Source organism: Ovis canadensis, chromosome 8 (genome assembly GCF_042477335.2).
Source record: "Ovis canadensis isolate MfBH-ARS-UI-01 breed Bighorn chromosome 8, ARS-UI_OviCan_v2, whole genome shotgun sequence".
In the NCBI taxonomy this organism is placed as follows: domain Eukaryota; kingdom Metazoa; phylum Chordata; class Mammalia; order Artiodactyla; family Bovidae; genus Ovis; species Ovis canadensis.
The window spans coordinates 14,841,233-14,913,321 of NC_091252.1; the positions used below are offsets into that span (position 1 = coordinate 14,841,233).

Below are 72,089 nucleotides of genomic sequence, written 5' to 3' on the forward strand. Positions count from 1 at the left end.
CTCCTATTGATTAATGTTCCCTGGACTCAGGAGTTCTCCAGTGTTCTCAGGATTTGGACTTAAGCCTTCTGCTTCTGGTTTTCAGTCTTATTTTTACAGTAGTCTCAAGACTTTTCCTTCTATACAGCACCATTGATAAAATATGTATGTTAAAGATGAAAAGTTTCTCCACATTGAGGGACACCCAGAGAGGTTCACAGAGTTACATGGAGAAGAGAAGAGGAAGGAGGGAGTTAGAGGTGACCCGAATGAGATGAGGTGGAATCAAAAGAGGAGATAGCAAGGTAGCCAGTAATCACTTCCTTATGTGCACTGCACAGTCTGGACTGCTCAAAGATGTTCATGGAATTATACAGAGAAGAGAAGAGGGAGGAAGGAGGCAGATGTGGCCAGGAGGATAAAAGGAGGGAATCAAAAGGAAAGAGACAGATCCAGCCAGTAATCATTTCCCTAAGTGTTCTCCACCATCTGGAACACACAGAGATTCACAGAGTTGGGTAGAGAAGAGAAGGGAAAGAGAGGAGACAGGTGACCTGGTGGAGAAAAAGGAGAGTCCAAAGAGGGAGAGAGCAGTCAAGCCAGTAATCTTGCTCCTAAGTAAAAATGGGTACTGAAGATCGGGTTCTTAAAGGTACAAAATTGATAACAAATACCAAAAAGCAAAGATTAAAAATCTAGAGTAGAGGTTGGATTAAAAAAAAAAAAAAAATATATATATATATATATGAAGTTTGCTTTAAAAAATAGGGTCTTTTTTTGCAAAGTAATAGTAGGTTATAAAAGTGAAAATTAAAGTAGTAATAGAGGACTTAAAATTTAAAAAGAAAAGAAAAGAGAAAGAAAAGAATGATCATAAAAATATTAAAAATGTATCTTGGACTTTCTCTGGTGTTGTTGTGGGCAGTGTGGGGTCAGTTCATTTTTGGATAGTTCCTTGTTCTGGCTTATATTTCTCAAGATCTATAGGCCCCTTCCTATGTAGTCGGTACTAACTACAGGGTTTTAATCTACTGCACCTGTCACTTCCAAGGTGGTTCCCTCTGTTTTAGCTTCTTCTGTTTGCTGGTCTCTTCAGTGTCTGATTTCTGCCCTAACACTGCGGGGGGGGGGGGGGGGGGGGGGTGGACACTTATTTTAGGCTCACTTGTTCAGTTGCGCTGTGGGGAGGGAGGGACACTCCCAAATAACACTGGCGTGTGCTCTCAGTGTCTCAACCACACTGGGCCTGTCACCACTCATGGCGCATGTGCCCTCCCTGCCCACACTGCTCAGGCTCTAGGTGTTCTCCAGGAAACCATCCGAGGCCGGCCCTGGGCTGCTTGCATCTCCCAGGTCTAAGCCGCACAGGTTCAGGCAGTCGGGTAATCCTCAGAGGCACAGACTCGGTTGGGCCTGCGTTTTGTGCCCTTCCCAGGTTCGAGCAGCTCAGGTGACGAGATGGTTGGTGAGCACGGTTACTGCTACTTATCGCCTCCCCCATCCCTGCCACTTGGTTTTCTGGGTGTATAACTGGCACACCTTCTCAGGCGGATGTTGACTGTCCAGAACCCCAAGAAGTCTTAGTTAGCAAAGAAGCCTGCTTGCAGTTTGGTAGATAATGTCTCTCTGGGGCTGTGATTGCCCCCTTCTGGCTCTGTCTGCCTGTCACTGGAGGTGGGTGGTCTGCAGCAGGCTATCTCTGTTCAGTCCTTTTGTTCTGTGCATGGGCCTTGGTGGTGTCTTAGGTTAAGGCTGGCTTTTTTCATGGTAGTTATCCCACAATCTGGTTTGCTAGCCCAAGTTAGATCACTCAGATTGCCCTCAGGGCATTCAGGCCCAGTCCTTACTGTAAGCAATGCAGCCTGTGCCTCCCTGCCCAGCCCCCACTTACTAGTGGAGGGTGCAGGCATCTGTGCTGCTTCTCCACTGGGGAGTTACTGTTGGGCTTGTAATCTGTGGGGTTTAATTATTTATTTTTCCTCCCTGTTATGTTGTCCTCTGTACTTCCAAGGCTCGCCACAGACTCGGCAGTGAGAGTGTTTGCTGGTGTTTGGAAACTTCTCTCTTTTTAAGACTCCCTTCCTGGACAGAGCTCCATCCCTACCTCTTTCGTCTCTTTTGTCTTTTATATTTTTTCCTACCTCCTTTTGACGACAATGGGCTGCTTTTCTGGCCTGATGTCCTCTGCTGGCATTCAGAAGTTGTTTTGTGGCATTTACTCAGCATTTAAATGTTCTTTTGATGATTTTGTGGGGAAGAAAGTGGTCTCCCCATCCTATTCCTCCGCCATCTTAGCCGTAATTTTGATTCTGTCTTTTAGCAGAGAGAGATATTCTGCTTATGTTCACAGCTTACTGAAAGTTAATTTTTTGATTATATGTAAACAAATCTGATTATATGTAAACAAAAGCTGAAAGCTTTTGTATTAAAACTTCTTAAGATTTGGGAATAAACTCTATATTACCTGGATGTTGTCTGTTATCTCTTGAAGCACACTGCTAGGCACTATCCCCAAAATAAACTAGTCTAATAATGAACTGGCATCATAAGGAGCCAAAACCTTTGCTTAGTCTATGTGAAGAGCCAGAAAGAGATTATGTTCATATCTCTTACTCGCCAGATTTTAATTCTGTTGAACACATGATGTTTGTAATAGAATAGTATTATTGTGCTGGTGAGATACAAAAGCAAAGGCAGTGCCAGTTAACTGAGACAACCAGCTATTTCTGCCTAATAGGTCAATTATGAGTACTCTACTTTTGGAAAGCTAATTTTCAGCTAACTCAGATGTCAGCGAGGCTTTTCCTAAAGATTTTTACTTTTTAGATAAAGAGTAGGTAAAACAGTGAAGTGATTTTTTTCACCCTTCTCCTGTGTTCCTTGAAGATTCATTTAATCCTTGCCTATACGTTCAGTTCCTCACCACAGTCTAACAATCCCAGAAGGGAGAATTAGAAGAAATTCTACATGGGCAGTTCATCATTAGTAAGCCTCAGTGTGAATCCCTTATATATTTGTTACCTTTTAATCCTTTCAGTGGGTGAGGGACTACCCTAAAATAAAAACCTATCTGGGTCTCCTATGCTTCCATTCACTAATACGATCTCCTATGCTTTTATTCATTCATGCATGTATTCATCCACTGGACAGGGAGTTATCGAGCAACTGTGTTCATCCAGGACTGTCCCTTGCTGCTAACGACAAAGCAGGGAATAAGGCAAGAGCATTATCCTCATTACATTTGCATTGAAATAGGAGGGGCAAATGCAAGTGGACAGAAACATAGAATAATAAAATCAAGTAAATGATCAAGATTGAGAAACAACATTAAAAAATAAGCAAAGTAACTCAAAAAAGATTGAGGAAGACCTATTTCAAAAGGTGACATTTGAGCTCATATCTGAATGGCAAAAAGTATTGGCCATAATATCCTTATAAAAGATGTTTCCTACTAAAAGCAACACTTTGAGCTAGAGACATAAAGGGAGAGATGAACTTGATAGACTGCAGAACAGAAATAAGGCAAAGTTGTATCAACACGATTTGATTTCCTCCCTGCTAGAGGCTGCCTATTGCCTTCTGGTGGACACCTCAGAAGCTATAATTTATTTTAAGTTCAGATTGACCCCTACGTTTCCAGATTGGAGTACTATCCACAGCCCTCCTTTTCCTCATGATGCCTTCTGCCACTATCAGCATACTCCTTACAATGCTAATTCTGATCAATTGATATATCTAGCTCCATCACTGTGAAATCCTTGATCTTTAATGGAAAATTCTGTATTATTTTCGCTATGCTTTAGAACTCAGTTGTATTTGAAACACATTATATACTAAAGAAAATCTTACATATTATTTTGTATTATAATCTATTGATATCAATGGCAAATAATACTAGAAAAACACAGAGGAAGAGTGGGTAGCACCAGAAAATGTAACTTAGACAAATGAGATTATAAATTTTCTGCAAAAAACTTTTATATTACAAACTCTGTACCCATCTGTTAAGTACATCTGGATTGCAGTAACTATGAGACATTGACCAAGGGTAACTGAAAATACTACATCTGGGAAAGCACTCATGTAAACACAATGAACATTTTGTAAGGTATAGCTAACTTTATAAAGTACTTCTTGGTCCAGAACAGTCTTGGAACTCTTTGCAGAAATATTATTACAATATCTAGGAGAAAACGTTAAAAGATAATAAAATATATTAAAAAAATGTCTGTTTAGGGATGTTATTTACAAAAATACAGCAGTTATCTGAAAAAGGGACAGCTCCTTTTACTGAGGAAGGTGAAGTGGGATCTGCCTCTGATGGATTTATCTATTGGCTAATTGACTTCAGCTAAAATTTCTCAAAATGGTTAATTTATTTTGTTTATATCACAGGCTGACTTTTACCATTTACTTGAATAAATGGTTTTATTTAGCAAAACATCATTTGTTAAAACTGTATCCTCTCCAAATGGTTTTCACAGTTGTCACAGCACCATCCTCCCATATCCTCTGATGTTTTCTCCAATACTGCCAATTGTTGCCAATATTTTGAAACTATGCTCATTCTGAAATCAAATAATGATGAATATTTCCCTTCAACTAAAACACACAAAACAAAGTGTACAAATGAAATAAATTGGCTTTAAAAAATACATCTATTTAAGTACTCTAGGCTGAGGGAAAGAAATGCAGATCATGTCAGAAAACTAGATGTTATAGCCAAATCAATCATGGATAACATTACATAAGCTTGAGAATACACTATCAAGTACGTTTACTTCAATCCACAATAAAATACAATATATTTTACATGTTTCAGATCTATTTTGCAGCATAATTTGGGGCATTAACAAAGGATTAAAATTACTATTGTATTTAGTAAGGTACATATAATAACAGCTAATGAAGATGGACTGCTTACAATAAGCTATGTACTTTGATAAGAGTTTTGCATGTGTTACTTCATAAGCAAACATAATAGACAAGGTACTTTTGTTATCTCTAAAATTCACAAACAAGGATGCTGCAGTTTAAAGTCTGTTATTAACTTGCCCAAGGTCATGGAGCTAGTAAGAAGCTGAGCCAAAATTTCAGTCCAGTGTGATTGATGAAAGAGCATGCCCTTAACTGTTCGTGATTATAGTAAATTTCCCCTGGCTTCATACCCTTTTATCTAATTTCCCATATAACACATTGCCCATATTTGCAGGAGAGTTTGTATGATTTGAGGGTATAGAAAGTAGCCAAAAAACAGAATGCATTTCTGGGTGTAGCTAACTAATCTCTTCAGAAATCAAAAATGCAGCACCCTCTTGCTACCTACGCTTCCTGGCCTTGACAATAGGAACAGATGGCATGCCTGAGACTACACAGTAGCACATAAACATTCTGGCAGAGAATAAATGAGAACATATGAGTGAAAGCAGCATCACCACCACTTGAGGACCAAGTCTATTCTTTTTTCATTTTTCTAACAATTTATTAGCTACATGAAGACATTATGAATGATACTTTCTGAAGATTTGGCAGATTTTGGCCATAAACACCTTCATAAAAGAATGTGTATTTAGACTGAGATTTGATGAGAACTTGTTTGATGGACCAAGCACTTGTTATGTGACTTGGCTTTTTATACAGTTTATGAAGTGTACAAAGCACTGAGATAGATTAAGGAGAAAGAATGTAAACCCTTCCTCTCTGGAAATACAGAAAATATATCAATATGTTTCTTTGCTAAGGATCAGACATATTCATCCTTTACATGAATATCCACTGGATTACATATATGTATATATACATATATGCCAACACTAAAATACAAAGGGGCTTCCCTGGTGGCTGCGATGCAAGGGACACAGGAGACATGGGTTCAATCCCTGGGTCAAGAAGATCCCCTGGAGGAGGAAATGGCAACCCAGTCCTGTATTTTTGCCAGAAAAACCCAAAAACAAAAATCGAAAGGATCTCTTTAGAAATGCCTAGTTCAAGATCTTGTTCTCTTCTACATTCCACAGCAACCAGTCAATATAAAAGCGGTACTCATTGCCAACTGAAAGTGAAAGTCACTCAGTCGTGTCTGACTCTTTGCAATTCCATAGACTGTATAATCCATGAAAATCTCTAGGCCAGAATACTGGAATGGTTAGCCTTTCCCTTCTCCAGGGGATCTTCCCAACCCAGGGATCGAACTCAGGTCTCCCACATTGCAAACGGGATTGTTTACCAGTTGAGCCACAAGTGTGTCAGATTGCATTAATTCTTCTAGTTCCAGTAATGCGTTCAACATGTTGGAGAAAGCTATATAAAAGTAAGTAATTTCTATACTGAAAGAACAAATAATAATACTTTATTTTTTCATATTTTATCCACCTTTTCTTTCTGCTCAGAACAAATGGTGTTATCCAGTTTATCAGAATCTACTTAATTGTACCTTAGCATTATTTAACAGTTTCTCAAGGCTCTTACATCTTTTTTGTAAAAAGAGGATCAAAACAAACGAGTCAAATTTCAATGAAGATTCTAAAATTTGCACTTCTTTTCCAAGAAGACTTAAAAAATGAACAAGGAGAGGGCAATGCTTAAGTACCTTGAAAGATCTACAGAACACCCACCCGCCTCTAAAGTAATTAACTGACACTGTGGAATAATAGAGAGAATATGAATGAGACATATTAACTTCCTTTTCAGTTCTCTAGCATAAAACTTTCTATTACATGTAACTATATTTCAACTAATAGTTGCATATTTAAGATTTCATTTTATTACTTTAGGTTTCTGAAATGTGCAAGACTATTATGCATATATTATTATAAAAATGTGTTGTGATATGATATGTTTTTTCATTTGAAAATTACTAATATAAATTAAAGAAAATTGAAGCTAACATCCCAAACCAAAGCTCCTTGGACTGAATTATTTGGTTACTTGTTAATTTGAGGATCAAAACTCAAATCAAAAATACTGTCTTAACTTCACTAGTATATTTACCTTCAGGCAATGGCACCCCACTCCAGTACTCTTGCCTGGAAAATCCCATGGATGGAGGAGCCTGGTGGGCTGCAGTCCATGGGATCGCGAAGAGTCGGACATGACTGAGCAACTTCACTTTCACTTTTCACTTTCATGCATTGGAGAAGCAAATGGCAACCCACTCCAGTGTTCTTGCCTGGAGAATCCCAGGGACGGCGGAGCCTGGTGGGCTGCCGTCTATGGGGTCGCACAGAGTCGGACACGACTGAAGCGACTTAGCAGCAGTAGCAGCAGTTTTACAAGGAAACATCTAATCATCTCAATAACATGAATTTAACTTAAAGCCAAGTAATCAAGACATAAAAATATCTTTCTAGAATTATATAACCATATGTTTTAGTAAGAGTGAAGATAACAGGACATGATAAATGTTTTCAAGAATACCTACTAAAATCAGTGCTAATATTAATTAATCAAAAGTATCGCTAGTTTTACACGACTAAGAAAACTATCTTAAGAATTTCATACATGTGTCACATGTTCTTAAACAATATTCCTGTTTGGAATGGCTTCCCAGCCGGCAACAGTGGTAAAGAATCCACCTGCTAATGCAGGAGACACCAGGGATGTGGGTTCAATCCCTGGCTGAGGAAAATCCTGGTGAAGGAAATGGCAACTCACTCCAGTATTTTCGCCTGGAAAATTCCATGGACAGAGGAGTCTAATGGGCTACAGCCCATGGGATTGCAATGAGTCAGACATGCACACAAATACTTAAAAAGTAGCACTTTGAAATATGCTTGTAATCATGACTAGGTCATATCCCCAAATCACTCCCTAAATTTAGTGTAATTCTGATCAAATTCTCATTACATTAGACTTGTCTCTGTGCAGTACATGTGATGGTTTTTGATAAATGTATTACTGTTATTTAGTCCCCAAGTCCTATCTCTGAGAGAAAAAAAAAGGCTTCCCCACATGGCACAAGTGGTAAAGAATTAGCCTGCAATGCAGGAGATGGCAGAGATGCGAGTTCCATCCCTGGGTCAGGAAGATCCCCTGGAGAAGGAAATAGCCACCGCTCCAGTATTCTTGCCTGGGAAATCCCTTGGACAGAGGAGCCTGGCGGGCTACAGTCCACGGGGTTGCAAAGAGTCAAACACGATTGAGCAAGCACACACCTACTATTATAGTACTATATCATACTGAATAGTTTTACAGTCCTAAAAATCTCTTGTATGACACCTATCCTGCCCCGACAAATTCCTGGCAACCACTGATGTTTTCACTGTCTCCACAGGCTTGCCTTTACCACAATGTCATATAGTTGGAATCATACAGTATATAACTTTCTCACAGTAGATCCTTTTATTAGCAATATATATTTGAGATTCCTCGATGTCTTCTTCTTAAATTGATAGCTTATTTATTTGTATCACTGAATAATAGTTCACTATCTGGGTTCTTATTCATTCACTTACTGAAGGATATCTTTTTCTCTTTTATGCTTTGGCAATTATGAATAGAGATGCTCTATCTATTCGTACACAGGTTTGTAGGTAGACAAGTTTTCAACTCATTTAGGTAAATACCAGGGAGTGACTGCAGGATCCTATGGTAAAAATATGATCACTTTAGTAAGAAAGCACCAAACTACCAGCTTGCATTCCCAGCAACAGTGAGCTAAATTCCTGTTGCTCAACATCCTCATGAGCATTTAGTGTTATTAGTGTTTTAGGTTTTAGCCTTTTTAATGAGTATAGTAGCATCTCATTGCTGTTTTAATTTATGATTCTCTCATAACATATGATGTTAAGCATCTTCTCATGTGCTCAGTTTCCCCTTATGTATCTTCTTTCATGAGATGTTTTTTTAGATCTCCTCACTCTTTAGCTGTCACTTTCAATAGTTTTTTTTCATTTTTTCTTTCAGTAGTTTGATATCCTTGGGTGTTGTTGCTTATACGCATTCAACTTAAGGTTAACTAAGTTTCCTGAATTTATAGATGTACTTTTCATCAAATTTAGGAATTTGGAAGGCATTATTATTTCAAACTGAAAGAGGTCATGGCAACCCACTCCAGTATTCCTGCCTGGAGAACCCCTCCATAGGGTCACAAAGAGTCAGACATGACTGAATGACTTAGCACAGCACATTATTTCAAATAATTTTCTCATTTCTTTCTCACTTAATTCAGAGACTCTAGTAATATACATTTCCATTTCTGAAACTGGCCTATACAATTCTGAATATTTTTAAATTTGTCTCTGCCTTGGCAATGTTTTCATATGTCCTGAAATTCATTGACATTTTTGCTCATCACCAATCTGCTATTAGGTCCATCCAGACATTTATTTCAGATATGACATTTTCTGTTCTAGAATTCCCATTTGTTCCCCCATTTAAAGTTTCTACTGATGATCTGAGATTTTCTCTCTCTCTCATTTATTAGGGGCAAATTTTCCTTCATACCCGTGATCTTAGATGCAATAGCTGCTTTAATAATCCTTGTCAGCTAATACTGCTGTATCATCCCAGATTTCATTGTCTTTTCTCCAGAACATAAATAACAATTTCCTACTTCTTTTTATTTGGCGGGGTATATAGTAGATTTTATCCACAATCTTGTGAGGTATGCATTATATTAATAGACACTCCAGACTTTGTTACATTTCTCCAAAGAAAAACTTTGTTCAGGGAGCTATCTTGTCTTAACTCAGATTCAAACTGGAAATAGTCTTGTCTGTAGTGAGTGGTTATTGAAATTTTACCTCCGATCTTTTAGTTTAACTGGGCTGCTTGAAATATTTCTAGTATCTGTGAGGTTCATGGGTCATACAGATATCTGTGTAGAGACTACACAAATAATTTTGGTCTTCTCTTTTTGTCTCCCTCCCTTCCATTATTTCTACCCTCATTTTTCAGTAGCAGTAATTGTCTGAAAGTCTATCCTCTGAACAATAAAGGTGTTTTTTGTTTTATTTTTAATGCCTTTTAGACCTGTCTTGGTCTAAAAGTCATAAGCTCGCATGGTACAGTTTCCTTCTTCCCATGTGGAACCCAACAAGTATCTGCTTGCTTTTGGCCACTTACCAGTGTCCCAAAATTGTTGCTTTTTATATTGTGTCCAGAGTTCAAAGTTGTTATCTGTAGGAGACTAGGAGACTTGGTCCAATAGGAGTTATTTTGCCATTATAGGAAATTGAAAACTTTGAAGCAAGATTTTTAGTACCAGAAAAGCACCAAAAAACAAAGGAAGAATTATTTCCAAGAATGTTAATGTGATTAAAAGTTATAAACAGCCCCAAACTATATCCACTGCAGCTACTATTCTCATAACTGACTAGAAGCACCCCCAATCCAATCCACCCCCAGTTGTAGTAGGGACTCAACAACTCAATTGCTTCCAGGAATATCTCTAAGGACTCCAGACCTCTTATTTTATTTTTAAAAGCAATATCATATTATAATGTTTAATAACCATAAAAGCACCATTATATAAAACACTTAATACTTCACAAAATAGTCAGAAGAAACTGTTGGCAAAAAAATAAATAAATAAATAAAGCAAACATCCTACGTGATTTTATCTGTCATGGTCTCACACCAAATTAATCTGATTCCAATCTGTTAATATTTAATTTAGATTCATACATTTGACACTAGTATGAGAGTTGTAGTAGGATTTGGTCTTCAATCCACATAAAACAACAAGACTCCTCCTCTTAAGATGAGCATTATTCTTCCAAATCTCCATATAAGCTATATCCTGGGATGCTCCATCCTTTGTATTCCCTAAACTTTGGGACAGCCAATTGATCATATGCATGTTTACAGGCATACTTTAAAAACTGCTTAATTATTCCACTTAAATATTGGTATTTTCTAAAGGCAGACTTGTTTTATTTACAGCCAAAAGTTTTTCAGGTTTCACTCTGTTCAATAAAGTGGTAAACAATCTGCGTAATAATGCAGGAGACTAAGGTTTGACCCCTGGGTCAGGAAGATCACCTGGAGAAGGAAATAACAACCAGCTCCAGTATTCTTGCCTGGAAAATGCCTTTATGTAATGAAACTGATTTTCCTCAGCAATTGGTATAGCTATTAAGAAGGCTTTTAACAGACATTTCTAACAATGATATTTTGCTAAAATAAAAGATTAATTTCCCAAAATGTCTCCTTTGAAGGACAATATTCCTTAGTGTGTACATATTCAGTTTAAAGGAAAAAACAATATCATCATTACAGCCGCACAGCTCAGATTTTTGGATACATGGATGATCAAAGTAGCAATCACACTAAACTTTTTCCCCCCTCCTGCTTCTCCCTGACCTTTCTAATCTTCCTGATGCAGATGAATTTCCTGAAAAAAAAAAATATATATATATAGATTGCTTCAGAAAATGTGGTACTGAAGCTTTATACTATAAACATTTCAGTTCATTAGTGAACCTTTGTGACTGTTCATGTTCTTGGCTGTGTTCTTAAGTTTCAGCTTCAAATTAATTCTTTACCCAGAGAAAGGGACTGTGTTTAATCAAATCAGCAGAATTCCCAGCATCAGATCCCTTTAACAAACACTTGTTGAAGAGAAATTTAATGACCTCTACTCAAAAACTTTCAAGTTTGACTATTTACACTAAAATCAGAGCTCTGACTACAACTGAACGAAGAATAAATACCAGAAATTGAAGTAAAAACTGATTTTGGAATATTATGGACGCTTGTAAGAGAGACCGTTAATAGCTATGGTGACAAGCACCCCTTCTTTTAAGGAGCTCTCATTAGTGAAGCCACAATGCGGCCCTCGTTTTGGAAAGTCCGTCTTCAGAAGGACAGGCAAACCACATGTGTATCTTGGTTTCTGTTGGCTCTGCTTGGTTTTGGGCATGCAGCACACTATAAAATCATATTGCTACTGTTCTTTCATTTATAGTATTTTCTCTCTTGGGACTCGATGAATGTGTCTGGCCTAATAACTAACAACATCCATTTCCAGCCTGAAAATTATTTTGTTGGATCTGAAATGCATTGACTGCCTAGAGATTCATTTGGCATCATCAATAATAATGTGGGATATGCTATTCCTCATTGTTTTTCTTGTTCTGGTTCCATTCATGAGCTTCCTCCAGGAAGTCAAGATTGAACTCAAAGACATTATCTTCCCTGAAAAAAGAAAATCTGTGCCAAAAATCAGAGCCCTGGAAAAGTCCTGCTGCAATTGTCTAGCCAGTGCAGTTTTCCCAGAACCATGAGGAGGAGGTAAAGATGTTTCTGAAAGCTGTGGTGTCCTGAGGTGCCCTACAGGTGGAGGTTGGGGGGAGAGGGGAGTGTTTGTGGCCTCTCATCCATAGAGTGGGGACTGGTTGCAAGAGTGTTGTGTTCCTTTCCCTTGAGACCCAGACCTCTTATTTTAGCACACACTTGTTCATTTTCAGAAGAAAAAAAGACCAAGTCCACGTTATAAAATGCTATTTTATAAAATGCTAAATGGAAGAAAAATATACACCTGAACTGTTTGGAAGAGAAGCAGTAAAATGCTGGACAAAGCAGGCATTTTTTTAAAAAAGATCAGGGAATGTAGAAACAAATTGGGGATGTTATGTAATTGGCAGTTATTATTTAAACACATGGAGAAAGGAAATGGAGATTTAAAAGCTTTGGGGATTGTAAAAAGAAAAATATACATTTAAAAATAAACAATGCATTTTGAATGATGAGAGTACAGTAATTTACTTCATTTTAATATAAGGGGAAACACTAGAACAAAAAATAAGTTTCCTTTATAGGGACAAAATACACATGACACATTCACCATGGCTTTGTGCTCAGGTCAGACTCAATTTAACATCCAACTATTATATAAAAGTAGAGTAGCTATTTAACGGAGAAATGGGAAATGACATCCATCTGTCTCTTGCTTGTGGTTTTTAACTAGTATCTGTTATCCTCAAAAGGCCAAGATGAAATGGTCTTGGCTAGAGGTTTTCAAAATATGGGCAGCAAAGAATTCTTCCTTCAGATTAAATCTTATTCCAAAGACCCAAATTTAAAATGGCTAAAATTATTGATCTGTCAGTTAAAGATGGTATACAAGCCACTGGTCATGGTCCTGGATCCCTCTCTCCACATATTCAACAACTGCTGAGTGTCCCCCAACACCCAGTATCAATTAAGCCTCAGTGTGACTCTGCACAGTCATTCATAAAGGGTAATTGAAATGTGGGTAGAACATGGAAGGAGAGATTGCTGCCTCAAGGCTTTACAAAGATATATACTAAAGGTACCTTCCCTTTCTGTTTTTAAAGGTGTTTATAGAAAAGTTATGACCAACCTAGATAGCATATTGAAAAACAGAGGCATTACTTTACCAACTAAGGTCTGTCTAGTCAAGGCTATGGTTTTTCCAGTGGTCATGTATGGATGTGAGAGTTGGACTGTGAAGAAGGCTGAACGCTGAAGAATTGATGCTTTGGAACTGTGGTGTTGGAGAAGACTCTTAAGAGTCCCTTGGACTGCAAGGAGATCCAACCAGTCCATTCTGAAGGAGATCAGCCCTGGGATTTCTTTGGAAGGAATGATGCTAAAGCTGAAGCTCCAGTACTTTGGCCACCTCATGCGAAGAGTTGACTCATTGGAAAACACTCTGATGCTGGGAGGGATTGGAGGCAGGAGGAGAAGGGGACAACAGAGGATGAGATGGCTGGATGGCATCACTGACTCGATGGATGTGACTTTGGATAAACTCCAGGAGTTGATGATGGACAAGGGAAGCCTGGCATGCTGTGATTCATGGGGTTGCAAAGAGTCGGACACGACTGAGTGACTGAACTGAACTGAACTGAATAGATGGGGAAACAGTGTCAGACTTTATTTTTGGGGGCTCCAAAATCACTGCAGGAGGTGACTGCAGCCATGAAATTAAAAACCGCTTACTCCTTGGAAGAAAAGTTATGACCAACCTAGATAGCATATTCAAAAGCAGAGACATTACTTTGCCAACTAAGGTCCGTCTAGTCAAGGCTATGGTTTTTCCAGTGGTCATGTATGGATGTGAGAGTTGGACTGTGAAGAAAGCCGAGTGCCGAAGGATTGATGTTTTTGACCTGTGGTGTTGGAGAAGACTCTTGAGAGTCCCTTGGACTGCAAAGAAATCCAACCAGTCCATTCTGAAGGAGATCAGTCCTGGGATTTCTTTGGAGGGAATGATGCTGAAGCCGAAACTCCAGTACTTTGGCCACCTCATGCGAAGAGTTTACTCATTGGAAAAGACTCTGATGCTGGGAGGGATTGGGGGCAGGAGGAGAAGGGGACAACAGAGGATGAGATGGCTGGATGGCATCACGGACTCGATGGACGTGAGTCTGAGTGAATTCAGGGAGTTGGTGATAGACAGGAAAGCCTGGCATGCTGCGATTCATGGGGTCGCAAAGAGTAGGACACGACTGACCGACTGAACTAACTAACTAATGTAAAATATATCTTTATGAATCCATGATCTCATAATTTGTCTATTTAAATCATATAATTAATACCTACTTTACTATGTACCAAACTGTAGCCACATACTCTTTACACAAGATTTATGAACCTACATGATAAGCATTTCTATTTCTAATTGAAGATTCATAAATGAAAGCTCAGAAAAGTTAAATCTTTTGCCTGAGTCAAAAAAATAAAATAAACAACAAAGCCAGTGGCAGATCCCCTATGCCAAATTTGGACTCTCTGATATAACATGTTGCCTTCTAACGAAATTTTTCTAGAATAGCATCTTATCATCTTTAAACATAAAAAATAATATTATCTAGCATAAATTAATGAAAGGCAGAATTTTTCCTCTTTTAAGCATTTGAGCCAAGTTGTAAATAGATACTTGCAGTGTCTAAGTTGTTAACATAAAATATACATATTTAATTACTTGATGTCTTCATGAGTGAGATTTTTCTTTTCCAATTAAGAATCACTGATGGAAATCCTGCTTAGATATTAACCAAGTGACAGAGGCAAAGGGTAACACTTTTAGAGATAATTGGTAAATCAGTATTAAGAGTGGCTTGTTTGGCTGTTTTGTTGACCTGTCAATCCACTGAACAGAATTTTAAATCTTTTCTGTGTATTATGACTGTCTAAAAGAAATTTTGGATTTTCTTCATTCCATTTTAAAATTACATTTAATTAATTCTGTTATGATAGCACTTAAATGACAGAATCACATTAATGTGATTTCCAGTTTATCCTTTGTAATTCAAATATGATTGATTTCTTAGTAATGAGATGAAAAATAATATTAGTATTAGGCAAGTTTATTAAAAGCTTCTTGATCTTATAATAATTTACCCCAGGGTAAGATGTTAGTGGAGCATAGAGAACAGAATTGTACACATTAAATCATGGACACGATTGAAGAAAGATCTTGTTCTAATAACAGAATCTTGAGCTACAGATTTTATCCTGATTTTCTCCAAAAGGTCCAAAAGACATTTACAAGAGCACTCATTCACCCAAAATAGAAAAATCCATATATTTCATGGTCAATTTGGATTATCCCTGTCTCTATACTAATATCTCTAGGAAGATAGAACACTCTAATCCATTGGTCAAAGGGGTAATTTATTGAAATCATCTGCTAAATGAGGACTATATTAAGTGTGTTTATGTGGCCCATTGGCTGTGTGACTAAACAAGTAGTTGTTACTCTGGCCCCTGAATTAAGATGAGAATAAATAAAATCAGCAACTGAGAGAGTTTCATAACTCTCTGTCCTGTGGTTAACATGGTTGAAAGAGCCAAGTGGACGATTATGATCCTCACTTCTCCTATTAGGATTCTCCAGCTGAACAGAAGATGATAGATACATGCATACATACAGAAATAGGATTTATTATAGTAATTGACTCACATGTGGAGACTGAGAAGTCCTACAGTATCCTGTTCATAAGCCGGAGAACAAGGAAAGTTGATGGTATACTCAATATAAGCCTGAAGGCCTGAGAACTGGGGGGAACAATAGAATAATTTCTGGAGTCCTAAGTCCTAGAAGGGTTTCCATGGTGGCTCAGTGGTAAGAAATTTGCCTAGGAATGCAGAAACACAAGAGACACAGGTTGGATCCCTGGGTTGGAAAGATCTCCTGGACTAGGAAAAAGCAACTCATTCCAGCATTCCTTCCTGAAAATTCCATGGACCTGGTGGGCTATAGTCCATGGAGTCACAAAGAGCTGAACACGACTGAGCACACACAGAGACACACAAATCCCAAGAACCAGCAGTTTTGATGTCTGACAACAGGAAAAGACTGATATCTCCGTTCAAGAAGAGAGAAGAAATTCACCCTTTCTTCAAATTTTATCTATTTCAGTCTTCAGTGGGTTGTCTGATGCCTACCCACACTGGTAAGGGTGGATTTTCTTTACTTAGTCTACTCAGTCAGAAGCTAATCTCTTCCAGAAACACCCTCAAAGAAAAAAACACCCTTACATACCCAGGAAAAGTATCTTACCAGGTATCGGGGTATCCCGTTCCCAGTCAAGTTGATTCATAAAATTAACCATCACATATTTCATTTCAAAAAAGTAAAACAAATCACAATATCACATGTCTGGCTGAGTCCTGGAGATTAGTGCCACCAGTGAAGACAATATATATAGAAGTGATAATTCCAAACACATCATGAGTTAATGTACCTGTTGTCTTGAGCAGAAGATAGGTAGATCTTAGAGAATGAGTGGACTGTCATAAATTCAACTACTTAGCAATTCCACTTGCTGATGGTATTTTATATTATATGCATTATCATTTTGCATTTTATATATTTAAACATTTTATATTTATAAACATGTATTATTTCTCCATCTCAAAGGTCAGTAAACACCAGTCTTTGTGTTAGTTTAATAAGAGTAATATTATATCTTCATTAATTTGCTTTAGTGGCTCTTTACCTCTCAAATCCTTTTATCTTCTTCTCAAATCTGTATGAGGCTTTGCAACCTTGATTACATAAGTCTGATAGAACCTGGTAAATAGAAAACAGCAGGTCTGCAAGATGACGTGGTAAGTTCCTATTGCCAGAAGGTGGGAGATGATTCTGATTAAAAGTCAGGGTCCTGATACCTCAGTAATGTTCTGGGGAATTTAGAAGCCTGGAAAATTCAGGATATTCATTTTAGTTTGAAGAACCTCATACGCTTTACCACTATGAAAGAGACACCACATATGATACATCCTTTTGTATTTTGCAGAAAAATATAATTGTCTAGGGTGTGCTGCTCTGGTTCATTTATTGAGTAGCTCAAAATTCTACTATTAAGAGAAAAATAGAAAACAGTAGATATTTTAACTGATTTGGGCTGTATGACTATATATACTTTTTTTTTTAAACTAGGACCTTATGACTATGAAATTCAGCATTATTCATAGTACCTGTGGCATACCTGGAAGTTATGTGGCATTTGTGATGAGACATGACATGGAGAATTCTATGTTTTGCATAAAGCCAGGTTACAAGTAATTCCCAAGTAATTATTTTCCCTTAGAGAAATAATTATTGGCTTGCTGCTGAACCCTGTAGAGATTGAATGCCTGATTATAGAGCTAAGTACCACAGTAATTTGAGCTGCCCATTGTGAACTGGGAGTTATCAAATGTTACAAAGCAGAAAAATCAGGCATGTTCCTTGAACTAAATCATAAAATGTTATTGTGGACAGTATCTGAAAGCACAAGCGTGTTACTTTCACGAGCAGTTCACGCTCCCACTGTGTCCACTGCTCCCTCAAACCACAACTGCTGATAGAGGGACACTCTGTCAGTAAGAGCCAAATGATTTCCTGAAGACCTTACATAGCACTCTGGCAACAGGAATTCAAGAGTTGAGGAACTTCAGCTCCACTCACAAGTTGAATTATATGGCATCTAATTCTTTTAGCAAAAGAGAAGATGGCTAGAAAAGACAAAGATGAGGATCTACATGAGAAAGTGGTGAATAATGGTTTGGACAGAAAAGAACTTGGAAAAATTGGTATCAGGAGTGGGTTTCTAGGATGTTTTGGAAAGAAGCATGTGCATGGAACTTTTGGGATGCATTCAGAGTGCAAGGATGTACCCTGTGAATGTTTACCGAAAGGCTCCCAGTGCAATGGGAACTCTGAAAACTCTGGATTCAAGGATTCCATGACCTTGATGGCAAGGTCAGAGACAGTGTAACAACAAATATTTCCCCACTCCATGGCCCCACTGGGTCCCCTTTCTGCTGAGTATTCAATTTTCCAGCACCAGTAAAAGAAAGTAAAATTATTACTTCCTAGGGAGCTAGCTAGCTATCCGATTGTGGACTGAACATTAGACCTTTACCATCATGAAAGGAAGAATAATTTTCCCTAACTGGACCAAATATTTACTCTAGATTAGCTTTTCCTTCCATTTGTGACATGCTTTTCCCATCAGTCCCACCTCTGGGTTTGCTGAATGCCTTATGCACAGCATTGTGGCTGATCAAAGAGCTAATTTCATGCAGACAAATTAATTAACTTATTAAGCTTAATACTCATGGAATTTACTGCTAACTGTGTACCTTATCACCCCAAATCAGCTGACCTTACAGAAAGTTGAAGCTGTCTGAATGGAAATAAGATGGAAGATAACATTTGATAAAATCAGGGTGCTGTCCTATGTGTGTATTCCCTGGACCAGACCTGGAATATAAAAACAAAGAATAGAAGCAGGTTGTATACCTCTCACTCTCATACCTAGTGAATCCCTCAAAGTTAGTGGTTTCATTTATGGCTTTATGTCCAACTCTCTTGTCTTAGAATCCCCCCAGGAGATTTTATAATACACAGGTAAGTTCTTCTATCAGGGGACTCTACAATAGTTTCAATGAAGTGGGGCTGTTGCTTCCATTTGTCCAGCTCAAGCTCTTCTTATTGCAAAACAAAGATGCAAAATACAGGGTTATTGATCTCTTCAAGGGAAAAAAAAGTCTGCTTGAAGTAAGGCTGTAATATTTTTAAAATCCGAAGTCTTACCTAGGGTTCCTCCTAATCTAACAGTAAAACTTAGTGGGAGACTCCAGAAAGTTCAGAAATACCACAGAAACATCATAGAGATAAGACCACCAATTAGTTCTCTTCCCCAGAAATTGTTGTTTGATTCACCTCATCATGAAAACAATCTCAGTCACCTGAAATACTGGCTCAGAGCAAATGAAATATGTAATGATTCATAGGGTCAGAAATCATAAATACTAGTGATGGCCTCGTGACAACTGTACATGCTTAATGTCTTCATCTGGGTGCCCTAGAAATATAACTTAAGGAAAACTTCATGTGCTAATATTTTGGGATTGATGTTCAATTCAATGATGCAATAGTGAACTGTACAAACATTTTGAGGCAAATTTCATTGTGTAGGTATATATTTTAAATTTGTTCAGTTGTGATATACTCTAATTCTTTTGTCTTCTCTTGTTTCTCAAGGGTTTAATTATTTGAATACAGAATATAAAACAAAGCAAAAATTCAGCTGTGTTACTGCTAGTGTTGCTCAAAGGCATATTTCTACTGTCTTCCTCAATATTTCATCAAAATATCCCTGACTCCATTTTATAGAATATTTTATTTACACTCTGCTGTGGCTGCTTTTTTATTTTTTTTAATACACTTTTTCTTTATTTTTAAGACAATTTATTTTAAAATAACTCTCTTTTCAAATTCATTTCATAAAATAATGCTAATTTCTTTTTAAAAATTATTTACAATTTCCCACCAAGGAAATTCCACTTTGGAATATCTTTATTCCAATTTTAAAGCAATCATGATATATAGATTTATCCCTTGTAAGTTTAGCTTGTTGTTGTTCAGCCACTAAGTCGTGTCCAACTCTCTGTGACCCCATGGACTGCAGCACACCAGGCTTCCTTGTCCTTCACTATCTCCCAGAGTTTGCTCACTCATGTCCATTGAGTGACATGATGCTTCACTGAAAGATGCTTCCACCTCAGATGCTTCACTAAAAGATATCTAAATTAGAAAGAGTGAAATAAGAATGATCCATTCTTAATTAAAGCCAAAATGAGAGAACAAAAAATTACTTTAAGGCAACAGTAAGTTGCCTTAAGTAAGTACTGTAAGTGTGAAATGTGGTGTCTACAATTTAATTGTCAAAGATGTATATGAATTCAAGCTAGTCAGTAGATTGCACATGTAAATTCTCTTCCCACAAGCATTAGGGCAGGACAATCTGATAGTTAAAGGGAAAGGCACAATAGGTGGGCCCACTTATTTGTGTCATCTTGCCAATCTCTGCCATTGTACTTTTTTTCTTGATGATGAAATATTACCATTGTTGCATAAACTGTTTTTTCTGCTTTCCTCGGACATTTCCTAATAAACCATTAGCCTGCCTCAGATTTCTGAGTAATACCCCAAAATGAATAATAGACCATACTCTATCTGCATGGCTTTTTATGATTATTCTTTATTTTAGATGATGGCTGTTGTGTGCATTATTTTAAACTAGAGATGGAAGCAATGTGGAATAAATTAGTGAATATTCCTTTTCTATTAAAACAGCTTTTAATTAAACAAATATTTACTAAGATTCTGCCTTTGCTTTCCAATATTCTAAGTGTCAAAGGTAATAAATTTTATTCTTTGGTTGTCTTTTCACAACTTATATGTCTTTTCACATATAAGAAATGGAAAATCTTGTAATAAAGGAAGAAAACTTAAGGAAGAAATTTCCATTTATTAATCCTCTAAATTAAATCAATGCCAAACCTTCTCCCTTGTGAGTTTAAGGACATAATATGTACCTTGCTGGTATCCTTTATCATCAACCCAAGATACTTTTGGGTGTAAAATGGAATGCTTTAATAATTACTCTAGGAAAACCAGGACTATCCTAGGCAAAGCAGGAAATATAGTTACCCCATAATATATTTTTTCTTCCAAAAACTTCATTTTGTTCACTTTTTAAGAAATATTGGAAAAAAATGGGAAAAAATTCATTCTACTAGTCTTTCTTTTCCTTAATTTTTTCCCTTACATGGCATTGCAACAAAAATTCTTACTGTTCTGTTGTTGTTATTCATGGACCACTTCTTTAACATATTTGAAATGCATAAAATATATAGAATTATAAAATAAAACTTTTTATTTTGAGATGCAGGAACCAAAATATTATTAGAAAATGAATTTGTGGTGTAGTGATGTATACACTGTTTTATAAACACATTCAATTATGAGATAGAGCAGGTAGTTTAAAATAGTTATAACAGTATTTTGAGTTTTATGTTATAAAAATACTTATAATTTCTTCTGGTAACAAAATCATAGATACCACTAATATTACTGAAATATGTTGCCTAGGTAATAAAGGAAGAGACCTAAATTTCAATTAGGTATTAATGACTATAAACATGCATTTCCTCCCTTCCAAATTAGAGGATCTCTTAAATAATCTAACACAAGTTAAGGATACTTGGCTTAGAAAGCCAATATAGTAAACTATTTTCCCAGTTGAGTCCTTATAATTATTACGGCCTTACAAATTAACTTTCCTAGACGTTGTGTCTTTACTTTTTAAATCACAGGAAAAAAAGTAAAAGTTATGCAGACATGAGTTTTACATAACATTTTACTAAGATATTGTATTTATAGCAGTGTTCAAGAGCAATATGATTCTGAAAATAAATTATGTGACATCTTCCATTTATAGATTATACCCCTCATTTACCAAACTGCAATAAAGTGGATGTTATTTTTTGTTTAATCTTTTTTTCTTTTTTTTCCTTATTGAGCTACAACTATTATATAAGTGGTTAACAATAGGACTCAGATCTGTATCAATCAGGGTTTCTAATTTTTTATAGTATTGCACATTTTTCTGAATTTAAATGACACAATGCTTTGCTTTTAGTGAAACTTCATTGTTTATGTCAAATGGTAGTGAACTATTAATACAATGGGTCAACTATGGTTGCATTTCAAATAAAAGTACCCTTGGTACTTCTAGATGGAGTTATTTAAGATCAGAGCTGCTCATCCTTATTTTCAGAAATGTATTCAGTGCAATTAAAGCATGAAATTAAATCACACTTGTTCCTTGGAAGAAAAGCTATGACAAACTTAGACAGCATATTAAAAAGCAGAGACATCACTTTGCTGACAAAGATACTTACATTCAGACCTATAGTTTTTCCAGTAGTCATGTATGGATGTGAGAGTTGGACCATAAAGAAAGCTGAGCATGAAAAAATTGATGCTTTCAAACTGTCTTGCTGGAGAAGACTCTTGAGTGTCCCTGGGACAGCAAGGAGATCAACCAAGTCAATCCTAAAAGAAATCAACCCTGAATATTTATTGGAAGTACTGATGCTGAAGCTGAAGCTCCAGTACTCTGGTCACCTGATGCCAAAGAGCAGATCTTTGGAAAACACCCTGATGCTCGGAAAGATTGAAAACATGAGGAGAAGGGAATGACAGAGATGAGATGGTTGGATGGCATCACCAACTCAATAGACATGAATCTGAGGAAACTCCAGGAGATGGTGAAAAACAGGGAAGCCTAGTATGCTGCAGTTTATGGAGTTGCAAACAGGCAGGCATGTGTTCGCAACTGAACAACAACAACAAAGGATGAATAAATTCTGTTCATCTAATAAATTTGCAGTATTTTTTATACCATCTTAAACATCCTCAACCTATCAGCTTTTTAAGAAGCAAATGATCCACATTTCAGTTTATATACTATAATGAAAGAAAAAGCAGTTAAACTGAATACTCTTTGCCTAAATAGACATGGAGAATGGGATAAGGGAAGGCTGAAGCAGCTATATAAATGATAAAGCAAACAAGGTGTGATACCTATGATATTATTTGGTTTACAGTGTTCTCTTTCAAACTAACTTTAACATATGCTAAGTACATAGAAAAGGCAAAGAAAGAAAGAAAAGCAACAATAACACTCTCATAATATTTCTCAAAGTCCTAGAATAAGTTTCCTCCATGGAGTCAGTGGAAAAAATTGAAAAACCCACTTTTGGCCAAAGTGCCCTATGTTGTTAGAAAGTGTGCTTTTTAACAGAAAGTAGAATGTGTGTCTTTTTACTTTGCTTTCTGACTGTTACTGGGTCATACAATAACCTTTGAGCATACAAAGTTTTAACCAACATGTTATTCTTGAGATTTTTTTTCTAAAGAATTTAGAGGGCCCTTCAACCTCTGCTGTCCCCAATCAGAAGCCCTCTTTTCCTGTTCAGTCTAGAGAATTGACTGGATAGCCAACACAGCTTCAATAAGGTCAGAGAAACAGCTGGAACTCAGGGACATCAGGAGCTCAGGGGCCAAACACCAACAGGACCACATTTTCATCTGTCTCCACTGCTTTCTGCTTGCCCCATTTCTTCTCTGAGACTAGCATCTTTTCTGAAGATCTGGAAACATAGGCCTTCACTCTTTCCATAGTTCATAACTCATATGATTGTCACTCTAACACATTTTATGCATCAGATATCAAAGATTATTATTTAACATTATCTTTTGACACAGTTCTACTCCAAAACTTTCTGTGGAAGGACTCAGGTTAGCCTTGCTTTCGTCAGGGCCAACTGCTGTGCAAAGCAACTCTGACTATCCAGACAAAACACAGCAAATGGCACCCCCATTGGAAAGATACGTTTGGAGGGTACAAAGAAGAAATTGCCAAAAATAAAAAAGCTGCCCTTTTAAAGTGAGCAGTACTTTAAAAGATAGTACAGTATGTGCCCACTGTCAGATATGCAATGTAAGAATGATGATGTAACGGTGATAAGTCAGAATGTTTTTAAAAGCAGGTTATACTATACACTATCAAAAACTAGAAAGGACCTATTGTGTAGCTAAAGGAACTGTGCTCGTATCTTGTGATAAAATATAATGGACACAACAAAGGAAACTATAAGCAAGGTGAAAAGACAGCCTTCTGAATGGGAGAAAATAATAGCAAATGAAGCAACTGACAAACAACTAATCTCAAAAATACATAAGCAACTTATGCAGCTCAAGTCCAGAAAAATAAATGACCCAATCAAAAAATAGGCCAAAGAACTAAATAGACATTTCTCCAAAGAAGACATACGGATGGCTAACAAACACAGGAAAAGATGCTCAACATCACTCATTATCAGAGAAATGCAAATCAAAACCACAATGAGGTACCACTTCACACCAGTCAGAATGTCTGCGATCCAAAAGTCTACAAGCAATAAATGCTGGAGAGGGTGTGGAGAAAAGGGAACCCTCCTACACTGTTGGTGGGAGTGCAAACTAGTATAGCCACTATGGAGAACAGTGAGGAGATTCCTTAAAAAACTGGAAATAGAACTGCCTTATGACCCAGCAATCCCACTGCTGGGCATACACACCAAGGAAACCAGAATTGAAAGAGACACATGTACCCCAGTGTTCATAGCAGCACTGTTTATAATAGCCAGGACATGGAAACAACCTAGATATCCATCAGCAGATGAATGGATAAGAAAGCTATGGTACATATACACAATGGAGTATTACTCGGCCATTAAAAAGAATACATTTGAATCAGTTCTAATGAGATGGATGAAACTGGAGCCGATTATACAAAGTAAGCCAGAAAGAAAAACACCAATACAGTATACTAACACATATATATGGAATTTAGAAAGATGGCAATGATTACCCTGTATGCAAGACAGCAAAAGAGACACAGATGTGTAGACCGGACTTTTGGACTCTGATGGAGAGGGAGAGGGTGGGATGATTTGGGTGAATGGCATTGAAACATGTATACTATCATGTAAGAAACGAATTGCCAGTCTATGTCTGATGCAGGATACAGGATGTTTGGGGCTGGTACATGGGGATGACCCAAAGAGATGTTATGGGGAGGGAGGTGGGAGGGGGTTTCATGTTTGGGAATGCATGTACACATGTGGTGGATTCATGTCAATGTATGGCAAAACCAATACAGTATTGTAAAGTAAAATAAAATAAAAATATAAATTTTTTTAAAAAATGAAATAAAATACATTTAAAAAGGTACTAAAGTGCTTTAGAAAATAAAAAATAAAAATAAAAAAATAAACTGTACATAAATGGTAAAAAATAAATAAATAATAAATAAAATATAATGGAAAAGAATCTAATAGATACACACACACACACACACACACACACACACACATATATCCAGAGAAGAGAATGGCAACCCACTCCAGTATTCTTGCCCGGGAAATCCCATGGACAGAGGAGCCTGGTGGGCTACAGTCTAAGGGGTTGCAAAAGAATCGGACATGATTTAGTGACTAAATAAAAGCAACAACAACACAAGTGTATATGTAAAACTGAATCACTTTGCTATATATCTGAAACTAACACAACATTATAAATCAACTATATTTCAATATTTTTTTAAGTTAGAAAACTAAAGTGAGTTTACATTTTCATTTATATTGGCCTGCATGCCATGAAAAGGAAGAGTTTATCATGATTTTTAAGAAAGATTACAACGAAATAAAAATGATTCAAATTATGTACTGTAAAAACTCATAGAAAGCAAATAAAATAGTAATAGAAAGTTTTGTGAGAGTTCTTAAACTACAGCCCAAACAAGTGTGCATAATATGTGTGTAATATATGAAATACAAAGAATGCAAATAATATAGTAAACTTGGAAATTCATTTTAAAAAATTAAAGTTTTCTTCTCAAGCAATCCCTATGTAAAAAGAATGGATGGCATATTAAGCCACAGGACAACATTAGTAATTTCCTGAAAAAGTAAATCATATGAACTATAATATTTCTCCACCATACAATAAACCAGAAACCAGAAACAATGGGATAATAAGCAATTAAAACTTAAGAAAAAACTGTTAAATGCTATTATATTACATAAAATTCAAAATTATGATTCCAGAATTTTACAAAGTAGCTAAAATTAGAATATCATGTTAGATCTTATGGGAGATGAAAACACCAAACTTAAAATCATTACAGTCAATATTTTAATTTTTAAACAGAAATAAAGCAAATATACTGAATGTTCAACTCTGAGAAAAACAAAACAAATATAAATAAAGGATAACATAATAAGACCCAAAGAGGAAATCAGTAAATTATAAAATGGAATACAAATATAAATGAATACAATAAATTATATTTATGAGAAGTTAGCAATAACCCCTGGCAATTCCAAATAAGAGAAAAGACAAATGCAAGAAAATCAAATTAGGAATGAGATAAAAGATAAAATGACCTGCATAAGGAGACAGCTTTTGTAAGAGTGTATAGGAAATTTATCCCTGTATTTCTCAAGGCACAATTTTCAGCTCTTCTATTTAAGAATTTCCTGGAATATTAAAGGTACAAAAGTTTAGGTCTATCAGAATTAGAGCTAATGGGTCAGAATATTTGGAGAAGAAGCCAGGAATCTGTATATCTATCAAGTCATACTTATTCACATTAAAGTAAGAAAATTACTGCTCTCCTCTAAAAAATTTAAGTTTCTATTTGTCTATAAAATTGCATTACAAAAATTGAATAAATAATGGTTAAGACATGGAAATGCCTCAAGAATTATCTTCGTAAACTATCTGAGCAAAATGCCCTTAGAATGTGGCATAAGATGTTAATAAATATTATAAATAACTGCTCCAGTGCATTAAAAAGAAGACAGAAGTCAACAAAGTTTAGTTACAAGACGGTTTCTGATATCAAAACAGGGTAAAAACAGTATACCAAGCTACCCTGACCAAGTTCATTTTAGACTGTAACACAAGAATTCTAAATTGTTAAGAAATAAAATTCAAAAGCACATTAAAGGAATTAGCCACAACAAAAATGTGCGCCTTGAAAAAGAATTGATCATTTAATAAAATAGTATCCTGTGCAGGATAAAAACAGTAGAAAACATCATAAAAGAAAATATTATAAATTTAGCTACATAAGATGGAAAATAAATTAGGAAAAACATGAACCATAGCTGGGAATATAAGTGTAGTAAAGATGACAAAATGGTTTAGGGACTCAATAAATATGAAAATTTTAATAAAGAATTCAGGAAACACTGCAATTGAAATTTTGGTGTGGAGAAAAGCACGAAAATCCAGATGAAATATACAAATGAGACAATGGTAATATAGTATTCAAAGTATTACATATTTTTAAAGGATAATAAAGCTGTTAAAATATGAAAATCACCCTCCAGCTAGCAAAGATTATGAAGATCCTGATTGATAGTAATATAGTAATCTACCTCAAGCACAAGCTTGAAAGAAAGATTCTGAAAAAAAAAAATGTATTCATCATGGAAAAATTCTTTTATTAGGCACACCCATGTGAAACCAGCTCAGAAGGAGTAACTAACCTGGGCACCCAGCGGAATCTGTTTTCAGGAATGGTGATGGTGGAGCTTTGGAGTCCTGTCCGCAGCGTCATTGGAACTGCTAATGTGTCTGTACTGGGCTAAGCGACCTCCATGGGGTTTCCTTCCTGAGCAACCTCTGTGGTATAGTTAGGAGATTGTTCCTGTCTTCATTTTCTAAGATTAACTCTCAGACATTACTTTTTATCAGAGACAATCTTGAGTGAATTCTGTTTGTTGCAACTAGGAGCACAGATTGATTCAGAAGCTTGTACGATGAACATTGGGGTACTGCTGCTACTGCTGCTGCTGCTAAGTCACTTGAGTCGTGTCCGACTCTGTGCGACCCCATAGACGGCAGCCCACCAGGCTCCCCCGTCCCTGGGACTCTCCAGGCAAGAACACTGGAGTGGGTTGCCATTTCCTTCTCCAACGCGTGAAAGTGAAAAGTGAAAGTGAAGTCGCTCAGTCGTGTCTGACCCTCAGCGACCCCATGGACTGCAGCCCACCAGGCTCCTCCATCCATGGGATTTTCCAGGCAAGAGTACTGGAGTGGGGTGCAGTATCTCTTTCAATTCTGGTTTCCTCAGTGTGTATGGCCAGCAGTGGGATTGCTGGGTTGTATGGCAGCTCTATTTCCAGTTTTTTAAGGAATCTCCATACATTTGAATCAGTTCTAATGAGGTGGATGAAACTGGAGCCTATTATACAGAGTGAAGAAGTCAGAAAGAAAAACACCAATACAGTATATTAATGCATATATATGAAATTTAGAAAGATGGTAACGATGACCCTATATGTGAGACAGCAAAAGAGACACAGATGTAAAGAACAGACTTTTGGACTCTGTGGGACAAGGCGAGGGTAGGATGATCTGAGAGAATAGCATTGAAACATTTATATTATCGTATATGAAATAGATCACCAGTCCAGGTTCAATGCATGAGACAGGGTGCTCAGGGCTGGTGCACTGGAATGACCCTGAGGGATGGGATGCGGAGGGAGGTGGGAGGGGGATTCAGGATGGGGGACACATGTACACCCATGGCTGATGTCAATGTATGGCAAAAACCACTACAAAATATTAATTTAAATACAATTTAAAAATGAATTTTTAAGAAAAAAGCTAGTATGTGTTGCAGACAGCTGAACTTGGAGGAGGATATATCTAGAATTATTTTTCCTGTTTGGTTCTGAGGTGGTAAGATTATAACTTATACTATAAACTGTTAACACTGTCTGGCCCAACAGATGGCTCATTACTCTCACCTGTGGTCACCTGGCTTTAAGTGCCCATTGATGGAAAGACTTTGAAAGACCCAGTATCCAATTCTATAAAGCACTATGATGACCATGAGGGCTGTGAGATGGACCAATGGCCTTTAAGTGCATTAGGATGCTCCAGAAATAAAATGACAAATTCAAAGTTCTATTTTTTTTCAGGCAGTCAGAAAATCAGGAATTTTCTGTGATTGTGCGAAACAAATTTCTTATTGCTGGTAGCCACAGGGCTGAAAGTGCAATAAATAAAAGTTAACATGCAATCATTTGACTTGACAATTTATAACATCAGTTGAATTGTAACTTTGACAAATCTTTTATGTAAATGTTAAAAATGAATAATTTACCAAGAACTGGCATAAGGACTCATGGAAAGCTATACATGGTTTAAAGCAATAGTTCACAACCTGAGATGTGGCCAGCCCCAGGGAGTTTCCATAAGCATTTGGAGGTGCTTTCACTGGTGGATGCTACTAGCATTTATCACTTGAGTATGAATGACTTTAAATGACCTAAAACATGTGGGAAAACCCTGCACACACACACACACAAAACAGTCATCTTGCCTCAAATATACTTAGTACTCCCACTACATTTGAATGGTAAGTACTCTTCAGCCTGACTGAGCCCACTTTGTCTACAAAACCATCCCCTGGTCTCCTGGCAGTTACAGTTGTTTAGCCTTGCTTGAAGACCACCCATAGACAACCCTACCAATATATTCACCTGGAAACATGAAACAGAATTAAGTCTAGCTGTGTTATCAGGAAAAGATATTAGCAGTGCTTTAAAACTTTCTATCTCACTTAAGAGTATTAAAACTATTAATAGTGTTAATAGTCCCAAAAAGGTAATCCGAACTTGGAATGGGTCCTCCATAGTCACCAACACACTAGCTCCAACTCCCTTTCTATTTCCCATCTTTAGTGTACTGTCACATTGTCCTAGTTCTAATTCCAGTCAGCAAGAGAAGAGTGAACTCCATTCTATAAGGAACTTTTCAGAAAGACCATGCAACTTATACCTCTCATTGGCAGGACTTGATTATGTAACAAAGCCAGATGAAAATGGAAGGGTACTGTTTTCCTTAAGGCATATGGTTGTTTCTATAAAAAGTGGGTCCTGAGATTAATGTAGAAAGAGAAAATGAGTATCAATGTAGTGGTCTGCAACACAAAAGCAATTCAAGACTTCCACGTCCCTTCCCAAGTTATCCTTTTTCATAGACTCTGGAGTGTAAAGGATTATGCACCAAGCAAAATTCAATATGTTACTTCCTAGTCAATATCAGTTAGCATTTGTAAAAATGTATGAAAATGAGATCCAATGGTGCTAAATACAGAGAAACATTGTTACATCTGGCTGAATTTACTGAGATAGATGTATTGACCAGAAATTTTATATTCAGTTTGCTCAATGAGGTACATAGAAGTAGTTTTAACCTCCGCTATCATCTTAGTGAAGTATGGACTTCATGGTATACTAGACTAAACAAGTTTAAAATGCAAGAAATTCCTTTTTATACTAAAGATAAAAGAATCCACAAGTTTATGGAGAAAAATGTTACGTAAATATATTATGTGAAATTTACTGTAATTTGAAGGTAAGAATACCAAGTTATGACCAAATTAGTACCAGTCATAATCCAGAAGATAATATTTGGCCATAACACAGAAAAATACACTGGATCTGAAAGGCTTCTAAATCTTTGAAAAGTATCACAGTGGCTAACTCTTTTATGACAAGAATATTAATAGAATTGCTGGACATTTAAAATGGGCTTGTTAATTTCAAAGATGATGAAGGTATTGTGGACTGGCAGAGGTGAAGTTGTACTACTTAACAGAATTGGGCATGCTTACCGTGATACACTGCAGGAGAGAGTGGTGGTTAGAATGATGGTGTTTAAAGAAATTATTGATACCATCTTTCTAAATTCGATATATATGCATTAGTATACTGTATTGGTGTTTTCCTTTCTGGCTTACTTCACTCTGTATAATAGGCACTGAGATGACCCAGAGGGATGGTACGGGGAGGGAGGAGGGAGTGGGGTTCAGGATGGGGAACACCTGAATACCTGTGGCGGATTCATGCTGATGTATGGCAAAACCAATACAACATTGTAAAGTAATTAACCTCCAATTAAAATAAATAAGTTTACATTTTTTTAAAAAAAGAATTTATTGAAAACATTATTGAACATGAAATGTGTAAGTTCAAATAGATGCAAAGTGAACTAAGGTCTGTGTGCTTTGCATAAACAAATACATTTTAAGTCTAATGACAGAGAGGTAACATTAACATCAAAGCAACAGAGCCCGGCCACTCCCCAATCCCAGATCTGAGTCAGGTAAAGACTAAGAGTCACTTTCATATAGAATGGGAAAGAAGACTTACAATGATATCCTGGTCTATATGGTAAATTTTTCTTTTATCTTTTTTCAATGCATCTTCTGCCTCTAACTGTGAAATGGGAAAATAGGAAATACTTATATTATTCCAAGGTGCTTCATCTCCATGCTTACTGCTCAAAGTATGGCTCATATAAATTGTGTGGTCTATCTGCTTAGTTCTGTGAATCATGAGTATGAGAAATGCCCACCAAACTCATTTTTTTAAAGTAATGAGAAGTTTAGAAGGTAGCAGACCAGAGTGTTGTATTTCTGGGAACTACCTTTAGGCAAGAAAAAGAAGGTGGCAAAAGAAAATGTCAGTGGTTTTTTTTGTTTGTTTGTTTTTTCAGAAGTCTTTTGCCAGATTTTTCTCAGGAAGTAGAGTCCTAACATCTGATTCCCATTAGCCAGAACTATGTCACATAGTCACAGCTGCAGAAAGGCTAGGAATTTGAGCACAATATGGCCAGTCTCTAGCAGAAAACAGCATGACTGAAGCAGGCTTGAATGGTTATTCAGGCAGGCAAATCTTCTTAGCTCAATTGTGATATGGAAATTGATCAAATTCCATCTCATTTGGGGCCTCACAGGAGTCCATGCCCATCTTGTGATAGCCCTAGTTTCTAAGGATGCAGTATAAAAAGCTAAATTTAGGAAATAGTATTGACTAATGAAGAAAAGCTTACAATTTTAGAGGACTTCCCTGGTGGTTCAATTGGTAAAGAATCTGCCTGTAATGCAGGAGACCTGGGTTCAATCCCTGGATTGAGAAGATCCCCTGGAGGCAACCCGTCCCAGTATTCTTGCCTGGAGAATCCATGGACAGAGGAACCTGGTGGGCTGCAATCCATAGGGTCACAAAGAGTCGGATAACACTGAGTGACTAAGCACACAGCACATGAGAGGCCTCTTGAGGGGGAAAGAATTAGGGGCAAATTAGGAGGTTGGGATTAGCATATATGAGCTTCCCTGGTGGCTCAAATGGTAAAGAGTCTGCCTGTAATGTGGGCGACCCAGGTTTGATCCCTGGATTGGGCTGTCCCCTGTAAAAGGGAATGGCAACCCACTCAAGTATTCTTGCCTGGAGAATCCCATGGACAGAGGAGCCTGGCGGGTTATGGTCCATGGGGCCACAGCTGAGGGACTAACACCAAGCCACTAAGATTAACATATACACACTACTACATATAAAATAGATAACCAACAAGGACCTACTATGCAGCACAGAGAAATCTCAATATTCTGTAATAACCTATATGAAAAAAGAATCTGAAAAAGAAGATAGATATAGACATAGATACAGGTATATCTGAATCACTTTGCTGTACACCTGCAACTAACACAATATTGTAAATCAACTATAGTTTAGTTGCTAAGTCATGTCTGACTCTTGCAACCCCATGGACTATAGCCCTGCAAATTACTCTGTCCATGGAATTCTCCAGGCAAGAATACTTGAGTGAGTTGCCATTCCCTTCTACAGGGGACAGCCCAATCCAGGGATCAAACCTGGATCGCCCACATTACAGGCAGATTCTTTACCATTTGAGCCACCATGAAGCTCATATATGCTAATCCCAACCTCCTAATTTGCCCCTAATTCCTTCCCCCTCAAGAGACCTCTCATGTGCTGTGTGCTTAGTCACTCAGTGTTATCCGACTCTTTGTGACCCTATGGATTGCAGCCCACCAGGTTCCTCTGTCCATGGATTCTGCAGGCAAGAATATTGGAACGGGTTGCCTCCAGGGGATCTTCTCAACCCAGAAATCAAACCCAGGACTCCTGCATTGCAGGCAGATTCTTTACCAGCTGCAAAAATCAACTATACTCCGACTAAAAAAAAAAAAAAAAAAAAGAGAAAGAAAGAAAGGCCTCCTGAGTGTCCCCTCTTTATCAAAATAATACACCAAAACCAATACCACCTCTTTGGGGGAATCACCACCAAAGACCAAAGAAAACAAGAGTGATGATTCCTATCATATCACCATTTACCTGGACTGTCCTGTGTAGACAGAGGACTGTTGGAAGTAATATTTGATTAGCATAGTTTAATCAGGTGGTGAATGCAACTGCAGCTGCTCTTCCAGATGGAAACTCTCTCTTGCAGCAAATCACCATGGCTCTGAATACCTGGAATATATTTATTTGTCTGGACTTTTTTTTTAATCACTTCTATCACAGTTATCAGGAAACCCCAGAAGTGATTTACTTTCACATGGACAGATGCACACATCCAGCATCCCACAGTGGGGCTCTGCCAGCTCATCATCACTGAGACACAATTTAGTCCACGGGAACCTCAGTTACCTCATCACATCCAAGGCATCATTGTGAATCTACACAAGTGAGAACACTGTGCTCAAATAACATGGTGAAAATGGAACTTGAGACATCTTTGAAAGACACACGTCTGAAAGCAGGAGATAAATGGTATTTGCCACTTAAGTAATGGGAATGGCCCAGAGCCCCGAGACATGATGGAAGATCCCCTTTTTTCTTAGAAGGTGCTCTCCGAAATGCAGAGCTGGATACAAAAAAGGTGAAAGTAGTTTATTTGGAAAGTGATCCCAAGAAACAGAAATAAGGGGGAAAAGGAGAGTAAAACAGGAAAAAAGCAATAGCCAACTTATTGAGACTTGTCAATTCCACCCAACCTTGTGAACTGCAGAGAATGTACCTCAGAAGTGTCCACCTAAGGGAAGACAAGAGGGTGATTTATTCATCAGCTCCATCTGCCACTAGTCAAAATTTGTAAGTTTCTAAACTGTGACTGCATGAACCCTGAATGGGTTTCCACAGGGCCCCATACCACATCCTCATAGCTGCCCAAGGATAGGAAGTAAGAAATATATAGTTAACATTGGACTTTCTGTGTAGCAGTACAATATGCCTCAAACTTTTCTGCTTGAGCATATATTCCACATTTTTATATGCTGCCCATAGAGCATAATTCCTCTGTGCTTCCAGACTGCCCATACATAAACACCCCGTTAACACCAAGTGAGGCTCTGCAAGTCTCCCACGCCAACACATCAGGAGCACCCAGAGATAAGAAGCAAGGACTGTGCAAATGCAGCTGAGGCAATGGAGTGTTTGCTGCCACTGGTTGCGAAAGCCATATCAAAAGCAAAATGCAGGCTGAGAGAATATGAAGTGATGTAATTGAAGTTTCAGATAAGTGTTCCACAAAGCATTTGCCTTGCATACTCCAAAGCATGATACTTGAAACTCTTAGGACTTTCACAGTAACAAAAAATCCATTTGGATATGTTATTGCAACCACTTGCTGAATGACCCAAAGGCTGCCAGTTTTGACTATGCCCTGAACAAAAGAAGGCTCTCTGGTATGATTGGTATTACTACACAGATGCACTGTTCTTGAAATATTTATGGCAGATTGTGATGATGGGTAATGAATTTTACAAACCTCAGTAGGAAATTAATAGCAGATGTCTCTAAAGTTTGAAAGTAAATAATTTCCTCTTGAGAGGAAGCTTTTGTCTTCCTTTGAGCTCTAATGAGATCAGAATACCTAACTCTAAAATTAAAGACACCATGAGCCTGAGCTGCCTTTCAGGAACTGAGTAGCATCTGATCAAGCCATAAAATTTGGGGTCAACAGCAGCATGCCAATTGGATTTTGTGTATATGAAATTGAATGTAGGTAGGTGCACAAGTGTGGAGAAGGCAATGGCACCCCACTCCAGTACTCTTGCCTGGAAAATCCCATGGACGGAGGAGCCTGGTGGGCTGCAGTCCATGGGGTTGCTAGGAGTTGGACATGACTGAGCGACTTTACTTTCACTTTTCACTTTCATGCATTGGAGAAGGAAATGGCAACCCACTCCAGTGTTCTTGCCTGGAGAATCACAGGGACAGGGGAACCTGGTGGGCTGCCGTCTGTGGGGTCGCACCGAGTCGGACACAGCTGAAGCGACTTAGCAGCAGCAGCAGCAGCAGGTGCACAAGTGATTTCCATAAGCAAGTTTCTCCTGTAAATTTTGGCTCTGCTCTTCCTTTACCATACCTGCCTCTACCCTCAGGTCAATCTCGTGGAGTTCTCTACAATCAGATGATTCAGAAGAAAGCATTTGATCCTGTTTTCCATATTGCTGAGCAGTACACACTGACACTTTATTGAAGTAGGTTTTGGGAGAAAGTCCCACTTGTGTGACTCTGAAGGGCATAGGAGATAAGAAGTAGTCATGATAAGCAGAAATTCCAACAGTCATTCTTATGATTCATCGATTCCTTTATAATGGCTACTAGTTTGATGAACAATCAATTGTTTAGAATAAACAAGATTAGAGGATGGAAGACAACGATGTTTGAGGACAGCTTATGTAGATAGAATGGGTCTTGGGTGTTAGAATATTTTCACTAATGTGTTTGCTAAAAATGTCTCCACTGCAAATAAAGCTTTCATAATCAAGCAGATTTAATGATCAGCTCTGTGAATGTCAGTCTGGCTCACTGGGCAGCCAACTCAATGATTTTTCGTTAAGCTTATTAGCAAGGAGTACATGTTGGTAGGAACAGATGTCATGTGTAGGCTCAATGACATGAAATTTCTCTTTCCAAGACTCACCTGGTTGTTATCAGGATTGAATATTCAATTTGCCAGTGGCTGGATTTGCCCCTGATCCTCTGATAAGTAACAAACCCTAAGGGGATCCTTCGACCAGCTTGTGGAAGATTAATTATACTAGACACATTTTTGCTTCATGAATGAGGTAGTAATTTGTCCTCCCTGGAACAGACACTTCATATAGATTTGGATTTTTTTTTTCTTGACTTACCAATCTTCTGACAGTAATACCATCTGTGGGTTTTATTTAGTTCTGTATCAAACATCATAACATCCTAATGCAGCATCTTTAGGGCCTAGGAACTTATTTTTCAGCAAAACAAGTAACTAACCTTTAAGATATATATATATATATATATATATATATATATATATATATATATATATATATCACTGCTTTTAATGTTCAAATTGCATTTTCTCCCTAGGAAACATCTTTGTTATCTTTTTAAGAGATATTTTCTGAATTTCAATATGTTGCTTAACCAAATATAAAGATGTGATAAAGGTACAGAGCATGTTAAAATATATGTTGAATTTCCTTGGCCCATTGAAAAGTTATCTTTTCAAAGGTAATGAAATGTAAAATGATAGGATTGTAGGATGTCCCAGAAAACTCTTAGCTATCTCCAAACACCAAGATATCATAAATTTCCCACTGGGATTCTGATGCATAGGCATGAGTCTCCTCCATGGTCACAAGTATCTTTTGAACACCATTTCCTTAAGATGGATTCTATGGTAATGTAATGGAGAGAGCTATAGAGTGATATAGATGCTGTTAAATGCATTTTTTTATAGGCAGCACATCTGATACTATTAAAATAAACAGCTTGCATGTGATCACTTAAAGAGACACAAAACTTGGCCTCATTGGCTTAGAACACTGCAAACATGTAAGGTGAGATTACAAGCTGGGGAACACCCATGTTAATGAAAGTCATTATTTTATTTTCAGATAATATTAATTAACTATACTGCCAAGAAGGAGAAATAAAATTAGAACTTTTTTTCTCATGTCTACTATTTTTAAACTAATAATACACATTCTATTTTTGCTCTCTCCTCTCTGAAGGGTATGGGGGAGCGAGTGGGCATGGTAAGTCAAAAAAGGTGAAAATTATTTGTGCCATCTGTTGGTGAAAAATGTTGATTTGATTGCAAAGTCTATTCCTTTCAAACTTCTAATGGCAAAAACTTGGAATTGTTCATTCTTTTATAATGATTTTACACTTTTATCAGTATAGCCTGCTGTTTATATGCTTTAACTATATCTAACCTTTGTATACTATTTAGAAAACCACCAGATGCCTTTGAAGCATATATTAATAAAAGCAAAGTAGGATTATTCATATTCACAAGCTAAAAACTGAATAAGCTTCATTGTTTTCTCATAATGCAGTTGATTCAGTCCATTTAACACACGTTTTACCTAGCCAAGTGTCTGCTACTTCCCAAGCTTCTGTAGGTTGTTTTGTTAATTTATCCAAAAGGGACTCTGAAATTGGTTACCGGTTCACTAAATAAATGATTCTATTTCCTTCTCCAGGACATCAACATAACAACAATAACAAAAAAAACACCATACCATTTTCTGAAAGGAGCCAGAACTGGAAGTGGCTGGTTGAGATGCAGAGGAATAGCTACAAAGTGGGGGGAAACACTAGATATCTTTCTGCACTAGATTATAAAACTCCCAGAGTAATAGGTGATCCTGTCAGACTAGGGTTTCAATCCAAGCTCTGCCATAACTTACTATCTTGAGGTTGGGAAGATGTTTATCCTTTTGGACAACTAGAATGTATCTTTATATGGAATATAATGAATCTTAGCCCATCAGCTAAGGTAAACAAAATAATAATACATGTATTAGGTCCTAATCCACATGCATGCATCAGTTTATGGAGCAAAAATCATTGGATTCAAATTCTACACGCTGATGTTTGAGGTTGATATCACTGTCAGTCCCTTTGATAGTAACCCTTATAAGTATTTGACTACTCTGTCATTAGATTCCAGTGATATTGTATTGACAATTTGGACCAAACAATTCTTTGTTTTGAGAGGTCTAGTCTGTCCTCTGTAGAAATTTAGCATCATCTCTGGCCTCTACTCAACAGATGCATATAAAAGAGAAAGAATAAGAGGAGCTAAGAATGACCTTGATGGTTTCCAGGCTAGGGAATTACTATTACCTGACACAGAATTACTATTACTTGACACTAAGCGCAGGCGGCTGCAAGAGCCGGCGCACTAAGCACGCAGGGGGATGCGAGAGCCGGCGCATTAAGCGCAGCGGAGAGGAGCTACCCTGCTTCTGGGGTCAGTGGCAGCCGGGAGGAGCTACCACGTGTCTGAGGTCAGGGGCGGCGGCTAGGAGGAGACACCCAGTCTCCGAGGTCAGGGGTGGCCGGGAGAAGCCACCTCGGGCCCGAGGCCAGGGCCAGTGACCCTGAGGAGCCATCCCGAGCCCAAGGCCAAGGGCGGCACCTGGGAGGAGCCACCCATGCCCAAGGCCAGGGCCTTCGACCAGGAGGAGCATCCTGAGGAGCGGTGGCTGCACAGGCGCAGAAGGGCCTAGAGGAGCTATCCCACGTTGAAGGTCAGGAACTGCAGCGGTAAGGAGATACCCCCCATCCAAGGTAAGGGAGCAGCAGCTGTGCTTTGCTGGAGCAGCCATGAAGAGATACCCCACACCCAAGGTAAGAGAAACCCAAGTAAGATGGTAGGTGTTGCAAGAGGGCATCAGAGGGCAGACACACTGAAACCATACTCACAGATAACTAGTCAATCTAATCACACTAGGACCACAGCCTTGTTCAGCTCAATGAAACCAAGCCATGCCTGCGGGGCAACCCAAGACGGGCGGGTCATGGTGGAGAGGTCTGACAGAGCGTGGTCCAGTGTAGAAGGGAATGGCAAGCCACTTCAGTATTCTTGCCTTGAGAACCCCATGAACAGTAGGAAAAGGCAAAATGATAGGATACCAAAAGAGGAACTTCCAGGTCATTAGGTGCCCAATATGCTACTGGAGATCAGTGGAGAAATGACTCCAGAAAGAAAGAAGGGATGGAGCCAAAGAAAAAACAATACCCAGCTGTGAATGTGACTGGTGATAAAAGCAAGGTCCAATGCTGTAAAGAGCATTATTGCATAGGAACCTGGAATGTCAGGTCCATGAATCAAGGCAAATTGGAAGTGGTCAAACAAGAGATGGCAAGGGTGAATGTCAACATTCTAGCAATCAGCAAATTAAATGGACTGGAATGGGTGAATTTAACTCAGATGACCCTTATATCTACTACTGTGGGCAGGAATCCCTCAGAAGAAATGGAATAGCCATCATGGTCAATAAAAGAGTCCAAAATGCAGTATTTGGGTGCAATCTCAAAAACGACAGAATGATCTCTATTCGTCTTAAAGGTAAACCATTCAATGTCACAGTTATCCAAGTTTATGCCCCAACCAGTAACGCAGAAGAAGCTGAAGTTGAATGGTGTTATGAAGACCTACAAGACCTTTTAGAACTAACACCCAAAAAAGATATCCTTTTCATTATAGGGGACTGGAATGCAAAAGTAGGAAGTCAAGAAACACCTGGAGTAACAGGCAAATTTGGCCTTGGAATGCGGAATGAAGCAGGGCAAAGACTAATAGAGTTTTGCCAAGAAAATGCACTGGTCATAGCAAACACCCTATTCCAACAACACAAGAGAAGACTCTACACATGGACATCACCAGATGGTCAACACCGAAATCAGATTGATTATATTTTCTGCAGCCAAAGATGGAGAAGCTCTATACTGTCAACAAAAACAAGACCAGGAGTTGACTGTGGCTCAGATCATAAACTCCTTATTACCAAATTCAGACTCAAATTGAAGAAAGTACGGAAAACCGCTAGACCATTCAGGTATGACCTAAATCAAATCCCTTATGATTATACAGTGGAAGTGAGAAATAGATTTAAGGGCCTAGATCTGATAGATAGAGTGCCTGATGAACTATGGAATGAGGTTCGTGACATTGTACAGGAGACAGGGATCAAGACCATCCCCATGGAAAAGATATGCAAAAAAGCAAAATGGCTGTCTGCGGAGGCCTTACAAATAGCTACAAGAAGAAAAGTGAAAAGCAAAGGAGAAAAGGAAAGATATAAGCATCTGAATGCAGAGTTCCAAAGAATAGCAAGAAGAGATAAGAAAGCCTTCTTCAGCGATCAATGCAAAGAAATAGAGGACAACAACAGAATAGGAAAGACTAGAGATCTCGTCAAGAATATTAGAGATACCAAGGGAACATTTCATGCAAAGATAAAGGACAGAAATGGTATGGACCTAACAGAAGCAGAAGATATTAAGAAGAGGTGGCAAGAACACGGAAGAACTGTACAAAAAAGATCTTCACGACCCATATAGTCATGATGATGTGATCACTAATCTCGAGCCAGACATCTTGGAATGTGAAGACAAGTGGGCCTTAGAAAGCATCACTACGAGCAAAGCTAGTGGAGGTGATGGAATTCCAGTTGAGCTCTTTCAAATCCTGAAAGATGATGCTGTGAAAGTGCTGCACTCAATATGCCAGCAAATTTGGAAAACTCAGCAGTGGCCACAAGACTGGAAAAGGTCAGTTTTCATTCCAATCCCTAAGAAAGGTAATGCCAAAGAATGCTCAAACTACTGCACAATTGCACTCATCTCACATGCTAGTAAAGTAATGCTCAAAATTCTCCAAGCTACGCTTCAGCAATACGTGAACCGTGAACTCCCTGAAGTTCAAGCTGGTTTTAGAACAGGCAGAGGAACCAGAGATCAAATTGCCAACATTTGCTGGACCATGGAAAAAGCAAGAGAGTTCCAGAAAAACACCTATTTCTGCTCTTTTGACTATGCCAAAGCCTTTGACTGTGTGGATCACAAGAAACTGTGGAAAATTCTGAAAGTGATGGGAATACTAGAACACCTAACCTGCCTCTTGAGAAATCTGTATGCAGGCCAGGAAGCAACAGTTAGAACTGGAAATGGAACAACAGACTGGTTCCAAATAGGAAAAGGAGTACATCAAGGCTGTATATTGTCACTCTGCTTATTTAACTTCTATGTAGAGTACATCATGAGAAACACTGAACTGGAAGAAGCACAAGCTGAAATCAAGATTGCCGGGAGAAATATCAATAACCTCAGATACAAAGATGACACCACCCTTATGACAAAAAATGAAGGGGAATTAAAAAGCCTCTTGATGAAAGTGAAAGAGGATAGTGAAAAAGTTGGCTTAAAGCTCAACATTAAGAAAATGAAGATCACAGCATCTGGTCCCATCACTTCATGGGAAATAGATGGGGAAACAGTGGAAACAGTGTCAGACTTTATTTTTGGGGGCTCCCAAATCACTGCCGATGGTGACTGAAGCCATGAAATTAAGAGACGCTTACTCCTTGCAAGAAAAGTTATGACCAACCTAGATAGCATATTCAAAAGCAGAAACAGTACTTTGCCAACAAAGGTCTGTCTAGTCAAGGCTGTGGTTTTTCCAGTGGTCATGTATGGATGTGAGAGTTGGACTGTTAAGAGGGCTGAGTCCTGAAGAATTGATGCTTTTGAACTGTGGTGTTGGAGAAAACTCTTGAGAGTCCCTTGGACTGCAAGGAGATCCAACTAGTCCATTCTAAAGGAGTCAGTCCTGGGTGTTCTTTGGAAGGCATGATGCTAAAGCTGAAAATCCAATACTTTGGCCACCTCATGCAAAGAGTTGACTCATTGGAAAAGACTCTTATGCTGGGAGGGATTGGGGGCAGGAGGAGAAGGGGCCGACCGAGGATGAGATGGCTGGATGGCATCATGGAGTCGGTGGACGTGAGTCTGAGTGAACTCCGGGAGATGGTGATGGACAGGGAGGCCTGGCATGCTGCAATTCATGGTGTCGCGAAGAGTCAGACACGACTAGTGCCTGAACTGAAGTGAACTGAGGAGTCAAGGTAGCTTATGCTTTGACTGCAGATCATTCTCTGGTCTACAGTGGGGTATAGCAATCAATATCTCTCAAGGTGTACCTGCACCTTGAGAAGATTTGTGATTTTACTGACCTTGAATGACAGAAGGCTCATGTCCAGTCGGAACAGATACTAAAAGTCATGTGATTTCTTATTGTTGTTGTTTTAACTCATCCTTCTTGGAAACCAGAACAAAGAAGGTTGTCATTTCATGATTATGGGCTCTTGACTTTAGAGATGGGTGTTCACCTGCCTGAAGACATACATTCAAGCCCATCTCTCTGCCAAACCCCTCATCATGCCCTATATGAACTTATAGTCACTCTGCCCATATCGCAGGTGGTTTTTCCATTCTCCCTCCCAAAACAGAGAGTATATCAACAAGTTCTGACTGTTACCGCTCTTGAGAATCTCTTGTCACTTCTATCTTCATCATTTCCCATCTTATTTTCCTCTATAATGTGTTCTATTGTTAAATGCCAGCTCCAGGATAAACTTCCAATTGTCCTAAACTTTGATCAACATCCTCTAAAATATTCTTGAATGAAATAGAAGTTGACCATTTTCTAGAATTCACTATATTCCAGTTCATCTCTTACCTTTGCTCAAGAAAGACTCAAGATTTTCCAATGGCTCCAACTCTCTAAAAGATGAGTAAAACACAATTTCTTGCCCCACTAAACCTTTCAGATGAAACTCTGTCTTTTTGTACAGAGATGCTGACAAAAAGGACAGAGCACTACTCACACCAACCATTCTTTGTTTACCTTCTTGCTGGTCTCTCTCTAGCTACTTTTCATCACATTTTCCACTGTATCTCTTATAAAAAAATTTTTCATGTAATACATATGTATTTCCTTATCTCCTTAATCTCAGGGAATATCTCAATTTTTGCTTTCTACAAGTAAAACTGTTCACCCAGATACATGACATATACATACATAAATATTTTTTTGAATCATCATACCTGAGAAATGTATTTTAAAAAAATAACTTACTTCAGAAAAATATATATATTTTCAAAAACTTTACAGTGGGAATTGTTGACTAAAAATATATATTCATAATCTAAAAGTTGAGATCTATATTTTATTTGGCAGGAATTTTTAGGACTTCTAGCCTGAAAGGCAGTATCTCTGGTCACCCTGAGTGAACTGTTCAAAGGAGGCAATGGGGGAAACCAAGATATATAGAATTTTTGTAACGTAAGTCAGGTAGTCTAAACATCAAAAGATTATTGTTAATAAAAGAAAACAAGATATCTCAAGTTAAGGAATTTAGCATGTTTTTACGTATGGAAAGATTCAAGAGTTAGGGTTCACTGAAATCATTCCTTTGATATGCACCTCAGACATGTCAGGCTGGTGTTCTGTGTTTTCACATCCTGAGTTTTTTTCAGAGCTCACTGTTGGGGTTGGCTGCAGTTCTGATGGCTGCTAAATGGCAAACATTCTTTCCTTTCTTTTATTTTCTCAGGGCTCACCAGCTCATCATGCTTATGGCTGCAATCGCTGATAACTCTGAAATTCTTTGCTTACTGATAAGGCACCAATATTCCATTTCTCAAGCTCAGTTCAGTTCAGTTCAGAGTCACTCAATCTTGTCCAACTCTTTATGACCCCATGATCTGCAGCACACCAGGCCTCTCTGTCTCAGGCTAAAGACACCTTATTACAACATACTCAAGTATTGACACAGAGCCTGAGATTGGGCAGCTGATCAGTAATTGTTTTCTCATGAAGACTAGATGGGAGAGGGGTGGTGAATGAACTCACAAGTCACTGAAGACATGAAGTAAGGTAATTTTCAAGGACATAATGAAACCAATAACACTCTAAACTTCAATTGCTCATTAATTTTCAGAAATTTGGCCATAGTCAAGGGAAATTAAGACTCTACTTCTTAATGGGCAAAAGGAAATGAGTAAAAAGCAACTTTTCATGGAGAAAAGGTCAAGATCCAGGCCCCTGCTGGAAAAATAAAGCATTTATTTGGATGCCCCTCATCATTGTCAGATAGATGCATATCATGTAACTGCTTGCACATAACTATGATCCTGACTCAACAAGAAAATGAACCATTTAGAGTGTATTATGTCTAGCATGGATCCAATTAGAATACACTCCACTATTCACACAAATTCTATATCTTATTACTCAAAAAAAATTCATTTTCATTTCTTCAAAAATAAGACAAATGAACTACTAAATGAAAGTCAGCAAAGGGAATGCCCACTTATTAATATCACATGTGGTTTTAACTTGGGAGTTACAGGACCCTTAGGTGAACTTCACTAAAAAAATTTGACAAGCTTCCATGTAGATCTTTCGACTGACCAATTTTATGATCATTTTCATAGCAAAATTTTATGTTATTAAAAATGCAACAGCATTCAAATTTTACTATTTAAAACAAATTTTATATTACCATTCAGGGTAACTAAAATGTATAAATATATCACTTTGTAAGCAAAGTGGGAATACCAGACCACCTAACCTGCCTCTTGAGAAATCTGTATGCAGGTCAGGAAGCAACAGTTAGAACTGGACATGGAACAACAGACTGGTTCCAAATAGGAAAAGGAGTACGTCAAGGCTGTATATTGTCACCCTGCTTATTTAACTTCTATGCAGAGTACATCGTGAGAAACGCTGTACTGGAAGAAACACAAGCTGGAATCAAGATTGCCAGGAGAAATATCAATAACCTCAGATATGCAGATGACACCACCCTTATGGCAGAAAGTGAAGAGGAATGAAAAAGCCTCTTAATGAAAGTAAAAGAGGAGAGTGAAAAGGTTGGCTTAAAGCTCAACATTCAGAAAATGAAGATCATGGCATCTGGTCTCATTACTTCATGGGAAATAGATGAGGAAACAGTGGAAACAGTGTCAGACTTTATTTTGGGGGGCTCCCAAAACACTGCAGATGGTGACTGTAGCCATGAAATTAAGAGACACTTACTCCTTGGAAGAAAAGTTATGACCAACCTAGATAGCATATTCAAAAGCAGAGACATTACTTTGCCGACTAAGGTCCATCTAGTCAAGGTTATGGTTTTTCCTGTGGTCATGTATGGATGTGAGAGTTGGACTGTGAAGAAGGCTGAGCACCAAAAACTGATGCTTTTGAACTGTGGTGTTGGAAAAGACTCTTGAGAGTCCCTTGGACTTCAAGGAGATCCAACCAGTCCATTCTGAAGGAGATCAACCCTAGGATTTCTTTGGAAGGAATGATGCTAAAGCTGAAACTCCAGTACTTTGGCCACCTCATGCGAAGAGTTGATTCATTGGAAAAGACTCTGATGCTGGGAGGGATTGAGGTCAGGAGGAGAAGGGGACGAAAAGGATAAGATGGCTGGATGGCATCACTGACTCGATGGACGTGAATCTGAGTGAACTCTGGGAGTTGGTGATGGACAGGGAGGCCTGGCGTGCTGGGATTCATGGGGTCGCAAAGAGTCGGACACGACTGAGTGACTGAACTGAACTGAACTGAAGCAAAGACTAAACAAAAATTTTAAACTAACTACTAAGTGACAGAAAAGGTTCTACAGCAAACAAAATAAAGAAAACCCTTGCTTCTTTCATTCTAATTTAGACAGACAACCAAGCTTCAAATGTATCAGTCAGTGCAGTACATTAAAATTAAACTCTCACACTGTTTCCACTGTTTCCCCATCTATTTCCCATGAAGTGATGGGACCAGATAGATAATACTATGGGTTCTCTTTACCCCTGATATTCTTGACTCAGCTCTCTTTTTTTTTCTTAGCCTAAGATTTCTCTTCACATAAACAAATGAAAAAAGTAAAACAAACACACACACACACAACTCTTAGTTTCATTGATTTTTCTATTGTTTTTCTGTTCTCTAGTTCATTTACTTATTCTCTAATTTTTATTATTATTTTTTCCTTTTGCTAATTTTAGGCTTACTTTGTTATTTTTATAATTTCTTCAAACATGAATCTAGGTGGTTTACTTGAGAAATGAAATTTAAAATGAAAATTTTCATTTTTAATGTAATTGTTTGTTGTTATAAACTTTCCTCCTATTATTCCCTTTGTTGCATCCTGCAAGTTTTACTAGGTTGCATTTTCACTTTTGTCTGTTCTCAGTATTTTTTGAATTCTCTTTTGATTTTCTCTTTGATGCAATGTTTTTTTAGAGTGTGTTGTATAGTTTCTATGTGTTTGTGATTTTGATTTTCTTTCTGCTATCGATTTCTAGCTTCATTTCACTCTGGTCATAAGTCCCTTGATATATTTCAAACTTCTTTACTTTTCTATGATTTGTTTTATGGCCTATTATGTAATCTATCCTGGAGAGTTTTAAGTGTATGTTTGAGAAGAGTGCATATTCTGCTCCTAAAAAGTTCTAGAAGCAGAATACACACACACACACACACACACATGTATGTATATATATATGTATGTATATATATATGTTATGGACATATCAATTATGTCCATTTAGTCTATAGTGTTGTTTAATGTCAGTTTCATGATTGGATTTCTGCTTGGATATTCTGTACAGCATTGTAAGTATTGAGGACTTCCCTGGTGTCTCAGATGGTAAAGCATCTGTGTACAATGAGGGAGACCCAGGTTCGATCCCTGGGTTGGGAAGATACACTGGAGAAGGAAATCACAACCCACTCCAGTACTGTTGCCTGGAAAATCCCATGGACGGAGGATTCTGATAGACTACAGCCCATGGGGTCACAAAGAGTTGGACACGACTGAGCGACTTCACTCACTTCACTATCAATTGTTCCCTTTGATTTTTTGTATTTGTTTTATATATTTAGGAGTTCTGACATAGGGTATGTATATATTTAAAATTGTTATATGTTCTTTGAAGTAACTCTTTTTATCAATATATAGTGAATTTCTTTGTCTCTAGTGACAGTTGATATCTTAAAGTCCATTTTGTGTAATATAATTATATACACCTTGTTTTTGTGATTTATCACATTCATAGAAATTTTTTTTACCCTTTCACTTTCTGTCTATATGTCTGTGGTACACCTTTATATCTACAGTGAGTCTCTAGTAGACAGTATAGCAATGGATTATTTTAATCCATTCAGCTACTCTATGTCTTTTAATTGGGGATTTTAATTCATTTACATTTAAAGAAATTGTTGATTGATAAGGACTTACAATTGTCATTTTCTTAAGTGTCTTCTGTTATACAGACCTTTTGTTCTTGCATTTCTCTCTTAATGTCTTATTTTTTGATACTTTTAGTGGCAATTTTGTTTGATTCTTTTCTCTTTATTCATTTGCCTATTTCTCATAGTTTTTCCTTTGTGGTTGCCATGAAAGCACAGAAATTAAAATGGAACTGTTGTGAAAAATTATTCACCCAAAAAATGGTATCTTGGGAGAATGGATATATTCCCAGAGATAGACAATCTACCAAGACTAAAACAAGAAGAAATAGACTGCCTGAACAATCTAATAGTAACAAGAATACTGAATAAATAATAAAAAAGCTTCAGAAAAAAGAAAACCAAAGGACCAGATGGCTACATGTTTATATTCTACTAAACATCTCAAAAAGAACTAATATCAACATTTAACTCTTTCAAAAAAAAGAACACCCCCCAAACTCAATTCATTAAGACAATATCACCCTGATTCCAAAGCCAGGCAAAGAACATAAGGAAAGTACATTCCAGTATCCCTGATAAATATTGATGTAAAAATCCTCAAAAAAATACTAGCATATTGAATTCAACTGTACTTTAAAAGGATCACACACTGATCAAGTGGGGTTTATCTCTTCAATGCAAGTATGGTTCAACCAATGAAAATCAATAAGCGAGATAAACCGCATTAGCAGAATTCAAAACAAAAACACACAATCATCTCATAGATTCATAGAAAGGATTTGAAAGAAATCCAGTATCCTTTAATGATAAAAAAATCAACAAAACAGATATATAAGGAACATTCCTCAATACAATAAGGGCAACATGTGAAAAATCCAGAGTTAACATCATAATCAATGAGGAAAAATGAAACATTTATCCTCTAAGATCCAGAACAAGGCAAGAACAAGGCCCACTACCACAACTTCTATCCAACACATTACTGAAAGTCCTAGAGTAATTAGACAAGAGAAAAAAAAGGGGGTATCTTAATCAAAAGAGAAGTAAAATCATTTCTGTTCGCTTATCTCATGATTATATATGTAGAAAATCTAAGAATCCTTCAAACCCAAGACTCCTTTATCACCCAAAAAAGTGATAAAGCTAAATAAATAAATTAAACAAAGTTCAGTTCAGTTCAGTTCAGTCGCTCAGTCGTGTCTGACTCTTTGTGACCCCATGAATCGCAGCACACCAGGCCTCCCTGTTCATCACCAACTCCCGGAGTTCACTCAGACTCACGTTCATCGAGTCAGTGATGCCATCCAGCCATCTCATCCTTGGTCGTCCCCTTCTCCTCCTGCCCCCAATCCCTCCCAGCATCAGAGTCTTTTCCAATGAGTCAGCTCTTCGCATGAAGTGGCCAAAGTACTGGAGTTTCAGCTTTAGCATCATTCCTTCCAAAGAAATCCCAGGGTTGATCTCCTTCAGAATGGACTGGTTGGATCTCCTTGCAGTCCAAGGGACTCTCAAGAGTCTTCTCCAATACCACAGTTCAAAAGCATCAAATCTTTGGCGCTCAGCCTTCTTCACAGTCCAGTTCTCACATCCATACATGACCACAGGAAAAACCATAACCTTGACTAGATGGACCTTAGTTGGCAAAGTAATATCTCTGCTTTGGAATATGCTATCTAGGTTGGTCATAACTTTTCTTCCAAGGAGGAAGCGTCTTTTAATTTCATGGCTACAGTCACCATTTGCAGTGATTTTGGAGCCCGCCCGAAATAAAGTCTGACACTGTTTCCACTGTTTCCTCATATATTTCCCATGAAGTGATGGGACCAGATGCCATGATCTTCGTTTTCTGAATGTTGAGCTTTAGGCTAACCTTTTCGCTCTCCTCTTTCACTTTCATCAAGAGGCTTTTTAGCTCCTCTTCACTTTCTGCCATAAGGGTGGTGTCATCTGCATATCTGAGGTTATTGATATTTCTCCTGGCAATCTTGATTCCAGCTTGTGTTTCTTCCAGTCCAGCATTTCTCATGATGTACTCTGCATAGAAGTTAAATAAGCAGGGTGACAATATACAGCCTTGACATACTCCTTTTCCCATTTGGAACCAGTCTGTTGTTCCATACAGGATACAAAATCAACATGCAAAAATCAGTGGTGTTACTGCATACCACCAATAAACAATCAGAAAAAGAAATTAAGAAAACAACCTCATTTGTATTAGCAATAAAGAAATACTTAGGAATTAACTAAAAAGGTGAAAAAAATTATGTACTAAGGATTGTAAAAGAATGTTGAAGGAAATTTTAAAAGATACATATAAATAAGGAAAAAATAAAACATGCTCATGACTTTGAAGAATTAATATTGTTAAAATATCAATAGTACCAAAACCTATCAACAAATTCAGAGCAATCCCTATCAAAATCCTAATGACTTTTTTTTTGCAAGAATATATAGAAAAAAAACACAACAACAACACTAAAATTTATAAGAACCACAAAAGATCCCAAATAGTCAAGGAGAAAGAAGAACAGAGTTGGAATCACCAGAAGTGCTTACTTCAAACTATACTACAAAGCTATAATAATCAAAATAGTATGTATGGCACCAACATAAAAACCAGCCTAAGTATAGACTAATGAAACAGAAAACTCAGAAATAAAGCTACGTGTTTATTATCAATTAATTTTCAACAAGATACCAAGAACAAACATGGGTAAAGGATAGGCACTTCAAAATTGTCCTTGGGAAAACAGGATGGCCACAAGCAAACAAATAAAATTAGGTCTCAGTGTCACACCATATATAAAAATTACCTCACTCAAAATGAAAGGTAAGAGTTTTACAAAGGAGTTGCAAATCTCCTAGAAGAAACTGGAAAAATATTCTTGACATTGGTCTTGGAAATAATATTTTGGATATGACACCAAAAACATAAGCAAAAAAAAAAAAAAAAGACAAGTGAGATTATAACAAGCTAAGAAGCTTCTGCAAAAGTGAAAGTGAAAGTGAATTTGCTCAGTCTTGTCCAACTCTTTGTGACTCCATGGACTATAGCCTACCAAGCTCCTCTGTCTGTGAGATTTTCCAGGCAAGAATACTGGAGTCGTTTGCCATTGCCTTCTCCAGATCTTCCCCACCCAGGGATTGAACCCAGGTCTCCAGCATTGCAGGCAGATGTACAGCAAAGGAAATAATGAAATTAAAAGCAACTGTTAGAGTGGAAGAAAATATTTGCAAACTATGCATAAGATGAAGGATTTCTTTCCAAAATAGGAATTTAAACAGCTCAATACCCAAAATGAAAATAACTCAATTTAAAAATGGGCAAACAAGAATTAAAGATTTTAAAATTTAAAAAATAAAAAACTAAAAAAATAAATAAATAAAATCATTAGAGGAATAGATAAAATAAATAAATAAATAAATAAACCAAGGAGTCTTCCTTAAAAAAAAATAAAAAATAAAAATGGGCAAACGAACTAAGTAGACACCTCTTGAAAGAAGAAATTCAAATGGCTAACAGTATATGAAAAGGTTCTCAACATCTCTAAGCAGAGAAATGCAAATCAACACCATAATGAGATAACACCTCACACCAGTCAGAATGGCTACATCAAAAAAGAAATAACAACTTTGGAGACAATGTGGAGAAAAGGAAACCCTGTACATTGCTCATAGGAAAGTAGATTAGTGCAACCATCATGGAAAATAGTATGGAAATTCCTCAAAATATTTATGCAGCAATCACATCTCGAGGTATATATGTAAAGGGAATAAAATCACTATCTTCAAAAAGGTATCTGCATTCCTATGTTCACTGCAGCATTATTCATGAGCTAATATGTGCAAACAATTTTGGCAACTGTCTATAGATGTTGTTCAGTCACTAGGTTATGTCCAACTCTTTGCAACACCACCAACTGCAGCACGCCAGGCTTCCTTGTCCTTCATCATCTCCCAGAGTTTGCTCAAACTCATGTCTATTAAGTCATTGAGGCCATCAAACCATCTTGTCCTTTGTCATCACCTACTTCTCCTGCCTTCTATCTTTCCCAGCATCAGGGTCTTTTCCAATGAGTTGGCTTTTGCATCAGGTGGCCAAAGTATTGGAGCTTCAGCTTCTGCATCAGTCCTTCCAATGAATATTCAGGGTTATTTCCTTTAGGATTGACTGGTTAGATCCCCTTGCAGTGCAAGGGATTCTCAAGAGTCTTCTTCAACACTACAATTCAAAAGCATCAATTCTTCGGTGCTTGGCCTTCTTTATGGTTCAATTCTCACATCCATACATGACTACAGGAAAAACCATAACTTTGACTATACAGAACTTTGTTGGCAAAGTAATGTCTTAGGCTTTTAATATGCTCTCTATGTCGATCATAGCTTTTCTTCCAAGGAGAAAACATCTTTTAATTTCATGACAGCTGTCACCGTCCTCAGTGATTTTGGAGCCCAAGAAAATAAAATCTTTCCTCTTTCCATTGTTTCCTCGTCTATTTGCCATGAAGTGATGTGACTGGATGCTGTGATCTTGGTTTTTTGAATGGTGAGTTTTAAGCCAGCTTTTTCACTCTCCTCTTTCACCTTCATCAAGATGCTCTTTAGTTCCTCTTCATTTTCTGCCATAAGGGTGGTGTCATCTTCATATCTGAGGTTATTGATATTTCTCCTGGCAATCTTGATTCTATCACGTGATTCATCAAGCCAGCATTTCACAAGATGTATACTCTGCATATACATATACATACATAAGTTAAATAAATAGGGTGGCAATATACAACCTTGATGCACTCCTTTCCCAGTTTGGGGCCAGTCTGTTGTTCCATGTTCAGTTTTAACTGTTGCTTCTTGACATACATACAGGTTTCTCAGGAGCCAGGTAAAGTGGTCTGATATTCCCATCTTTTGAAGAATTTTCCACAGTTCATTGTGGTCCACACAGTCAAAGGCTTTGGCATAGTCAATAAAGAAGAAGTAGATATTTTTCTGGAATTCCTTGCTTTTTCTATGATCCATGGGATGTTGGCAATATGATCTCTGGTACTTCTGCCTTTTCTAAATCCAGCTTATAAATCTGGAAATTCTCAGTACATGTGCTGGTGAAACCTATCTTGGAGGATTTTGAGCATGACCTTGCTAGCATGTGAAATGAATGCAGTTGTGCAGAAGTTTGAACAGCTTTGACATTGCCCTTGTTTGGGATTAGAATGAAAACTGACCTTTTCCAGTCCTGTGGCCACTGCTGAATTTTCCAAATATGCTGGCATATTGAATGTGGCATTTTAACAGCATCATCTTTTAGAATTTGCAGTAGCTCAGCTGGAATTCATGAGTTTGAGCGAGCTCTAGGGAAGCCTGGCATGCTGCAGTCCATGGGGTTGCAAAGAGTCAGACATGACTGAGCTACTGAACCACAACAGCTGAAATTCCATCACCTCCACTAGCTTCGTTCATAATGATGTTTCCTAAGGCCCATTTGACTTCATAGTCCAGGATACCTGGCTACCAGGATACCTGAGTGATCACACTATCGTGGTTATTTGGGTCACCAAAATCTTCTTTGTTTAATTCTTCTGTGTATTCTTGGCACCCCTTCTTAAAATTATTTTCTGCTTCTGTTTGGTCCATATTATTTTTGTCCTTTGTTGTGCCCATCTTTGCGTGATATGTTCCCTTGGTATCTCTAAAGTTCTTGAAAAGATCTCTAATCTTTCCCATTCTACAGTTTTCCTCTATTTCTTTGCATTGTTCACTTAGAAAGTCTTTCTTATCTCTCCTTGCTATTTATTAGAACTCTGCATTCAGATGGGTCTATGTTTCTTTTTCTCCTTTGCCTTTCATGTCTCTTCTCAGCTATTTATAAGGCCTCCTCAGACAACCATTTTGCCTTTTTTCATTTCTTTTTATTGGGGATGGTTTTGATCACTGACTCCTATATAATGTTACAAACCTCTGTTCATAGTCCTTCAGGCACTCTAACTATCAGATCTAATTCCTGGAATCTATTTGTCACTTCTACCATATAATCGTAAGGGATTTGATTTAGGTCATATCTGAATGACCTAGTTGTTTCCCTACTTTCTTAAACTGAAGTCTGAATTTTGCAATAAGGAGTTTAGGATCTGAGCCACAGTTAACGCCCAGTCTTTTTTCTTTTTTTCCTTTTTTTTTTTTTTTTTTGCTGACTGTATACAGCTTCTCCAACTTTGGCTGCAAAAAACTATAATCAATCTTATTTCACTATTGGTGGTGTCCATGTGTAGAGTCATCTTATGTTGTTGGAAGAGTGTTTTCTATTACCAGTTCTTTCTCTTGGTAAAACTCTGTTGGCCTTTGCTAACATTTTGTACTCTGCTACTTCATTTTGTACTCCAAGGCCAAACTTGCCTGTTACTCCAGGTATCGCTTGACTTCCTACTAAGCATCTCTTAGTACTTCCTACTATTTCCTACCCATTCCAGTCCCCTATGGATTTCAAGTATGGGGACTGTATAAAAAAAATTATACCTATCTATTTACCTATCTCTCTATGCACAATGAAATACTATTCAGCCTTAAGAATGAAGAAAATCCTGCCATTTGAAATAACGTGATGAACCTGTAGGACATTATGTAAACAAAATATCTGCATGCAGAAAGAGAAATGTTTCATGATCTAACTTATATGTGGAATCTAAATTAGCTAATCTCATAGAGGCAGAGAATAAAATGGTAGTTCCTAGCATCTGGAATTAAGAGAAAATTAATGATGTTGGTCAAAAGTTTCAGTTTTACAAGATTAATAAATTATACAAATCTGCTGTAGGCACAGGGAGCTCAACTCAGCACTCTGTGATGACCTAGAGGGGTGGGATGATGAGGGTGAGAGAGAGGCAGAAACTGATACAACATTGTAAAGCAATTTTATTCCAATTCAAATAATCTAATGTACAACATGGTGAGAACGGTTAACAATATATCATTCCATACTTGAACTTTAGAAAGATGGCTGATCTTATGTTAAATCTCAACACACACATATATGCACACTGATAACTATATGGGGGTAATAGACATGACATTTATTCAATATGTTATGATTATAGTGATCTTTTCATGATATATATGTTTCAAAGCATGAAGTTGTACTCTTTACACACAATTTTTATGTGTCAAAGATATCTCAATAAAGCTGGTTTTTTATTAAAAAACCAAAATTATATTAAAATTTTATTGGTAAACCAGGAATGAAAAGGTACTATGGAAAAAAATAAAGCAAGAGGGTTAGTGTGTAACATGATCCTAACTATTGTGGTGTATGAACAACAAAATAGTCATTTATGTCAAAAAGACCTAAAATGGGGCCAGGAGGCCATCAGCAAAGTATAACTCACACAATCCATACCTGGAGGCAAAACTTCTGACCTGGCCTTCCACAAACCACCTGGAACTCAATTTTCTTTACTCCATGGAAACTGCAGCTTAGCAACAATCTGATGCTGTTAAGTAACTGAATGCCCGCTGACACCAATCACAGTTCTGTAAAACAACCCATGTAAATTTTGGAATGTCTTTGTCTCTTTTCTTTATACACCCTCACAATTTTCTGCTTCCCTTGGAGAACACTTGAGTTTCAATTCAAATCAGTACCTTCCAAATTGCAATTCTTAAAATTTCAAATAAACTACTCTTTTATTTGAAACGTTCTGCATTTTTTCAGTCAAAATTACTAAATTAATCTATAGTTTGGAATCCATATTTATTGCAATTAGAAACTTTGAAAGAGCTTTACCTTTTTTCCTGTTTTGATATTATGTTTCTATTTCATGATATGATTGCTTCATCAGCTTAAAAAGTGAAATACCAAGATTATATATTTCAGTCATTAAGAAATTGCTAGCAAAATACCTAGACCTAACATAAATTGGCCAAATAGTTTAGCAACTGCTCTTTTTAAAACTTTGCTCTTTCACCCCATGCTGAATTCAATTTGCCATTAATTGCATTCTGTCAACCTTTGAATTGGATCAGGTAGCCTTTATTTTGTGAGCCATAGTGCTATTTTGTGGTACTGTGTGCTGCTTACTACTTGCTACCTTCTACCCTAAAGGCAACTGCGGTTTCAGGAATGAATTAACATATCAATTAATTTATATTCAAAGTATAAAGTCCTTTGAGTATTTGAATCCAGTTGCCATCCTTACTGAGCAAGTAAAATAACTATAGTCTCCAGGCTAAACTCTCCTGACTGGATGTCTTTCTCAGAGGAAAGAATCCCCAGTGCCTTCTGTTGATAAGTCTGGGAGTGGAAGCACTGCTATACCTGGTTAATGCATCCATGGGAAGACCATGAGTCTCTGCTTATATGACTGTGCTCTGTATATTCTGGCCCAAGAATTAACAAACAAGGAACACATTGTGCCCCAAATCAGAAGTTAAGCTTGGAAAGAATATAAAGCTCACCTGGTTTTACCTCTATGTAACAGATATTTTGTACTATCTTTGTTAGGGGAAGCACACTGATTGAAACCGCCCACCCTGGCCAGGCACCATAGTAACCATTTGCATGAGTTGTTTTATGACAGGAGATCCTGATAAGGAATATGGAACTAATAAGCCACCACCAATAGGAAGAGTTCAGGAAAGGTTAAAAAGAGACACCGCATGTCTGTCCACTTCCCAGAATCCCTCTTGCTAGCATCCATCTTAGCTGAGTGATGCATACGCCTCCAAGAAAGACTCTGAATTAGAATGATTGGCCAAAGACCACCCAGAAACTAATCCCATCACCATAAAACCTGAGACTGCGAGACACGCAGCAGAGTAGTTCTCCTGGGTTCCCTTACCCTACTGCTCTCCACCCGGGTGCCCTTTCCCAATAAAATCTCTTGCTTTGTCAGCACATGTGTCTCCTCGGACAATTCATTTCCAAGTGTTAGACAAGAGCCCAGTTTCAGGCCCTGGAAGGGGTCCCCCTTCCTGCAATATCTTGACCAGTTTGAGGCCCTGGGTTAGAAGCCAGACAGTCCCCTTTCTTGAGCAACTGCTTAAGTCCACATCGCACAATGCCAACCACATCTCTTGTGGGGCTTGCACACTCGGCACTGTACAGTCACCTTAATGACCCCAGGACTAGGTACTAGATGACTAGAAACAGTGCCCCAGAACCAGCTAAAATTTTTATTAGTCAATCCTAAACTTGCTAACCCTTCCTTACCCTTCCTTCCCAAAGAAAATACAATAAAGGCATTTGCCCAAGCTCCCCCTCTCCCTGTGCTTGTGAAAGACCCCCCAGCTCCACCCTGAGCTTCCCCTGAGTGGCCCTGAATGGCGTCCTGTGTTACACCCAGGGAGCTATGAGAAACAGAACCTTAAAAATCTAGTTCTTCCCTCGTGAGCAGCATCTAGTCTCAATACACCTTACGCTAGTTAATATGACTAAAACAACCTCCTTATCTTCCCAAAGAGAAAAGAAATGTATGAAAAAGAGAGATAAATCACCTGGATTTTCACCAATTTATTAAACTTGGGTCTAAAATTCAGGTTGTTGACCACAGTCTTCTAATCCACAATGTCTTTCTTCAAACTTAAGATGAAAAGCAGAGATTACCAGAGAATAACAATATAATAAAATAATCATAATATCCCTAATGTACTGAGCAGCTAACTACTAAAACTTATTACTGTGTTTGGCAGTATACACACACAGTAGCTCTTCAGGGAATATATTAAAAAACTCGATTTGCACTTGAGAAAACTGATACTCAGAGAGGGAATTGGTTCAGAACAATTGGCTATGCTTCATCATCATATATAATTCAAATGTTGAAATTTCCAAATCAATGCACTAGTCATCACCTTCCACAAAGGATGAGATATTAGAATCAAAACTTCCTCTTCCTTCACTGCTGCAAGAGGGAAAATCAAGGCAGGGAGGAGATAAAAGATAGCTGTGAGTTTTTAATGAAAGCGCAAAGGGAAATTAGCATAATCTTTAGTGAGGAGACTATGTACTTTCTACCCTTTCCTATTTCCCTTTCTTTTATTTAGACATTTCCTACACTCTAGGTTTTCTTCATCTTTTTTGAATGCCTATAATGTGCCAGACACTGTTCCAAGTATTTTACATATAATTCTCACAACTCAATGATATATTTTAATTAACCCATTTTACAGATGAGAAAATTGAGGTGTTCAGCTACTAATCCAGGCAACATGGCTCCAGATTCTACCATCCCTGCCACTGTACTAAACTTCTTTCATATGATGCATGCTCATAAATCTGCTGTACCTGTGCATTTTCCCCAGTGAAATATTCAGGAAAGCCTATTATTCATCCTTGGTATCTGAGGAGGGGTGGGGCATAGGTTTCAGGACCTCCTCTTAAAAACCAGAATCTCCAGATGCTCAAGTCCTTATATAAAATAGAATAGTGTTTATATATAACATATACACATTCTCCCATATACTTTACATCATCTCTAGATTACTTAGGCAGTTAGTACAATGTAACTACTATGCAAATAGTTTTCAGCCTGAGGCAAACTCAAGTTCTGCTTTCTGGAAATTTCTGGAATTTTTTTCTGAATATTTTTGATTCAAGATAGATCGGATCTGCACATACAAAATCCACAGATACGGATGTTTGACTGTATGCATAATTCTACCACACTTACCCCTTATATCTTATCATAGCCCCATATGTTCTGCATTCTGAGGGGCAGGTTGGAGACAAGGCACTTCATGAACTATTATTAGAATCTGGGCTATAACTAAAGTGGAAACCAAGGGAATTTTTTTCTAGAACCAGATTTCCTGGAGGAATGGGGAGGCTAACTTTGCATTAATGCATTTTCTCTGCTGTAAGGACTCTCTGGAAGGACTATACTGCATTTTCTCTCTGGAAGGACTATACTGCACATTCCAAGATCAAACTCTATAGTTTTAAGGATTGGATTGTGGCAGATCGGTGGGTATTTGACTTTTCATGGGAGACTTAATGAAGACTTAGGAGGAAGGCATGTGGTATGATGGGAATCAGGAGCCAGAGTTGGTGTGTCCGCTTAGCTTTACTTCTTCAGCTTCACTTCACTTATGTAAGCAGCTGCTTTCTCCTCTGAGTATTTAAATTATTAAGAAACAAAAAATCACAGAGCATCTGGAGGACTGAAAGGCAAGAACCCACTATGCAACCTAATGGCTATTGGAATTATCTCTTTGACCTAAAGGAGAAATGGAATTGTGCCAGAGAGAAAAACAAGATGATGAATACCAAGACAAGGAGGGCATATTCTCTCAAGCAACATCAAAGACTTTCCAGGGATTATTGCTTTGACCCAGATGCATACAATGCCCAATCAGTTAAGGGTTGAACATCTCATGAAGCCAACTCTTCCATAGGCAGATGTCAGATATATTGTGGGTTCAGTTCCAGACCATAGCAATAAATATCAAAATAAAGCTGTTACACGCAACTTTTTGGTTTCCCAGTGCATATAAAAGTTATGTTTATACTATCAGTTCAGTTCAGTCACTCGGTAGTGTCTGACTCTTTGTGAACCATGGACTACAGCTTGCCAGGCCTCCCTGTCCATCACCAACTCCTTGAGTTTACTCAAACTCATGTCTGTTGAGTCGATAATGCCATGCAACCATCTTATCCTCTGTCATCCCCTTTTCCTCCCACCTTCAATCTTTCCCAGCATCAGGATCTTTTCAAATGAGTTAGTTCTTCGCATCAGGTGGCCAAAGTATTGGAGTTTCAGCTTTAGCATCAGTCCTTTCAATGAATATTCAGGACTTGATTTCCTTTAGGATGAACTGGTTGGATCTCCTTGCAGTCCAAGGGACTCTCAAGAGTCTTCTCCAACACCACAGTTTAAAAGCATCAAATCTTTGGTGCTCAGCTTCCTTTATAGTCCAATTCTCACATCCATACATGACTACTGGAAAAACCAAAGCTTTGACTAGATGGACCTTTGTTGGCAAAGTAATGTCTCTGCTTTTTCATATGCTGTCTAGGTTGTTCATAACTTTTCTTCCAAGGAGCAAGCGTCTTTTAATTTCATGGCTGCAATCACCATCTGCAGTGATTTTGGAGCCCAAAAAAATAAAGTCTCTCACTGTTTCAATTGTTTCCCTTCTTATTTGCCATGAAGTGATGGGACTGGATACCATGATCTTAGTTTTTTGAATGTTGAGTTTTAAACCAACTTTTTTCACTCTCCTTTTCACTTTCATAAAGACATGCTTTAGTTCTTCTTGGCTTTCTGCCATAAGTGTGGTGTTTGTTATCTGCATATATGAGGTTATTGTTATTTCTTCCAGCAATCTTGATTCCAGCTTGTGCTTTATCCAGTCCAGCATTTCTCATTACGTACTCTGCATGTAAGTTAAATAAGCAAGGTGACGATATTGTAGTCTAAAAGTGTACAATAGCACTATGTCTAAAAAATAATATACATACCTTAATTTAAAAATACTTTATACCTAAAAAATCTAAACATCACCTGAGCCTTTAGGGAGTCATAATATTCCTTCTGGTGCAGGGTCTTGCCTCAGTGTTGATGGCTGCTGACTGGTCAGGGTGGGTGGTTGTTAGTGAAGACTGAGATGGCTGTGGTAATTTCCTTAAATAAGAACCCAATAAATTTTACTATATTGATTGACTCTCCCTTTCATAAAAATGAAAGCATTCTTCTGTAGCATGGAGAGATAATTGATAGCATTTTATCCAAGTAGAACTTCATTAAAATGGGAGTCAGTTGCTCAAATCTTGCTGTTGCTTTGTCAGCTAACTTTAGGTAATACTCTAAATCCTTTCTTATCATCTCAACAATCTTCATTGCATCTTCATCAAGAGTAGATTCCATTTCAAGAATTGGAATTCTTTGCTCATCCATATGAATCAGTTCCTCATCCATTCAAGTTTTATCATATTTCTACAGCAATTCAAACATCTTCAGGCTCCTGCTCTAATTCTAATTCTCTTTCTATTCCCACCACATCTGCAGTTACTTCTTCCACTAAAGCCTGTAAACCTTCAAAATTATCCATGAAACTTTAAATTACTTTCTTCCAAACTCTTGTCAATGTTGATGTCTTGACTCCTTTTCAAGAACTGCAAATGTCTTTCATGGCATCTAGAACAGTGAGTACTTTCTAGAGGTTTTCAAGTTGTTTTGCCCAGATATATCAGAGAAATCACTATCTATGGTAGCTATGGCCTTAAGAAATGCATTTCTTAAATAATAAGACTTGAAATTTGAAATTACTCTTTGATCTGTGGACTACAGAACGGATGTTATATTAACAGCATAAAAACAATATTAATTTCATTATACATTTCTATCAGTACTCTTGAGTGATGAGGTTCATTGTCAGTAAGCAGTAATATTTTGAAAGGAATCATATTTTCTGAGCAATAGATCTCAATATTGGACAAAAATTTTTCAGTAAATCATGTTGAAAAATAAATGTGCTGCAAGCTAGGCTTTGTTGTTGTATATATAGAGCACAGGCAAAGTAGATTTAACATAATTCTTAAGGGTCCAGGACTTTTGGAGTGGTAAGCGAGCATTGGCTTCTACTTAAAAGTCACCAGCTGTGTTAAGCCCTAATAAGAGACTCAGCCTATTCTTTGAAGATTTGAAGCAAGGCATTCACTCCTCCCCTCTACCTATGAAACTTCTTTCAAGAGAAGACATAAAAACTTGTTGTTTAGTGTAGCCACTTTCATTAATTATCTTAGCTAAATCTTCTGAATAATATGCCTTACCTTCTATATCAGCACTTATAGCTCCATCTTGCACTTTGGAATTATGATGATGGCTTCTTTCCTTAAGCCTCAAGAACTTACCTCTGTTAGCTTCCAACTTTTCTTCTGAAGCGTCTTCATCTCTCTCAGCATTCATAGAATTCCAAAGAGTTAAGAGTCTTGCTCTGGATTAGGCTTTGGTTTAAGGGAAATTTATGGCTGGCTTGATCTCCTATGCAGACCACTAAATTTTTCCCAGTATCAACAATACGATTGTTTCATTTTATTATCATTCGTGTGTTCACTGGAATATCTATTCCTTTAATTTCCTTCGAAACTTTTCCTTTGCATTCATAACTTGACTCTTTGGCACAAGATACCTAGCTTTTGGCCTATTTTAGCTTTTGGTCTGTCTTCCTTGCTAATCATTTCTACCTTTTAAAAATTTAAAATGGGCAACATGAAACTCTTCCCTTCACTGGAACACTTCCAGACCACTCTAGAGTTATTAATTGACCTAATTTCAATATTCTTGTGTCTCAGTTTATGGGGGGGCGGGGCTGAGGAGAGGAAGTAAGATGAGGGAATGGCTGGTTAATGGAGCAGTCACATCACACACAGCATTTATCAATTAAGCCTGGGGTCTTACATGGGAATGTTTTTATTGTGCCCCCAAATAAGTGTAATATAACATTAAAGATCATTGATCACCAAAACAAATATAATATTGAAGAATTTTTGATTATTGCCAGAATTAACAAAATGTAGCACAAAGACACAAAGTGAGCAAATTCTGTAGGAAAATAGCACCAATAGACTTGCTCAATGCAGGGTGACCACAAACCTTCAATTTGTAAAAAATGTAATACATATGCATATATGCAATGTAAAACAAACTGTTATAAAACAAGATATGCCTGTTCAAATGCCCTTGATATTTTTCCTCTACAGTTTTTAGTCCTTTGAGGGGCTAAAAGAAGTATCCTAATATCAAATGAGTCCTCCCCATCAATAAAAAGATAACAATTTTATGCAAAAATATTTTAGTTCTGCCTACCTCAAATATATTCCAAGGCAGAAGTCTGCAAACTACATCCCACATACCAAAACAAACCACTATTTATTTTGGTATATAAAAGAAATCCATGCATAGCAACACCTGTTTAGTCATCAATTGCTTCTTCTGACAGCAGAGTTGAGAAGTTGAAACAGAAACAATATGGGTCATGGAACAAAAGTACTTACTTTCTGGCCCTTTTCAGTATAGATTTGCTGATTTCTGTTTCAAAGAGTCTTAAAGTTCAGCAGATGTCTGCAAAACCTGACCTCCTAAGCCACAGAAATTCAAGCATGTTTATTCCCCCATAGTTTAAGGGTATCTTCAAGATCAAGTATACCTCAAGGGAACTGATGTTCTTTCCGCTACATCAGGCTTCTAACAAGCACATCAGTTGATAACTTTCTCCTTGCAGTATGCTACATGGTTCTTACATCAAGATCACCTCAGTACTGGTGAGGGATGCCAGAACTAGATTTATAAAAAGCAAATCATCACAAAAATATCCCCAATGAGTCCTGGGATAGCACAAAAAATCATGTAAACTTTCTTAAACATCTTAGGTAACTCATTTCAACTACTTTGAAGCAATTTGTTATATGCAAAGTAATGAAAATTTCCAGAATTTCACTCAACAAACAGTGTTGTGACAAAATTGTATCAAGTGGCTTAATTACCAGAAGTTATTATATAACAATGTAGCAAACTTTAGGCAAGTAGACTAAATGTAGACATTAAGAATTTCTAAGGAACCAAGGATAGGAGACCCCTTTATATCATACAAGCTACTGGCTGATAAATTCATTTTCTATTGGTTATACCCTCTGTTTCCTAGTACTCCACCACAACCACAAGATCTTAGAAGAAACCAATGATTATTTCAGTTCTTCCTTAATCAGGCCTGCATTTCTCCTCTGCTCTTTAACACTCCTATTCATTTTTCTTCACCCATTTCTGTGTTAGCTAAGATTTCCCTGGAAAGCAATTGAACTGGGACTTGATGTTCCTTACCTATGGGCTCTCAAACCCCAAGACAAGGAGAATTCCAGAAACTCAACCTGATGTCTTTGGCAAATCTACACAAAATCTCTTTTATTATGAACAGTTACCATCTTGTCTTTTCTATTCCTTATTCAATCTTTTATCTTCTATGGAATGTTATGGTGTAGTCAAATCCCAGATGTTTCTTTCATGTAGTATTTTTTTAAAGTTCTCTATTAATATCCAACTAGTTAGGGCATAACATCCATTTAATTGATCAAAATAAGCTTTTTCTTAATGAAATAAAATGGAATTGATACAAATAAGGCAGAAAAAAAGACAATGTTATAGTTCATGACACTTGTACAGATAACACACAGTTATCTATATCATTGTACGTGTATATATGTTACATTTTATATGCTATATATATATAATATAATACTGTAATAATGAACTTTCTCTGTGTGTGTGTGTGTGTGTGTGTGTACATATATAAACAAATTTCTGTGGGCTAACACACACAAAAAAAATTGTAAACTACTGTTTAAATGTCTTTCTTGTCTTCCCTACCTCATCTTTCAAAGTTCTTCCTTTAGTAAATGATTGCATTTATAAATGATTCCTTCCTTTTGTAAATGATTTATCTTTAAGAATCCATTCAATTTTTGACAGCCAAAAGAACCCCTTAAATTTGCTTTTCTAATTCTTTGTTTAATTGTCCCATCAGCTCAATTTAGCTCAACAATTGTTATCTCTGGTTTTGGCCCAAATGCAGGAGGAAATTTTTACAATGTGAAAAAAAAAGCCACTGTAAGACTAGAAATGTAATTACTAATTTATGTATTTATTTATATCTGCAAATTGATTGTCTTATTATAAATCTGAAAATGAAATTGTTTTAACATTTATAAATTTCTCTAATTCATTATATACAGGCATATTCAGATCATTACTTTTAAATATCTTGGTAAATTGTTCTTTGAAATTGAAGTAATATTTTTGAGGAAAAAAATAAATAAAATTCCATGAAAATGAAAAAGAGCACTATTCCCACTGAAGCGGACATCTGCCCTCAGTCTCAGCTACTGTAAACAATGGCAATGACACTCTCCCTCAAATAAACTTCATTACATTCTGGGGAAAAGGTAACATGTGGTTTATGAAGCAATGCACAACTAAGACCCTGGCTTTTATTAATATTTTTTATCATTTGCTCTTATAACTCCACCAATTAACTGATTTGGCAAAACTGTACTTTTAAAAAATTCATCAGTATTCATTTTCTACCAATTTAAAGAGCCCATTTTGTTTTGTTTTGTCTTTTCTTTTTCAAATAGTTCATAATATAACCATGACTTATATCTTTGTATTTTCAAGATGTATGCTCGTCATTCATCAGTGGTGATATTGAATCTCATCCTCTTTGAATGTGAGTTGAACTAGATGATTTTCAGGGGTTTTTTTCAGCTTAAAAAATCCTTAATCTGGTCCATAAGACACTGTATCAAGAGGTTTCACCTGTCTCATGAACAGTATCTGATGCTGTACCCCCACCTGGTTCATGATGCTCTAGTCTCACAGGTAGGCCACCAGCCCCGAAAGAGATCAAGATGTTCCCTAACTGAGGTTCTTGCCCATGTTCTTCTATCGAACATTCTCTCTCTGCTGCAGTTTCTAGATCCATCAGATCTCACCCAAAAACCGCCTCCTAAGGGATACTTTCCTAATAGTCTTTGGGAATACTCTCCATCATAAGACTCTGTCAATTGTTTCCTTGCACATATCACTATACAGATATGTTGTATCTCTTCTTATTTAACATTTTGTCACTGGATTATAAATTCCATGAGGACAAGAAATTTTCTATACTATCCTACAGTATCCTTTATATGTTCACCAGAAGGCTCAGCTTTTAGTACAAAGAATATTCATGTGTTTTTGTTTGAATAAGTGATGAAAGAATCACCGAGTTCTTTTAACCTAATTTGTTAAGCTTTTGAAAAATATTGCTTAAATTGTTCATTCTAACATGCTTGTCTGCTGCTCTGAGACTCAGACTGCATGCTTTACAATAAGCCATGGTATAGGAAAAGGATTTTGAAAATTGTCTCTCTGTCTTATAACATCCAAGGATCCAATGTCAAGAGCTGACTCCATCACCATTCATTTCCCAGTCATCAAGTTCTCAATTTTCTCTTTCTATCATCAGTTCATTTGTAGTCTTTTCATTAATACATTTATTTATTCATGTAATTGGTGAGCACTTGCCAGCAAGAACTATAGCAGTTGGGAAACCAGACAAAAACCCTATCTTCATGAGGTTCCACTCAAGTAAATTCCTACACATAAAATTTACTTCAAGAGTAAGAGCACATTTCTTTCACCTTTATTTTCATCAAAGCATCTGATATGATGCCTTTCTTTCACATAACGAGTGATCAAGAACTGCTTTTACATTAAAATTACCAACTGTAACAAAACAAAACCAAGGACAACATTAATCCTACAGAAGGAACTGGCCACTCTCAAATGGGGCTTAGAAGGTGATGGCTTTGACTTTTCCTGTCTCCACTTCACTCTGAATTCACCTCTTGCCTATACACAGAAATTACACATCTAATCAAATACAGGATCCTGGACATTCATCTTCCACTATGACTGTCTTTCTTCATTCTGAACATGACCTCCCATTCTCAGTCTCAATAACAATGATGTCCATCTACCCAATTCTTTCCCTTCCCAGATTTGTTGCCAGATTTGTTTCTGAGTCCTACTGTTAATTACTTCAGTAGCTTCCCCAAATGCCTTTAGTATCTTTCCACTGCTCATCAAATTGTGTGTACATCTTACTTTGTTGGACAACAGTCCTTACAGTATAATCTGAAATGATTTTTTTTAATTTATACCCCACCATTTTACTTGGGAATTTTGATTATCCAGCCAAGTAAAACTGCTTTCCCCAGACCTCTAAGAGCTGAATTCTGATGGCACACATCCTTACACATACATATTGCTTTAAATCTCTATTGAAAAAACAGTGACTGTGCTCACTAAGAAGACAGATACCTGTGCTGCACTGTTGAGTTAATAGCCTAGCTCCACTCAATATTACCTGTGTGGCCTTTGCCAACTTAGTTAATCTTTCCGAACCTAAGTTTCCTCTCCTAATGCATGGGATAATAACAATACCTTCTTCATAGAATCCTAATTAGGATTAAGTGGATTTGTATATGCAAAGGTCCTAGAACAATGAGTGGCAAATATATATATATATATATATATATATATATATATATATATATACATATATATATATATATTCTCAAAAATCAATGTGCATGCTTGCTCAATCACTTCAGTTGTGTTTGACCCTTTGCCACCCTACAGACTGTAGCCTGCCAGGCTCCTATGTCCATGGGATTCTCCAGGTAAGAATATTGGAGTGGGTTGCCATGCCCTCCTAAAGGGGATCTTCCTGACCTAGGGGTCAAACCCATGTTTCCTGCACCTGCTGCATCACAAGTGGATTATTTATGCTGAACCACTGGGCAAGTCCACCAAAATCAATACTTAGTACCAAAATTCTAATTTCTCAGAAATAGGAAACCTTTTGAGACTCCTAAAGTTAACTTGATCTTTCTTTCCTTTGCACTTTTTCTGGTATTCTGTTGACATTTTTCTCTTAATTATATCATGTTTCACACTTTCAAGGTACTTGTAAGTATATCTGAATTTCATCTATTAAAATGATTAGCTCCTTAAAAGTAGATAATCTATGTAACTCGTTTTTTACAACTGGTTTCTAAAATAGTGGCTGGATACATACTTGGAGGCTAGAAGTGAATTTTTTTGTTAGCTTCACTGTAACTGGATAAAACAAACTAGTAAACATATTAAAAAATAGAGATATCACTTTGTCAAAAAAAAGGTCCATATAGTCAAAGCTATAGTTTTTTCACTAGCTGAATACATTTGTGAAAGTTGGACCATAAAGAAGGTTGAGCATTGAAGAATTGATGCTTTCGAGTTGTGATGATGGAGAAGGCTCTAGAGGATCACTTGGACTGCAAGGAAATCAAACCAGTAAATCTTAAGGGAAATCAATCTTAAAAATTCATTGGAAGAACTGTTGTTAAAGCTAAAGTTCCAGTATTTTGGCCACCTGATACAAAGAGCCAATTCACTGGAAAAGACCCTGATGCTGGGAAAGATCGAAGGCAAAAGGAGAAAGGAGTGACAGAGGATGAGATGGTTAGATGGCATACTGACTCAATGGACATGGATTTGAGCAAACTACAAGAGACAGAGGAGGATAGGGAAGCTCAGCATACTGCAGTCCATGGGGTCACAAATTATAGGAAACTACTTAGCGACTGCAATGCCGGAGACCCTGGTTCAATTCCTTCGTCAGGAAGATCTGCCAGTGAAGAGACAGGCCACCCACTCCAGTGTTCTTGGGCTTCCCTTATGGCTCAGCTGGTAAAGAATCCTCCTGTAATGCGGGAGACCTGGGTTCTATTCCTGAGAAGATCCCCTGGAGAAGGGAAAGGCTACCCACTCTAGTATTCTGGCCTGGAGAATTCCCTGGACTGTATAGTCCATGCAGTCTCAAAGAATCGGACACGACTAGCGATTTTCCTTTTAATTCACTTCACTCAGGGGCTGAATAACTACACGTACTTGGAGATTAAAACTGAATTTTTTTGTAAATGTCAATGCAACTGGACAAAACAACTTGCTTTATTTGTTAATAAATTTTCTGTTTCCTATACCATATCTACAAATATTTTAAATCAGTGTTTATAAAACTTTGCATTAGGGATTCTTAAAACAAAAACTATTCTTATAATGATACCAAGGCATTTGCATTTTTATTTTCATTCTCTTACAAGTATACAGTACAGCTTTCCTATGACTTAAGGACATGTGATAACATGACAAAGCTAAGCTGTCACATCAGTCGTGTCCCACTCTGTGTGACCCCATAGACGGCAGCCCACCAGGCTCCCCCATCCTTGGGATTCTCCAGGCAAGAACACTGAAGTGGGTTGCCATTTTCTTCTCCATGACAAAGCAATACACTAAATGCGGAACCAGATATAAGAATCCAACTGTCTTCTCTTAAACCAAAGGTTTGAAGAAGCCTTTATATCTTGTGACAAAAAAACAAAAAACACACAGCTCCAGAGAGAACAAAATTCTCTAGCTTGGATAATTTAGTGGCCTGAAAAACCATCTTCTGGTAATTACTGCTGATAAAACAAGCCTTGAAGACAAAGTTGAGCAGAGAGAGTAGTACTCAAAGAATTTACTCAGGAAAGGTGTTCTTTAGTCACAGGGAAAGAGAGGGGAACACTTCAAAGAAACAAAACTGTGGAAAATAATCAGTGTCATTTCAAAATGCTCTGCTTGTACTCAAGTTTTATGTCTGTAAGTCATTTTAGCTCAAATTTTCTAAGACATTGTGCACAATGCAAAAGCAATGAGTTTGAAGTCAGAAGGTTTGAACCTTGGTTCTATTTAGTGATCAAGCCCATAATAATCTTCAACTCCGTAAGTTCTATTGGTAATTCAAAGCAATAATAATAACTACTACTATTCATAGAGTGTTTGCCCTTTACTAAAAGCATTAGTATTCATTTGATCATTAAAACTCCCCAAAATAAGACATGAATTACTATGTAAAACTTACAAATAAGGAAATTTAGTTTTAAAAACAAAGTAAGGTGCCAAAGTATAAAAAAAACTAATAAACAGAAAAACTTAATTAGGGTTGGGAGCCCAGAAGTGGGAACAATCATAATTCACAAGTATAGCAGGGCCCAGCAGGAAGGAGAAAGACTCTTCCTGGCAAGGGCTCAGCCAATGAAAAGATATAGACTCTTCATTTATTAAAGCTCTCCCAGAAAAAAGCGATCAAGATGGCGGAGGAGTAGGTGGACGTGGACTACATCTCTCTCCACAGATACATTAGAAATACACCTTCAGACACAGAAGTGCATGCAGAACACCAGCTGAAAGCGGACAGGGGTACCTGACCAGTGGAAAAGAATATTTAGAACCACACAAAACTCGATAAAACAAAGAAACTAGGAAGAAAAACAGAAGTGTTAGTGGGATTGGACCTGTCCTCAGTGGGTGGGGGAACTGAAGCAAGGGTCCGATCCCCACATCGGGGCAATGTCTGAGTCAGAGGAAAAACAGTTAAGGCTGAAAGTGAAATAGTTGATCTGTGGCAGCCTAAATGGAATGGGAATCAGACAGTCCTTGCTGCAGCCATATATATCCCAGACAGGAAGGCAGGTTCCCCTGGAAGGTGCAGCAGATAGAAGCTGGAATTTAGGGATTGTGGAGCAACCCCAAGACAAGAGCTGCTATTGACTGCAGACAGATGGATCAAGGGGATGTGAGGGAGGAGATTGTGGTGCAAAATGCCAGTGGAGGAAAGCCAGGCAGCCATGGAAGCAAGGATATATTGCTAAGTCATGTGTAGGGGGTAAAGCCATCACCATAGCTTCTCTCTCCCCACATGCCAGCATCAGCAGCTGAACAATAGAGAGGCTGGACAATCAAATACCTGATGTACTGAACTACAGAGTAGGACCCCTACCCAGGGTACTTCTTTAAGTGACTAAAGTGTCAAACTACAGACTAGGACCCCATCTAGGGAACCCCTTTAAGTGCCTGATGTGCCAATCTACAGAGTAAAACCCCAGCCAGGGGGAGCCCCTCTATGTGCTTGACATGTCTAACAACAGAAAAGGACCTGAAGCAAGGGAGTCCTCTAAGCACCAGAATGGGCAGAGCTATGGAGAAAGACTGGCCAAAGAGGCCTTCTGATCACCAGCTGCAAGAGGCTCAACAAAAGACTCTGCACCTTCATGCTCAACTCTGACTAGGGCAGAGCTGCCACAGGCAAAAAAAAAAAATCTTGCATTTATACCCGCAGGGTAGCTTTGGTCATGTCTGGACTCTTTGTGACCCTGTAGACTGGCCTGCCAGGCTTCTCTGTCAGGGATGGTTCTCCAGGCAAGAATACTGGTGTGTATTGGCCAATACTGGTGCCATACCCTTCTAGAGCACTGTATTTCCTGCTGCCCTAGCCGTCAACTCCCCTGAGTACCTGGTGCTGTCAGAACCCCTGAAACCCAAGCAGCTGCACCACCTCCACACTTGGCCTTCACAGGGGCAAACCCTAGTCCTCCAGGGCAGCCTCAGGAGCAAACCCCAGTGGATGACCCACATGCAGAAGTAGAAATAAAACAACAGTTGAAACCCAGGGCACTATGGCTGAGGAAAAAGACCCAACCCTCCCCCCCCCCCACACACACACACACACCACCACCACCACCATCTGTACAATCTGCAGATTAATACCACATGATCAACTAGGCAGCCTCTGTGTCTATGGAATATACAAAAGGGCACTGAGAGCTCTCACAAAAGATAAAGCACTAGTTCTTGATAGCTGGTGGACATTGGAGGCAAGAACACAGAGGAGTAGAACCAGATCAGAATCTCAGCTGCCCCCACAACAGGTCCAGAGATCAGAACAGTGTTAAAGGGCATCATAGGGAGATGAGGTGGAATGTGACTCCCAGTGAGGAAAAGGACTCTGACAGCAGTGACTCAAGAAAAACATTTATTATTCTTATGTTTTGACTTCTTCTGTAGATACTTTTGAATTTTTTTCTTTTTCTTTTTCTTTTTCCTTTTCTTTTCCCCCTCTGTTGTAGTTGTTGATTATAATGGCACTACATTAAGCTTTGAGCTATTTTTTTAAGTAAATTACATTTTTTGCTGTTGTCATAAACTTCTGCCTCTACATCAGGCTTCTGTAGTTCTATGGAGTTTTCCTTTCCTTTTTTTCCTCCTTTTTAAATTTTAATTCTTAATTATTTAAACCTATTATTATTTTTTCTACTTTTATTCCTTTGCTTGCCTTTCCTACTATTCTTTTCCCCTTGCAGCTGATCTTTAATGTATATAAACCTTTTTTATCTACCTCTATTTAACTTTGGATATCTATTCTTCCTTTCTTTTCTTTCTTTCCTTTTCTTTCAACATATTTGTTAGTCTTATTTTAATTGGTTTATTCCCCAATTGGCACCTTGCCTTAGCTTTGTTTTCCAGTTTGTGCCTTAGTTAGTTTTGTTCTTAAACAGTAAATATAATTTTTAGTTTCTTTTGATTGCTGGGTCAAAGTGCTATACTTTATTTTTGTTTGACTGTTTTGATTTTGCTTATGGGTGTATATGTAATGTGTATATTCATTCACACTTTTTATTGTTGTTATAAACCTTTGGCTCTACATTGGGTTTTTGCACTTCTGTGGAATTTTCCTTTTTTTGTTTTTCTCCCTTTTTTTTCTTTTCTTTTTTTTATAATTTTAATTTTAATTTTTTAAACTTATTATATTTTTTCTACATTTATTCTTGTGTTTCCTTTCCTATTTTTCTCCCCTTGCAGGTAATCTTTAATGTATATATCTTTTTTTTTTTTTGCTTCCTTTTCTTTCCTTTCCTCTCAACATATTTGTTAGTTTTGTTTTCATTGCTTTATTCCCCACTTTGCATCTTGCTTTAGTTTCGTGTTCTGGTTTGTGCTTTGGCTATTTTTGTTCTTAACTGATAAATATAATTTTTTATTTCCTTTTTTCACTTGGTCAGTCTACTGTGCTTTATTTCTGTGGGAATGTTTTGACTTTGCTTATGGTTGTAAATGTATATGTGTATATTCCAATTTTTCAATTATTATTTGCCTGCTTTTGTAACTGCCATTTGTCTGGGGCTCATCTTTGGATTCTTGTTTTAATCTCACTTAATGCCATAACAAACCACTTGTGGAATCTTCATTCCTGATCAGAGATCAAGCCCTGAGCCTTTGGAGTGGGAGCATTGACTTCAAGATCCTAGACTACCAGAAAACTAACCCTATGGAGTATCAAACAGTGAGAACTCACACAAAGGAAACCACTTGAATACAAGTCTCAGCATCACCCAACCACCAGTAGCACCTTGTGCAGGATGCCTCATCTAAACAACAAACAAAACAAAAGTACAAGCCAAATTATCAGGAAACAGGATTACACCTCACTCAGTCTTGCCCATCAGAGGGAAAACAAACAAACAAACAAACAACAGTAAAAAAATCTCAGCACAAATCTCACCCTATTTGAAGCTTACACAAGCCACTGGATCAACCTTAGGAGGGCAGAAACCAAAAGGAAAAAATAATTTAATTTTGAAGTCTCAGAAAAGGAGACATCAAACACAATAAGTTAAAAATAATAATAATGATGAAAAGGCAGAGAAATATACCCCAATGAAGGAACAAATTAGAAACACAAAAGTCCTAATAATGAAGAGAAAATAGGCAAAATACCTTAAAAAGAATTCAGAATAATGATAGTAAATATGACCAAAAAACTTGAAAACAAAATGGAGAAAATGCAAGAATCAATTAACAAAGACCTAGGAGAATTAAAGAACAAACTACAGAGACAAACAACACTGTTTGTCTGTTTTATTTTTACTGAAACTAAAAATACTCTAGAAGGAATCAATAGCAGAATACATGAAGCAGAAGAATGAATCAGTGAG

At 37.5% G+C, this 72,089-nt stretch overlaps 1 pseudogene; it reads right to left on the minus strand.

Annotated features, from left to right (window-relative positions):
• Positions 1–11,690: 11,690 nt before the first annotated feature.
• On the minus strand, positions 11,691–37,883 carry LOC138445179 (NEDD4-binding protein 2-like 1; annotated as a pseudogene).
• Between the last annotated feature and the right edge of the window lie 34,206 nt (positions 37,884–72,089).